Raw genomic sequence first — 72,089 nt, forward strand, 5'->3', positions numbered from 1 at the left:
CCGACTCAGCTACTGAGGCATGACTTACAACCTGTTCTCATAGCTTTACTTCCACCAGTACCTCATCTCCTACCTTCCAAACTTCACAAAAGCTCTCCTTCGGACCTTGCAAAACTAGCTCTCCTGGAAGAAAGGATATTGCAGAGACATTGCTTAGCCAAAGCCTAGGACTCTGTAGAGGACTGTGTTACTGATATGAAACTTTCTGGCAGATGAAAACGGTGTGCCAGACCTACACTTGACATGGGACCTTTGCCTTTTGTGAACAACTGATCTACTGACTGAGCTAACCAAGCATGACTCACGACCCATCGTCACAGCTTCACTTCTGTCAGTACCTTGTCTCCCACCTTCCAAACTTCACAGAAGCTCTCCTGCAAATCTTGGAAGACTAGTACTCTTGGAAGAAAGGATATTGTGGAGATTTGGCTTATCTATAGCCTGTGAGAAACAGGCACAGCCTTGCGACTGACCACCATGTGCAAACAGGCCACAGTGCTGTGGACAGAGTCAACAAGTCTCAACACATGTTTCTACTGTGAAATCATGTCCCCACTGCTTTTTCACCAATTTAAAAAAAAAAAAAAAAAAGCTTCCCTTTGCAAAATATGACTTACTTTGCTTGTGGTTTTTCAAAACCGGTTATGGCACTAGTGCTGACCAAATTCAGGATGTATCTTCACCCTGCCCAAGTGCTGTGCGAGGACAGTCAAGCAAACTGTGATACTGTGTGTGACTTCAGTATTAGACACTGGAACTTCTGTTACCTTGCTTAATTGTACCACTTATGAGCAGTTGGACTGACCAAGTTGACAAAATCTTGCACACAACTTATTGCGTGTAACAGTTAGGACATTCCAACGCTTGGTACTTACAGTTTGCCTGCCATATTCCAGTCTCACACCAGAACAGTGATATTTACAATTTTGTGTTCATGACACTGAAAATATGTTTAGGTTAGATTCATTCGATTTGTTTGATCTTTGTATTCAGGACGATGAACTTTCTGTTTTTGCTTTCATCCCAAAAGATGGTGTTACTCAATTGATTGCACTTTCCTGATTTATATTCTGAAGGACTTGGCATAGCAAATAATTTTGTGATGCACATTGCAATGAAGGACAATATGCACCCTAAGTTTTTTCAGGTGTGTCTCATCCCTCGTGCACAAAGTTGCAAGGGAACTTGAAGAATGGCAAGACATTAGTGTTATTGCTCCTGGCCAGGGTAGTGAATGGGCTTCTCCCTTAGTAATCTTACCTAAGCCTTCTGGAAGACATCGCCATTGTGTTGGCTTTAAACCCACTGTGAATCCACAAACAATAATGTATACTCATCTATTGCCTCATACTGAAGACTTAATGGATAGGCTTGGTGCAGCCTGCTATTTTTCAAAAATGGGCTTACATAATACATATTTGCAAATTCTGCTAGATGATGAGTCTCAGAAAGTGTATGTGGTCAACACACATTCAGGGTTGCTCAAAGTTTTGCACTTCAACCATTTCTGCACCTACCACATTCCAGTGCTACTTAGAACAACTATCTGCAAAAGTTCCACTCTGTCAAATTTACTTGGATGATATTATGGTGCCAGGATGCACACCAGAGGAACACATCAGTAATCTTATATGCTTCTTCAAGTACTTTCAGCTGCAGGTTTGAAGTGTCACCTAGACAAATGTGCCTTTTTCAGACTAAAAGTCAGTACTTGTTCTTAATAGCCCCTTCACCCACATTTTCTGGCCCTCATGGCCTCCCTGCTTCACAGAACATAATGGAATTGCAGTCACTTCTTGGGAAGATGACATATTGTATCCAGTTTATATGCAGTTCAGCACAAATTTGTTGCAGTATTTTCACCAGAAGAATGTCCCTTTTATTTGGATCAAAGAGTGTCAGGATGCAATCCAGAAACTTAAAAACACCTTGTTGAGTGACTGCCTTGTCCATTTCGATCTTGTGAAGCCTACAATTTTAGCAGTGGCTGCTTCTCCGTATGGGGCTGGAGATGTGTTCTCACACAGATTTGGTTCACAGGACAGGCTGAATGATTTTGCTTCCAAGTTATTGAGCAAGACTCAGTGAAACTATTCTGAACTCGAGAAGAAAGCTCTCACTATTATCTATAATGTGACAAAGTTTCACCATTACCTGTTAAGTCGGAAGTTTTACCTAGTGTCAGATCGTAAGCCACTTCAGTGTTTCTTTCATCTGTCCAAACTTATTACACCATGCACAGCACAGAAGCTGCAACAATGGGCTTTGTTACTGTTACAGTATCAGCAGGAAAAATATTGTATCAGCCCATGTTGAAGCATGCAAATGTTGACACCCTCTCTTGCCTTCCTGTTGGTCCTGATTCTGAATTCAAGGCTACTGCCGCATCTTGTTGTCAGGTCAATGCACAGTATACTAAATGTATACAGACTTTTCCACTGCACTACAGGAAAATTGCTCAGGCCAGAGAAGCAGACCCAGACTTGAACATTTTGTTGCACTACATCCATACTGTTTGGCATTGTTCATCAAGTAAAACTGAAGTGATATCAAGTGTTCCCCAGGGAAGCGTCCTGGGACCTTTGCTGTTCCTGATCTATATAAATGACCTGGGTGACAATCTGAGCAGTTCTCTTAGATTGTTCGCAGATGATGCTGTAATTTACCATCTAGTAAGGTCATCCGAAGACCAGTATCAGTTGCAAAGCGATTTAGAAAAGATTGCTGTATGGTGTGTCAGGTAGCAGTTGACGTTAAATAACGAAAAGTGTGAGATGATCCACATGAGTTCCAAAAGAAATCTGTTGGAATTCGATTACTCGATAAATAGTACAATTCTCAAGGCTGTCAATTCAACTAAGTATCTGGGTGTTAAAATTACGAACAACTTCAGTTGGAAGGACCACATAGATAATAATGTCGGGAAGGCGAGCCAAAGGTTGCGTTTCATTGGCAGGACACTTAGAAGATGCAACAAGTCCACTAAAGAGACAGCTTACACTACACTCGTTCATACTCTGTTAGAATATTGCTGCTCGGTGTGGGATCCTTACCAGGTGGGATTGACGGAGGACATCGAAAGGGTGCAAAAAAGGGCAGCTCGTTTTGTATTATCACATTATAGGGGAGAGAGTGTGGCTGATATGATACACGAGTTGGGATGGAAGTCATTACAGCATAGACGTTTTTCGTCGCGGCGAGACCTTTTTACGAAATTTCAGTCACCAACTTTCTCTTCCGAATGCGAAAATATTTTGTTGAGCCCAACCTACATAGGTAGGAATGATCATCAAAATAAAATAAGAGAAATCAGAGCTCGAACAGAAAGGTTTAGGTGTTCGTTTTTCCCGCTCGCTGTTCGGGAGTGGAATAGTAGAGAGATAGTATGATTGTGGTTCGATGAACCCTCTGCCAAGCACTTAAATGTGAATTGCAGAGTAGTCATGTAGATGTAGTGAAAAACTTTCAGAATTCTTTTGTAGGCTGAGATTTTGCTAGTTGGCATAGCCTCTCCATCCAGCATGGTGTTATTTTACTGCAAAATGACTCTGCACAATCACATGTGCTTATTGCTAGAGTGTTGTAAAAAGAAGTGCTGCAACTATTCTATCAAGGACATTGGGGAATTTTATGCACAAAACGCATGGACACCCACATCGAACAGATGATATCACAATGATCTGCCTTGCTGCAAAGGTTTTCAGCTTGACTAAATCTCAATTGCCATGACAACGAGCACATATTGAGTTTTCTGATCCTTTTTGGAACATTCGTTGGCTTATTGTTATGGACTCTTTCAGAAATATCCAATTGCTGTGATCATGAACTCAGTTACATCACATAATACCACTCAGACTTTGTCATTTGTTTTTTATGTGGAAGATTTGCCTAAAGTGTTGGTTACAAATAATGGACCCCAGTTTACAACTCAGAACTTTGAACAGTTTTTGTACAGCCAGTGGTATCATTCAGTTTACCAGCACTCCATTACATGCTCAAGTGAATGGAGAAGCTGAATGATTTGTGCATATGTTCAAGCCACAAATCAACAAACTATGTGCCTCTCACTTATGGGAGAAAGCTCTGTTTCTCTTGTCTGCAATGTACCACTTCCAGCCCTGCGACAGTCCATTGTCGGTAGAGCTTCCACATGGCCAGTGTCACCACACACTGCTCCAGTTGCTGCACCTATCGCAATGCATTGTGCCTCCCACACTCGGCAAGTATCACTTTCTACCTAATGATTCTATTCTTTTCACAGTGTTTGGTCACACCAAGCACTGGGAGAGAGGAATAATTCTTTGAAATTTGGGTACTTATAAGTATCTAATTCAAGTTCCTGCTGGGCTGCTGCACTACTACCAGAACCAGATCCATGCATATGTATTTCAAGATTCTTCCACAGATTTTCTGTCCCCATCCTACTGTGATCCTGGAGCTGATGGGACTGCAGCCAAGTGAATGTTGAGCATCACCTGTGGAACTGATGGAGCTGGACCCATTGCCTGTGACACCACAGAAGGTCAACTTCCTGACCCTCACAGCAACGCCTGCTGTGGTCCTGATGCCATTATCCATCATCGTCTCCACTGCTGCTGTCATCATCATTGCCATCCTCTCTGTTTTTCATCAGAGAGGCTCAGGATGAGGACAGGTGCTCTTTTAGGGGTTATCCAACCGTCATTCTCCCCCAGAGTACAGGACAGATTTTGGGGCATGCCCGGGGCATCAGCGTCAGTCCCAGCTGTGGCTCCTGGCTTCTCACACCACCCAGCTTCCTGTCTGTCCCCCCCTCCCCCCCTCCTTGTCATAAGATGGCAGATGGCTCCTTATATCACAACAGTGTGGCATTTTGGAGGAGCAGGGGGATGGAGGGGAGGGGGGGGGGGAGGGAGGAAAGTGCAGTCCTAAAGTGTTGACTGCACACTGACCAGTGCACTGGCATGAAACGGCATTGAGAAGGCACTGACCTGTGCACCAGTGGAGTGGCCAGTGCCACTCCTCCAGGAAGAAAGAGATTTAACCAGGCAGCCATAGCAGACATCAAGAGCATCAGCACTGAATAATGCTACTTAGCCTGCTTTCTGCGAGTAGTAATAGTGTATAACAGTAGTCGCATGTAGAAGGCACAGGAAGCCACTTCATAACAATAAGTTATGTTCCTTGCCTTTTTAGAAATAAAGAATTCTATTAATTTGAAAGTGTTATATACAGATCATATTGGATTCCTGCCACCAGCCATCACAACTTCTCACCTTCCCTGTTTGTGGGAGTGCTGTCTCCCATAGTAGCTGATGCAACACTTGATAGCATGAAATTTTTGTAATTGCTCATTAAGGTTTTCAGGTCTTGTGCGTGCAGGTACAATTATTTTATTAATAGTTCATGTGTCTAACCTGAGATGAATACTTCCATTAGGTTTGGTCACTGCTAACAATGGACTACAGTGTGGGGATACAGATTGTTCTATTATATTCCACTCTAGCATTTGCTTGATCTCATTCCTCAATACTTCTCCCTTTGACTAGAAAATCGTTATGTGTTGCAGCAAAATACATCATGAGGCGAAATTCTTTACTTTAAATATAGATTTTAATAACACCTGGTTTTCTTGTAAATACCTAATTCTTAATTTCCTTGTAGTTCCTTTGTAGTTGATGTAAATTTATCACCTATGAGTTTCCTTAAGACTGATATCTCATCTTTTGCTATGGTGTGGCTAAGATTATGGCTGTCATTGTTGCTTAAGATTTGTATATGATAGCTCAGGCAGTAATTGCCATGATTTAACTTTCATCTGTCCAGAATTATTTCAGTTTTTTCACCATTGTGCTTCAAGAAACATTTTCTTACGGAGAAATCGATTATTACATCTATCTCTCCAAAAGATCTATGCCTACCAGACAATCAGTAACTAAATAATCAGTTACTAATAACAGGAACTCCATCACTCCTTTTCTCTGCTTACTTGTCACAAAAATCTGCATTCTAACTCAACTTTACAGAGCACCAACTGCACTCACACTCTGGCATTTCTGGAAAGGAAAATCGCAAATGTTTCATGGTAACTCTAACATTTTTTTACACTGAGTTTTCTTGCACAAGAGAGCCTAGAAAACTGAAAACAAAAAATGAATTAGGTTTTATGACAACTGGAGTGTGTTGACATAAGTTAACTTTAACTGCTACATAGTGAATTTGTTTACCTGTCATGGAGTTTGAACATATAGTGTGTAGTCAGAAATAGACTGATAAATTTGAGTGTTGCAGAGCAGGTTGTGCTGAGAAACAATTGTTCAGAAAAAAATTCATTAGTTTGTGCTGTTTCTCAGAAATTTGGCATGATCAGTCATGACATTGGAAATTCAACCAACCTGCCAGAGGCAGAGGCAGAGGCAGTGTTGCCAAATGTGTTCTTTGTTTACTTTCCTTGAACTGAATAAATGTAGAAGCTCTACCCACGTGTTACTTTCTTTGGCATTGAACATGAAGTATGCAAAAGAGCTTGATGTGTCACAAATAAAAAGATAGTTTGCTATGTGCTTAAACAGATCAAGATACTACAACAGCGAGTGTGGTGATTATGCATTGCATTGAGCATTTAGGTCACAGAACAATCAGTACCAAGGATCTGCTTGTAGATTAAGTTGTGATATTAAAATTATTTGTACGCCAGTTCCTTGCAAAAGCTCTCTCTGTTTACAGCCAGTGAAGTAAGATGCCTTTCCTTTAGCACTGCCTTGGGTTTTCCTATGTTGGGAAACTCTTTTGATAAATATTTCTACCATAAAACTGACTTGGCAACATGTAGCATTACAAACTTAGCAAAAATATCATATAAGGCAATAACATATTTGATACCTCCATGGGCAGTCTGGTGTATACCGTTATTATCAATAGCTATTATTTCAAGTTAGGCAAAATAGAGTACAGCTCAGTCTTACTGGTTTTATTGGTGGTTTTTGCTGTCTGACAGATGACACAAGTCCCTAGTAATTGTTGACTTTTCATCACATACTGGGAAAGTAGTAAAATAGGTTATGTTTCTTTACACACTTTGTGGTACTGTGTCTGCAGGCATGATGTATATAAGAAAAAAGTTTATCTATTCCTTCAGACGGTATGCATACACACCAAGACTTTATGTTTAGATGCCTTGTGCAAAACAATATGTTATTGTGTAGGGTGTAATATTGTCCCAAACAGCTTGCTTTATCCTGTTTCAGCTGTGTTCTCACTTTGTTACCGTATGGATCTTCTTCTCGTAGCTCTTTTATGTTTCTGTACTTATTAATATAGTATTGACAGTAGTGCTTCCCTTTCATCAGTAAGATGCGACAGTCTGTTATTTGTTCTAGTGTTTCTGCATTTTCAGTCCGACCTTGTGGCTGTCTAGCCAGTATGCAAGCTACAATGTTTTGCTTTTCTGTTACACAGGTTATTTCAAATGAATTGTCTTATGAGTACAATGCCCAATGTGCTAGGCATGGGTGTCATAATCTGCATCACATCAAAAACCTCAAAGCTTGGTGACCAGTATATACCTTTATGTTTCTACCATAAATGTAGTAACTGAATTTTTTGACTGTGCATACAATTGATAATGTTTCTAATTCTATTACTGAATAAGGACTACGGCATTCAGTGAGTGCTCTACTTGCAGAGTTAGTCATTTTTTACTTCGTACTTACCTTGTTCTTCATCAGTTTTAAACAGATATGACCCCTAACCTGTGTACAAGACATCTGTAGCAAAAGAAGAATCTTTGCTCATATCTGGATGATACTAAATACTGGAATTAACTAAAGCTTCTGTGATTGCATCAAAATCATTGATACCTATCTGTGTCCAAAGCCATAAAGTGCTTCTTAAGTAATGCTAGTAGTGCTGTGCTATTTTGGAATTCATCTGGAATGAGTGAAAGAAAGAACAGAGACCAAAAAATGCTTTCAACTGCTTCTTATCCAGATATGGGGAATTCTTTAGCGTCAATTTTATCATAACTAACTAAACAATGGAAAATGCAGGATGGAGTGTAACAATATTGTGAAAAGAAAGCTGCTACTCATCATATAAATGAGATCATGAGTCGCATATAGGCACAACAAAAGACTATCAAAAATATAGCTTTCGGCCATTAAGCCCTTGGTCAAAATTGGTCAACAAACATGCATATACACACCATGAAAATACAATTCACACACACTCTGGTGGTTTCTGATGATTAAGGGGGTGAGTGTGGTACTGGTGTGCAACTGTCCCTTAATCGCCAGAAACCGCCAGAATGTGGTGAACAAAGTGAGCAGCACACAAAAAGGAGGAATTTTTTTGGAATAAGATTGAGATAAGAAAAAGTTGAGAGTTGCCATAGCAACACATAATAACGAGATGAACAAACTGGTCTGCAAGATCCGATCAAGAAGATATGGTTGTGGGGTGCATTAACCAGCTGATGCCGACGCAGTCGCAGTAACACACCATTGTTGCTGACTGCTGTTTGAGTTGCTAACTTCGTGCCCGCCAACGCCACAACCAACGTGTGACACTGCCGGCATGCGTACAGTTCACTGGTGCCATTTCTACACCTCACCGACACAGCCAGCAATCCTATGTCAGGTGAGCTCAAGATAATAACCATTTGAATGTAAACTTGGGTAGTCATTATTTGCAGAGGTGATTTTATTTTAATGATCACGAGATTGCGAAAGGTTAGGACTATGGAGAAGGAACAACAACCTACAGAAACTACAAGACTAGCCATGGCCATGACGGTGAACAAAGACATGCCAGATTTGTCTGATGTAATAAACTTAATCAAAGCTCTGAGTATTCAATTGAATGGTGGAACTGCTCAGAATGCTTTGTTAAATGAAAAACTCGAAGCACAGGGTGAAGCTTTAAATTCTAAATTTGAGGTGTTAAATGATAAAGTGGAAAATTTACGAGTAGCTTTAATGAACAAATTAAATAATTCTTTAACAGTACAAATGAATCAAATGTTTACAAACTTTAACCAAAGACAGGAGGAACAATTACAGAATTTGACAAAGAAACTAGAATTTGACATTGAAACAAGGGTAGTAGTCTAGAGTTGGAGTTTAATCAAAAATTAGGATCACTTCAAAATGTGTGTAACAATACATTAGATGCAGTGAAACAAAGGCTACATACTTTAAATGATTCCATTGAAAGACAGGACAAACTGATCCCTATTGTCCAATAGCAAATTGCAGGGGTCAACACTCATCTAGATGCGGTAGAGAGAAATTTTAAGGAAAAGCTAGCAACTTCAGACATCATAAATATAAGCAGTCTGGGGGAACAAGTAGGAGAATTAATCGACTGAAAAGTGGCTGAGAGGGTAAACACAGATAACATTCCATCACGCTTAGCATCGGAACTTGACGATACTAAGAAAGGCATAGACATTTTGGAAGGAATTTTAACTTATCCAGAATAAAGCAGAGAAAGGGTAGCTCCACAGAATGTAGTGTTGGCTAGTGAGGTAGTAACAGATTTACAATGGGGAGCAAATTATAGACTCACCAGACAATTACCCAAATTTAAATCAGATGGAGGTGTGCACCCAACCCATTTCTTAATGCGATTTAACCAGGCCTTACCAAAAAATTGGGAAGATGCAAAAAAAGATAGAGTTTGCTGTAGGTTATCTTTTAGGGAAGCTTCCGGATGGGACACCTTGAATATAGAAGATTTCTCGGTTTGTGCTGAGTTTCAGAGAAATTTTAAGGAGAAATATTGATCTAGTGCCCATGAGAAATTTATATTGGATTTATGGGGCCCAAAGTATTACAATAGTATATGGGTTATAATGAGAAAACATTTCAACTGGCATTTAACAATAGCTAAATATTTTGATTAACCAGTGGCAGAAGAGGGATGCTACGAATTTTGGTAAGGTGATTACCCACTTACGTTAGAAAAAGCATATTATGTATATTATATATGGAAGACAGTAGAAGAGCTATTATCCTTTGTAGATGCACTTGATGTGATAAATAAAGACTGTAATGAAAATGTGCATCAGAATGAGACTCAAAATTACACGAGGAGTAATAATAATAACTCTAGTAATTTCAAAAGACATGAGACAAATTTGGCTAGAGTACATCGATATAAGCAGAATAGGGGTAATGGAAATTACCAAAGAGGGCATCCACCTTCTAATATAGGCCCAGTAACTACACAAGAATTTGTACCTAGCAGTAATAGGGCTAAAACTGGAAACATCATATCAAGGTTTGGTAACCAGCCGCTAATTACAAATAGTGAGGAAAACATAGGGCCACCTGGACCCAGGTCGTAGAAATACATTAACAGGCCTACCTCATAATGAGTATGTTTCATTTACACATAAAGTACCAACAAAAGAATGGTTGCTACTAGAAGAACCTAGCGTAGCTACAATTAATCCACAACCTATTATAGGGGTCGACCGAAGTGTCAGATCCCACCCGTCGGCTTTGACCCGTGACGTAAGGCTGTTGTGTTGTGTGACGTCACGACAGCACAGAATTTAGTTTGTGAGAGTGGCGTGTTTGTAGGTGTCATTTTGATGTGATTGGTGGTGGTCTCTGGTGATGTGTTAGGTGATGTTTTTGGTTTAGTTGGCGAGTGTGGCATCGTGTGTAAATTTTGGTAAATTGCTTTTTTTATGTCTTTGGTAGGTATGGATATGACTTACAGGGTCAACAGTTTTCAGTTGTCGACTATGATGGGGGACAGTACGTTGTCTCTAATAAAATTTCTTCAACTTTGGATTTTTGGATGAAGTCGTGAAGTGTTCAGTATGTCGTGAAGAAATGAGGCTTACTTAAAGTTCTGGCGTCTCGGACCAGGGATGGCTCTATGTGGAGATGTAGTAAGGATAACAAGTCAAGGGAAGTGTTTGATCCCAATTTGTGGCAGTGGATGTTGGTATTGGTATCAGGAGATGTTTTGAGCTATATAGGTCAAGGGAAGTGTTAGATCCTAATTTATGGGACCGGGAGCTGCTATTGAGCTATATATGTGAAGAATGTGGTGGAATCTATTTCTGCTAGTAAGATAATTAAATTAGGGTCCATCTTCATGTTGTTGATGGCTGCTGTTCCTGGTGTTAAAGGTTTATTTTCCAAGAAAATTACCTGGAGAAGGTTGGTGAAAGCATACTGGAGGTAAGGATTTCATGGAAGGTAACCAGTGGATGGTTAGGTGCATTCCCACTGTAGGGATTGCAAGAAGGAGAGTAGGTCAAAAAGTACAGCATGACTGAACTTGGCTGTGTATCTGAAGGTGAGGCTGTTAGATAGGACTGGAATTTCCGATTGAGGGGTTTGGTTGATAGATTGAAACCAGTGTTTCTGTAGTATCAGCTTAGTGAAGGAATCTCAAAATTTAAAGTTTGTGATGAAAACAGGGGTGAGGTCCAGTAACAAAAATTTTTATAATCAAGTGATTGAGAGGGAATCAGGAACTGGGGGAAGGGGGGGAGGAGAGCGGGGGGGGGGGGGGGGGGGCGTGGTTTCCTAGAATTAGGCAACATTTCATGACCAGAATGTAGGACTAGATATTAGCTAGGCATAGAGATGCTTGTCTGAATTGACTTAGATAGATGGAACAGGGGACCATTTGGGATAGAATATTGGTAGGGAGGCAAAAGGGATGTAAATGGTGTCAGTGAGTGATGGGTAAACACTAGAGGAACATTGGAGGTAAAACTGGGTGGTATTTGATGGGGAAAGAACATAAAGACCGAAATAAAAATTTTAATAAACACAGGAAATGGTCAAATCAGAGTGTTACATGATTGTAAAGGGAATTATAGATAACAATCTGAAGGTTTCATAAAAAAAATAATGCAGGAGGAAACTATACTGCAAGCTGTACGATGGTTCAGTGATGTGGAGAGATTCTTCATGAGTTTGTGATTGTCACATATAGGAAAATAAGTAACTGATATAAAATGATGAAGAGAGCAATATGCAGAGGAAGGATGGATCTGTATGGAGTTAAATGTAACAATTTACTACTTGGATATTGTTTAAGTGTCATATGGTTATCAGGACCTGTATAGGTTTCCCACCTGTGTTCGGTGTGTCTGTGGCGATGAAAATTCTCTTGCACAGGCAGATCTCACTAAGGCTATCACAGACAGATGCTATACCCCAAACTTAATCCACAGACAGATTTCCAGTGCCATATACTAACACATCCCATACCTGGCACATTGAGCCATGGCGCATACCTTGTCTATTAAGCACAATCCATTGACTACACAGAACACGTGTAAAATACCCAGAACCAAGTCCAGCTGTAGTTGAGCTATGAGTTGCAGTTGAGAATCCTGCCTGCACAATAAACCTTGCAAAGTGCAACTCCATTGCTGTGGTAGTCATGTGTACAACAGCTGGATCTAAGGTCTCAGCATACAGGTGAGAACAATGTGCAAGCAGTCCTCCACTAAACATTTTGGCACCTTTATTATGAGTTGGAAGAAGTTGATTTGTCTCATGATCCTACATGGTCCTGGGAAGCATTTTTATTGTTCCTAGTGCCGCTCAAGGCGTAAACACATTTATTTTTGTGTGACCGTTGGTGGTACCATGCAAACATTAACGCATGCATCAATTTTGAATTGCAGGACAGAGCACCTACAATCCCCAGGAACCAGCTGCAAAGAAGCACACACACACACACACACAATAACTTGTTACCTCCTCAACTCCCACTCACCCCCATCCCCTTTCCACATGGTTCATATTAATGTGGGGGACCCAGATGCAAGAACTGTTTGCTACACTGGTGCACACATCATACTCCACCTCCTCAACAGGTTTATCCTATCCCGTCAGAGGCAGGAATACCTGTGAATGCAGTCATGTCATATGTTGGCTCTGTCACAATTTCTGCACAATATTTTATGTGAGCATGGCCACTAATCCACTGTCCACCTGAATGAATGGCCACTGCCAAACTTCGACCACCCACAGTGCCAGAAAAAAAAAAAAAAGAAAAAGAAAAAAAAAAAAAATATGCTGAGTGTAACATGCTCGATTTCAGTAGCTACTTCACAGTGTGTGCCATATTGATCCTTCCCCACCTGCCTACCCCCTCCTCCACCTTCCCCCTCCCAACATCAGCTTCTCTGAGTTACTTAGATGTTTCCGTAATTCTCCTGGCCTCAATCTCTTCTAGCTTCCTGCTGCCCCCCCCCCCCCCCCCCCCCCCTCACCCATCTCCACACTATCCTGGGACCATAACTTCACTCACCCTGTACCCACACCATCTTCCTCACAGTCTCCCTTTCCTTTGTCACTCCTTCCCAAGCCTTTCTTCCATGTTACTGCATATGATCATTGTGCACCCCACAAATTCATTGATGCCAGCACCCCTGTCACATTACTTTCCTGTGCACTCACTACCTCTCTCTCCAACATTGCTATGCCATAACTGTGCTGCTTCTCTTCTTCAGTGCTTAGAGAAGACCCTGAATAACCTATATCCTGATGTCTACCTCTTATCCATAAATCCCCCATCACCCTCTCCCCTTTCCTGCTAAAAATGTTGTTCTAACTATACATTCACTTCTCTCTAGCTTTCTTATATTTTGTTTCCTGGCCTTGTTGTTCTCCACTACTTTCTTATTATTTTTTCTGTGATGTTGCCAATTTTTGTTGCAGCTATGTTACCTCCTGCAATCATTCCATGGCTTATCGCCAATGTATTGATTTCATTGCTAACTTTCCTTTCACACTGACTTGCTATGTCTCCTTTGATGTGACCTTCTGAATGATTTGCTAATAAAATTCCAGATTAGTCCAGTCCCCCCCCCCCCCCCTGCCCTCTCTGATCAGATGAATGTACTTCTGATTGCAAAACAAGTCTTCACCTGCCTTTATGCTTGTGCCTGAGTCTGCTTCCACTCAGTATGCTGAACTTTTTATGTACTGTATGGCAAAGAAAATATTTGGTACAAGTAATTAATAGCTAAAATTTATACATTCCTTTCACCAAGAAGTGATTGGCATGACTGAATCAGAATGAGGAAAATGACTGGTATCTGTAGAAAAAAGCACAGATGTATTCTCATTTATGTAATGAAGAATCCTCAAATTAGTTCCTTCAATTGTTTTTGACATTTCCATCACTACTATCTTGTAATCCTGCTGCTTCCTTCTTTGAGTGATTAGAGAAGACCATCAATAACCTTTATCCAGATAGCCAGACAGGGATTTCAGCCTTGCTGTATCCTGATGTCAGACAAGTGTCTTAACACCTTGTCACTTATGTTCACAAGGAGGCTAAGACCAGTTTATAATGTTTGCAAAGTGCTTTAAGAGAAATTTCACACTGAATGATTCTGACATTGCACAATGTACTCTTATTTCCAAGAGCTCTCAAATTTCTTTTAAAAGGTATCTTCTCTATCAATAATTATGGCTGCATCTGTAGAAAAAAGGTCAAGTATTAATTGTATGCCAAAAAACTCACTTCTTTGGGAACTATCACTTACCAAACCCATATTTCAATGTGTTGAACTATTTATGAAATAATGGAGTTGCTTAAAATTGTGCAGGAAATATTATCATATTAAGAAATGCTACTAATCATTGTGATTGAAACAGAAACAAAAAAGTTAGGAGCCACTGAAAAAATGTTTTACCAATCTTTATTTCCAGGTTACTTTATTAACACTTTTATATTATCATTTATGAAAACATAATGTTGCACAAACTGGCTCAAAATAAGACATATTGATTAAGTGCATGTAGGACTTTGATAAAAACATGATGTCACTGATTACAAAAAAATTATATGCACTGGTAAGAACATTAGTCACAATGATTACATATCCTTCTGTTTCTGATACAAGAAATGAATTGAATTGTAAATGTCTGAGGTCACTTTTTTTATTTAGAAACAGTTGGTTTGGGTGTGAATTATGAATAACGTTGTAGCCTAAGTATTTAATTTTGTCGTCAGTCTCTAATGGAAGGCCATTTCAAAAGTTCTACTACAATATTCACCGTGGATTAACAGCATTCAGAACCACACAAAATGTGCTTCAGTCTGCATGAAAATAAAATAGGTATAATGATATGTCACACCACCTGCAACAGTGTCAAAGCTGTTTCTTACTTTTCTTTCCTTTTGGTGATGAATGATTGCTTAGTTTGTAAAGAGAAGGCAGAACATGTCTCTCATGAAAAATATATAAAAAGCATCTCCTTGTGTCTCCTTGCTATAATATCTATTTTTGATTGAGAAGTGTTATGAGAAACTGGGTTTTCTTGGCAACATGATTCATTATTGATGATTCATTTAATATTTTCCCACGGTATTGGTTACAGATGGGTTTACATTACTGGAAGTCAGGATCTTAAGCAGTCTACAGTCTACAGCAATCCCTTTCTTTCAAACACAGGTAACATTTCTCTAATACATCTCAAGAATGAATTATTAGCATAAGCCTCACTGTTTACTGCAGTATCACATCCATTAATTGCTGCCTCGATGTCAAAGCCCTTTCTTTCATCAGAGCGCACAAGAGGCTGTATTGCAATAGCTCCATACAAAGAGAACCACGAATGATCTTCGTAGTCTTGCCGAAAATCATCGTAGGATAGATGATTTTCTTGTGTGACACCAATATCATCCAAGGTTTCAATCAAGTGGAAGTAGTATTCCTCCAAGAGATCCTCTACATGGGAAACATAGACTTCTTCCTTGAGACTAGTATGTAGGAAATATTGTAGATCTAGTGACGGTGATGAGAAATGTGCCATCTGGAAATCAATAAGAATAACATCGTTAACAGAGCCACCCGAGTATTTGAACATCATATTGTTAGTCCAACAGTCTGCATGAATTAATGCTTGGAACCTTCTTTTTTTCCACTTTGTGAGCTCGGAAATATTTGCAAATGCTGTTTCGGAAATAGCTCGAAGTTTGGAAGCATATTTGGAGTAGTGGCCACCTGCTCTCTCGAGCTCCCTAGCTAACAAGAGACACCCATTTTTAAAGAAATTTTTCATCTGTGGTGCTGCATCACCATTGAATATAGCAAAAGTCTTGTAATTATCCATACATGTGTGATCCTTCATGAAGAGACCTATGGATGCTGCATGGAGCTCGGCTAATTTTCTGACAACGGCTCTAGAGTGTGCCAAGTCTAGCCCCTGGCTTCTTTTAGCCATGACATACCCACTATCTCTCAAGTCTTCCAGCATCAAATAGTCTACTGGCTCACTACCAGCACGAAAACATACTGCTGCTAGCTGAGAATATTTCTTAGGGTCAGCACTTTGCAATAACTGGGTCATCACTGGAAGTGTCTTGGTGAAAACTGAAATTTCTCTTTCGAAAGCACCCATGTTCTGAGCAACTTCACGGACTGTTTTTCCATCTGGAAGACATTTAATGAAGAACGATAGAGTCATTGTGTAACACTGAATTCGGTGTTTAAGTGTCACGGTCATTCGGAAAGTATCGCTCAAGTAATTCTCCTTTCCAACTGTGGCACCCTTGACACTCGCTGAGACAATAGAGCAGTCTTCAAAGTTGCTGACATTCTTCAGTGACTGCTTGATGAAGTCATCATTCAGCCATACAGGAACTGTGGCAGCAGCATGTGCAGACATGACCTGATAAGAACGAAAACAAAAGACATCTTTTTACAATCGGTTCTGCTTTCAATGGTGAAGAACTACGGTGTAAATGTGATACCATATTTACATTGTCTTTGGAGCAGGGAATCTCCAGTCTCTATAAATTTTACTACAAAAGTTATAAGTCAATGATCACAGAAATTTTATTTATTGGGTTAGACAGATTCGACACTTTACTCACTTTCAATAGGCCATAATGCTACTTTTGCAAATGGATATGTCAGAACATAGTATGTGTGAGCATCTCTTCAAAGCTCCTACTACACAAACAAATCAAATTGTTCGATAATGTTTGAGACTCACACCTCTCCAGGTTCCACAGGTTCCATCAGATAAATAAATCACACCGTATTAGCTTATTGAGACACACGTAACTACACTGTGTATAAAGTCTTGTGCTGGCTAGACCCACTCAGTCCTCTAGTTGGACCCTTGAATAGATGTCCTCTCTTACAACGTTCCAAAACAACCATCAGCTAAGAGGCATTATGGGCAATTAAAAGCAACCAAAGTGACGAAACCACTTCAGCCCGTAAACAAACTTCCTGTGAGCACTGACTGAGATAAACTTTATAGGCATAAATACATGGTTATTCAGAAGTACCTTCAGGATTTCAGAAGATGACTTTGTGAAAACTGCAATACTTTCAGAAAAAATGACTTATACACTATATGATTGAAAGTATCAACATAACTATTAGTGGACATTAGTATGAGGAAGAGCTGGCCTTCGTTCTTCCCTTTATGAAGTCTTGAACTCCACTGGGGACACTCAGTAAGGGCTTTTATTTATTTATTTATTTATTTATTTATTTATTTATTATCATCCCAATGATCACATTTGTGATATAGGATTTCAACAACTATATAATATCTTTACAAAAAAAATTTCTATGCTGAATTCATATGAATCTATCTTATGTTTAATACAATATACAACTAATAAGTGTTTTTATAACATAATTTCTTATGTGCTTGACAGACCTATTCCTTCATGTTGTGATTTCATTCGTCACATTTATGATATCATATATTCTTATACAGTTGATTAGAACTATTCAATTATACTGTAGTGACATTTGTTAAGCATGTGGTTCTTAATCTTCTTATGTGCTTGACAGACATATTGATTGATGCAATTTCATTTGTCACATTAATTTAAACATATATTCTTATGCCGTTGTGCAGAGATATTCACTTATGCTGTAATAACATTTGTCAAGCATGTGATTCTTTATAACAGTTTTTAATTTGTCCTCATTTTCCAGCTCTTTGATGTATTTTTTGCCTTCATTATGTACATGTTTCTGACTTCGGGTCCTTGCTACAGCTTATAAATGGAGGTCTTGACATTGCTGTGTATTATAATTTTGGTAATCTGTATTGGTTTTCATTTTGTCCTGATTTCTTTTGATCACCAACAGACATTTCAGAATGTATAATGATGGAATTGTTAAAATTTCAATGATTTAAAAAGGGCCCTACAATGTGTTTGAGGTGGGCTCTGGGTCATTCTCTGAATAGCACGTTTTTTTTAATTTCAAAATCTCATTTAGGTGACAATTTGTTTTTCTCCAGAATACTATCCCATAGGATGCAATGGACTGAAAATATCGAAAATATACTAATCTGGTACAGTGATGACTACAAACTCTTGAAATTCTTCTAAGTACAAAACATGCTGAATTTAGTTTTAATGCTAAGCTCACCACATGGTCCTTCCAATTTATCTTCTCATCAATGTGCATACCCAGGAATATTGCCCACTATACTCTTTTGCCCTCCATGGTGGAATTTAAGTCATCATGTTCATTTATTTATCCATATTGCACAAAATTAGGGTCTTTTTTTTTCATATGACTAACTATTAAACTAGTATCATTGGAAAATAACATGATTCTAGCTTTTCTCTCTGACACCTAGATATCATTAATGTAAATGAGGAGCAGCAAGGGGTCTAATACACTTCCTTGGGGTACTCCCTCGAATCTGATCTTAGTTTAATTTTTTGGTTAGTATCTGGTGCTGTAATTTCAACCACCCTGTGTCGTCTATATGGCTGTATGTAGCACCATTAGTCATCGGGGGGGGGGGGGGGGGGGGGGCGTAGCTCAGGTGGTAGAGCGCTCGCTTAGTATGCGAGAGGTATGACTCAAACCACTTTTTTACCGGTCCTCTGATACCTATAGCTTCAAGCTTTTCCAAAAGTATGCTGTGGTCAACAGTGTCAAAGGCGTTGACAGATCTAGATTTATCCCAACTACACTTTTTCCCTCTTCCAATTTACTGATTATTTCTTTATTTCTCTGAATGTCTAGAGGGATGGCATCCCATACTTCCTCAAGAACCAAAACTAGGGAGGCACTGATGGAGGCTGCGATCTGCAATGGAGTCAAAATTCTTTCTCCTCGCAAAGGTGTTTCATTAGGTTCAGGAAGGGGATCCTGGCAGGCCCGTCCACTTCAGGGAGGTTGTTGTCCACAAAGATGCTGCTTTATGAAAGAGTGCATTGTCAGGCTCATACAAATAACCATCGCCTCCAAACTGTTCCTGTACTGTACGTAGTAAACAGTACTGTAAAATATGTTTATTTCCTTCCACACTTAGCGTTCTCTGAAGCACAATAAGGCGACCATGCCCTAACCCACAAAAACTACCTCTATACATCTACATCTACATGGATACTTTGCAAATAACATTTAAGTGCCCGGCAGAGGGTTCATCGAAACTCCTTCACAATTCTCTGTTATTCCAAATTCGTACAGAGCGCGCAGAGAACGAACACATATATCTGTCCGTGCGAGCTCTGATTTCCCTTAATTTATCATGTTGATCATTTCTCCCTACATAGGTCGCCGTCTACAAAATATTTTCGCATTTGCAGGAGGAAGTTAGTGATTGAAATTTCGTGAGGTTTCTCTGCAGCGAATGAAAGCAGTTTATGGTGATGGTATTGATGTGAGTACTGTGCATCGTTGGGTGAGTAAGTTTAAAGATGTTGAGGTGGGACCATCTGACCTGCGTGACAAACAAAGAATTGTACGTCCTATGACAGCAACCACCGAGTTTCACAAGGAAAATGTTGACACATTGATTCAGGACAATCATCGTATCACTCAGAGAAATTGCAAGCACAACCGGCATTTCACAAGAACGCGTGGATCACATTATTACTTTACTTGTATATTGGAAGATCTGTGCACACTTCACGTGCCACCACAGCAGAACTTCAGAGACTGAATCTCACCACCATACAACATGCTCCATACAGTCCATATTTCCATCTGTTCTCGATAATGAAAGACAATATGCGCGGACATCATTCATATTGAGAGAACTGTGAGACTGTGGTTGTGGAAATGGAGTGTCGACTTCTTCCGTGATGGCTTCAGAAAACTTGTTCATCGTTGGCAGAAATGTATCCAACTGGTTGGTGATTATGTGGAAAACTGAATATTGCTAATTAAAGATCACATTCTAAGGGTTATTTCTGCGTTTGATTTATTAAAATATTCCCATCCAAACGCAATTAATGAATGTGGAGGCATTTCTTTTCATTCAATCCTCATAGTTGTGCAACCTCAGTCTCACTATTTAGCACTGGCTATTTGTAACACCAAAGTGGTCCTATGATACTCGATTACAACCATTTTTAAGCAGAGTTTCAAAATGTTGGGATCAATAACAGAACACGGGTACTCATAACATTGTGTGGTATTCTTCTGTACTTCGTTAGGTCAGCAGCGGATACAGGAAAGCCTCAAGGAGGGAGCGCTAAAGATATCTTGAGCTACCTTTCTTTACTTTTACTGCAATAAAAAATAATCAAGTCACATGCAAAGTTTCGGAAAATTTTGTTTAACCTGATTATGCACACATACAAGACAGTGCCATTTTATGATATAATAAAGTTACTCTTCCTCAAATGCTGAATTCTATGAGCCTATTCGAGATCACTAGAACGGCCGCAACTTTTCTCGTAGGTATGTGTTAGCTATCTATGTGCCAGACAGAAGCGTATAAAATATGATGACGTGGATGTGTGTGCTACATAAGAAAGTACAACTAATCGATAACTCGATTCAGTCCAGTCGACTGACGAAGGAAACGAACGAATAGTGTGCGGACTGACTGGTGGTAGCGGAGTGGGTGGCAATGCGGGTTGCCCAGTAAGGGGCCCAATATGTATCCGCCACTGCGTTAGGCTACTTTCTGAGAAAAGCAGCGAATGGTAGACAGACTAAGTTTTCTTTTATTTACCTACTTTACTTGATATTTTGATTCTAAATACCTTGCAACGTACAATACAAAAATCTGAGGGAGTCTTAGACATTCAATTAAGACTGAAAAATTCTACGTTTATTACGTGAAATACCAACAACAAAAAAACGAAAAGCGCATATTTCAGATACCTGTCATGTTAGCAGATTTAATAGTTTAGTTAAACTGGAGGTGAAAAAAAGGGTATAACTGAAAACCGGTTGCTTCAGCGATAACCGCCATCATTACTTCACAGTCCCATCATCAAAAGTGGATCTGGATGGCTTTGGAGGGGCTGGAATGTTCCTGATGGATCTGTTACTCAAGTTACATGCTGAAGGCAGGGAGCTCTCCTGACTGACCTATTCTGTTGTTATAGGTTCTCTTCTTCTTCTTCTTCTTCTTCTTCTTAGCGCATATTCTGACAGAGATTGGCGGTCATCGTGGTCAGCTCTGGACCTGACATTGCAGCATGGAAGATATCTTCTGACCTATAATTATACCGTCTCCAAATGTCCTTCAGCCACGAGTTCCTTTTCCTGCCAACAGACCTTTCCCCTTGTATTTTCCCTTCAGTTATGGGTTGTAAGAACTGGCGTCTTTTGTCTCTTACGATGCACCCTAGATATTGGCGTTTTCATTTGTTTTACAGTGAGCAGTAGTTCTCTTTGCCTTTTCATCCGATGGAGGACTTCTTCATTTGAATTTTTCAGCACCCAAGGTATGCATAAGAGACAGAAATACAGATACACTGATGGGAAAAAACTGAAACACCAAGAAGGGGTTGTGTGACATAAGCATTGCCACTATGAGGGTGCAAGTCAGGTTTGATTTAAATACTCACTGTAACTGCTGTGGGCGTTAGTCGCCTTTGAGATTGAACTTGGCGAGTTGAAATAAATCAAGAATGTCTTTACGGTGATGAAGACACCATTTTCATCATCTCACTGAGTTTGAATGAGGTCGTGTAAAAGGGCTACGGGAAGCTGGTTATTCCTTCACGATATTGCAGAAATACTTTTGCAGGAATGTAGCCACTGTAGATGATTGCTGGCAGTCTTGCTCACGAAGATGTACGGTCGAAAGAAGACCGGACTCCAGATGGCCCCGTGGCACTACCCAGAAGGAAGACCATCATGTTCGGCGTATGGCACTGGCGCATCGCACTGTATCTGTAATAGCAATTCGAGCAGCAGTTGGCAAAACAGTGACACAACGAACTGTTCCAAGTCGGTTACTTCAAGGACAGCTCCGGGACAGATGGCCTGTAGGATGCAGTCCATTGACCCCCGACACCGCCTTCTGCGACTTCAGTGGCGTCAAGGGGCAGCTCATTGGAGGGCAGGGTGGAGATCTGTTGCATTTTCTGATGAAAGCTGATTGTGTTTAGGTGCTAGTGGCTGCTGTGTGTTGGATAGAAGGTGGCCAATTGAGGGCCTGCAACCAACCTGTCTGCATGCTAGACATACAGGATCTTCACTCGGAATTATAATCTGGAGTGCGATTTCCTATGACAGCAAGAGCACTCTCGTGATTATCCCTTGCACCCTGACTGTAAATGTGTACGTCAGTCTGGTAATTCGAACTGTTGTGCTGCCATTCATAATTAGCATTCCAAATGGCTCTGAGGCTCTGAGCACTATGGGACTCAACTGCTGTGGTCATTAGTCCCCTAGAACTTAGAACTACTTAAACCTAACTAACCTAAGGACATCACACACATCCATGTTTCATGGTTCCAGACTGCGCGCCTAGAACCGCGAGACCACCGCAGCCGGCAGTATTCCAAGGGGTGTTTTCCAACGGGATAATGCTCGGCCACATACCGCTGTTGTAACCCAACATGCTCTACAGAGTGTCCACACGTTGCCTTGCCCTGCTGGGTCACCAGATCTGTCTCCAATCGAGTACCTATAGAACATTATCGGACAAGAGCTCCAACGTCACCCAGAAACAGCATTAACGGTCGCTGTACTGACCGATCAAGTGCAACAAGAAAGGAACTCCATTCCACAAACTGACATCCGGTACCTACACAACACAATGCATGAACGTTTGCATGCTTGCATTCAGCCTCCTGGGGGATGCACCGGTTGTTAATGTACTATAGTTCAGGTTAGGTTAGGTTAGTGTTGTTTAACGTCCCGTCGACAACGAGGTCATTAGAGACGGAGCGCAAGCGCGGGTTAGGGAAGGATGGGGAAGGAAATCGGCCGTGCCCTTTCAAAGGAACCATCCCGGCATTTGCCTGAAACGATTTAGGGAAATCATGGAAAACCTAAATCAGGATGGCTGGAGACGGGATTGAACCGTCGTCCTCCCGAATGCGATTATAGTTCAATTCTTTTATCTTGGCGGTTCGCACATGCCCGCCCAGACGCGGGAGGTTAGTGCATTGCCAGGTGCATGCGCCAAGCAATCTTAGTTTAGGGGGGAGCGCGCAGTTTATGAAGTAAAGCCACCACGGCCGCATTAACCCTTTCGCTGCTACAGAGACGTGCTCCCCGCATTCCGCGCTGTGCGCGATTTTGCCATCACTCCACTGCTCGCCTGTGCAGACACATAGTGTTCCGACTGCTTTGACACACTTATCAATCGATTTCACAAAAACTATTTGGCCCAAAAATTTGATTTTTACCCATCTTCTTGACATACCTTCCCCCCATAAATGACTTAATTTTGCTTCGATGTTCAACGCAGTTATTGTGCAGCATTAAATGTAGTAAACCACTGCACGGAATTTTGAAGAGTTTACAGAGGTAAAAGTCCATAGCGTATACTTTCCGTATGGTTGATTTCAGTTCTCACTAGAAATTTCAAAAAATTGCATTCAAACGAATAAAATTCATGAAGTAAGACACTTCGATATTGTTTTTAAATAAAGAAAATATTAAGCAGCGAAACACTTTAACCATTACGCTAACGCTATGAAATACTCGCGTTTCGTCGAAGTACAATAGGAAACAAACAATTACCGCTGTTCTTTATTGTGAAAAAGCGGTTAGTGAGAATGATACAAACACCTTTCCTTGCTATCACCTGAATTAGGAGGTTTATTGCTTGTTTGCTTTAATTAATTAATAGAATATGAAGCAATTGGTATAAAGAATGCTTTTTTCCAAACTTTCTATAAAAGAAATTCTACTATCAAGACATTGCTTTCGTTAAGTTACTTTATTTATGACTGAACGATTCTAAAACTGAAGACACTCGTCCGTGCTGTCTACTGCAGTCGAGCTCTGGTAACGTCGTTCTCTGTTCATTGGCTGACTGTGTTTTGTGACGTCAGATGCGCAAAACGAACCTTAACTCGGCCGCCGTCATAAATGACGCGCACTTTAGCATTTCACATTTGCTAATGGCTTATCTCACACTTACATTAACTTGTGATCTTGGAATGTTGATCACTTAAATATTCCCGAAATGTCATTACTGTACATTAATTATTTATTGGTGTTGCGATTTTTACCATTGGTGTACATTTCAAAAGCATCAAGTCTTTTCTCTAGATATTCGTCAAGGGTTCAGCTTTTGCATCCACAGACAATTTAGTCCAGCACAGTGAAGAATTTGGCCTATTTGTCAACACTTCCAACACCAAAGATGTAGTCGTCTCTAAGAGAGGAATCTAGACAGTATTGTCAATAAAAGCAAATAAGACTGAACAAATATCCTCGTTGAAGTACTTGGGTACTGTGATGGACGAGCGATGTGACTGGAAGTTCACGTCTGCATATAGGCAATCCAATGTACAGATGTCCGCAGCAGGCTACATCACCCCTTCCGGTAGCAGCGACTTCAGAGGACTGCACGTACGTATTGGTGTCTGTTGCGTCACAAACGGCGCCCATTTTGAGCACCTGTAATGTGAGTTACGAAGTTCGAGGGAGACACTCACAGACGTGTTTTTGTTTTCCGTTTGTGTTGTAGTTCCTGCGCAATCATCTTCTGAAACCTTGGAAGGTAGTAGTAAATAGGCCTGTACAACTATATTATTGATAACAAATTACTGGAAACAGTAACCTCCGTAAAACGTCTAGGAGTACCTATGTGGAGCGACCATAACTTAAATTACCACGTAAAGCAAATAGTAGGAAAAACAGGCGCTATACTCTGTTCATCATAAGAATAAACCTGATGCAGACAAACAAAAAACGCGATGATTTGTCAGAAGCTGTAGCACACCTACATTGGTGTTGTTACGCTGTTGGAAGTAGGTTCTACTTATGATTAGACATATTATTACTAAGTTACGTTAAATGAAACTTTAAGCTATTCAAATGTTTTAACAGCCCTCAACATTTTTCTTAATCACGCTTTAGCTACGTAGTTTTTATTTCAAAAATTGTGTACAGTCACTGCCTCTGCACTGTTGTGCTGTGATTGTTGCGCTGTTATATGGCAGTATGAAAATGCTAAGGCTTCATAATGCTTCGTAGTGCAACACGCGTGTGGAACGCGGTTAAAAAGTGCCGAGAAATAGGTTGTTTCTTAATGTCTGTCATAAATTTAGAGAGGTAATCGGTTTTGAAGTTTTCCGCCCATGTATTAGATTTAATTACGTATGTCTGACATTTGAGTTGCGAAGCCGCTGGCGTAACCATTACATAACGCCGGCACGGTCGGCCGCACAGTCCATGACAGCAGCGCCTTAGACCGCTCGGCTAATCCTGAGGTCAGTGGAGGGATCAACCACCGAACTTGAACAGGATGTCTTGTGACTTCCGCACCGACCGAACACTAACTCACCAAGTTTTATGGTTCACTGGTTCAAACCTCGGCTGTGGCCAATTTTTTTGTTTTTAATTACATACTGCACGTGAAATTTCTGTTTTCATTTCAAATAGAAACTCTCAGTGCCGACCGGAGTGGCCGTGCGGTTCTGAAGTGCCGGCCGGAGTGGCCTTGCGGTTCCGAGCGCTGGAGTCTGGAACCGAGCGACCACAAAGGTCGCAGGTTCGAATCCTGCTTCGGGCATGGATGTGTGTGATGTCCTTAGATTAGTTAGGTTTAATTAGTTCTAAGTCATAGGCGACTGATGACCTCAGAAGTTAAGTCGCATAGTGCTCAGAGCCATTTGAACCATTTGAAACTCTATATTATCGAAAAAAAAATGGTTCAAATGAGTCTGAGCACTATGAGACTTAACAGATGGGGTCATCAGTCCCCTAGAACTTAGAACTACTTAAACCTAACTAACCTAAGGACATCTGGGTACGCCAGAGCCTGAATGCAGTCCCCAAAGCGCTCCTCCAGGACATTAAACACTCTCCTGCTTCGATCTACATCGGCATCTGCATCTACATAGACACTCCGCAAGCCACAGTTAGGTGCGTGGCGGAGGTAACCCTGTACCACCAGTTGTCATTTCTCTTCCAGTTCCACTCTCAAATAGAGCTAGGGAAAACCCACTGTATGTACGCCTCCCAATGAGACCTACACTACTGGCCATTAAAATTGCTACACCAAGAAGAAATACAGATGATAAACAGGTATTCATTGGACAAATATATTATATTAGAACTGACATGTGAATACATTTTCACGCAATTTGGGTGCATAGATCCTGACGAATCAGACCCAGAACAACCACCTCTGGCCGTAATAACGGCCTTGATACTCCTGGGAATTGAGTCAAACAGAGCTTGGATGGCGTGTACAGGTACAGCTGCCCATGCAGCTTCAATACGGTACCACTCTTCATCAAGAGTAGTGACTGGCGTATTGTGACGAGCCAGTTGCTCGGCCACCATTGACCAGACGGTTTCAATCGGTGAGGGATCTGGGGAATGTGCTGGCCAGGGCATCAGTCGAACATTTTCTGTATCCAGAAAGGGCCTTACATGACCTGCAACATGCGGTCGTGCATTATCCTGCTGAAATGTACGGTTTCGCAGGGATCGAATGATGGGTGGAGCCACGGGTCGTAACACATCTGAAATGTAACGTGCACTGTTCAAAGTGCCGTCAATACAAACAAGAGGTGACCGAGACGTGTAACCAATGGCATCCCACACTACACGGGTGATACGCCAGTATGGTGAAGACGAATACACGCTTCCAATGTGCGTTCACCGTGATGTCGCCAAACACGGATGCGAGCATCATGATGCTGTAAACAGAACCTGGATTCACCCGAAAAAATTACGTTTTGCCATTCGTGTAGCTAGGATCGTCGTTGAGTACACCATCGCAGGCGCACCTGTCTGTAATGCAGCGTCAAGGGTAACCGCAGCCATGGTCTCCGAGCTGATAGTCCATGCTGCTGCAAACGTCGTCGAACTGTTCGTGCAGATTGTTGTTGTGTTGCAAACTCCCCAACTTATGGCTCAGAGATCGAGACGTGGCTGCACGATCCGTTACAGCCATGCGGATAAGATGCCTGTCATCTCGATTGCTAGCCTTTGGGATCCAGCACGGCGTTCCGTATTACACTCCTGAACGCACTGATTCCATATTCTGCTAACAGTCATTGGATCTCGACCAACGCGAGCAGGAATGTCGTGATACGATAAACCGCAATCGCGATATGCTACAATTCGACCTTTATCAAAGTCGGAAACGTGATGGTACGCCTTTCTCCCCCTTACACGAGGCATCACAACAATGTTTCACCAGGCAACGCCGGTCAACTGCTGTTTGTTTGAGAAATCGGTTGGAAACTTTTCTCATGTCGGCACGTTATAGTGTCGCCGCCGGCGTCAACCTTGTGTGAATGCTCTGAAAAGCTAATCATTTGCATATCACAGCATCTTCTTCCTGTCGATTAAATTTCGCGTCTGTAGCATGTCATCTTCGTGGTGCAGCAATTTTAATGGCCAGTAGTGTAATTTTTCGTATTTTATGTTCGTGGTCCTCAAGCGCGATGTATGGTGGCGCCAGCAGATTTATTCGGTAGTCAGCTTCAAATGCCGTTTCTCTAAATTTTCACAATAGTGTTTCCCGAAAAGAACGCCGTCTTCGGTCCCGGGATTCTTGTCTGAGTTTTCGAAGCATCTCCATAATACGTAATACGTTTTCTTTGAACCTCCAATTAACAAATCTAGCAGCCCTCCTCTGAATTGCTTCTTTCAGTCCGATCTGGTACGGATCGCAAACACTCGAATAATACTCAAGAACAGGTCGCACCAGGGTCTCCTTTACAGGCGAACGACTCTTTCCCAAAATTCTCCTAATAAATCGAAGTCGACCATTTGCCTTCCCTACCTCGGTTCTCACATGTTTGTTCCACCTCATGTCATCCTGCGACGTTACACCCAGATATTTAAAGGACTTGACTGTGTCAAATTGGGCACTGGTAATATTGCATCCGAACATTACAGGTTTGTTCTTCCTACTCATCCTCATTAACTTACATTTTTTCACATTTAGGGCTAGCTGCCATTCATCACACCAACTGGAAATTTTGTCGAAGTCGTCTTGTGTCTTCCTACAGTCGACACCTTACTATCCACCACGGCATCATCAGCAAACAACTGAAGACTGCTGCCCCCCTGTCCGCCAAGTCATTCATGTATATAAAGAGCAGCAGCTGTCCTATCAAACTCCCTTGAGCCACTCCTGACGATATCCATGTCGCTGATGGGGTCAAGCTCCGTCTTGCATGAACCACATATTGTCGAAATCAGGCTCACTTTGGATAATGGGAATGAAATCATCTTTCAAAACCTTCACGTACCGTTCGGTAGTCACCGTGCCATCAAGGAAAATCGCCGCACCGATTATTCCGTGACTGGACATTGCACACCACACAGTCATCCGTTCAGCGCGAAGAGACTTCTCGATGGCGAAATGCGGATTCTCAGCCCCCCAAATGTGCCAGTTTTGCTTATTGACGCACTCATCGACATACTAGGTGAGAAACTTAGGATATGGTTCAGAATGTAGCACAGCAACCATCAGACAGAGCGCAAAGAAATGATAACATATAGAATATAAAAATATCTTTTATTCTATATACCTGGAAACGAAGCTCGTACATCATAATCTCGGTTACTTTCGTAACGTTAGTACGAGGTAGTAGTTATTATTGGTATTATTATCGTACGTATTTTCGAGCCTTTATTTTACTCAAATTCACTACAACTACATCAAATCTGTTTCATTAGGAACTTTTCTTTCGATTCATAAAATAGACAGACTGGTTAGCCGGCCGAGGTGGCCGAGCGATTCTAGGCTCTACAGTCTAGAACCGCGCGACCGATACGGTCGCAGGTTCGAATCCTGCCTCGGGCATGGACGTGTGTGACGTCCTTAAGTTAGTTAGGTTTCAGTAGTTCTAAGTACTAGGGGACTGATGACCTCAGATGTTAAGTCCCATAGTACTCAGAACCATTTTGAACAGACTGATTAGTTGTTCTTGATTCATTGTAGAACGAAGATCATTTTTCATTAGTTTCAGTTCAGAAAAACTCTCGAATGATGGAAATGAGACACAAATGATAAAGAAGTATTGCAATTTAAGTGGTGTACACGACAACGTAATGATTCATTGAGGTCAAATTTAATTATCAATTAAAGAACTTCTTGTGCTTTCAACGTCTAGTCTCGTAACGGCTACACGTACATGCCTATGATACCTTTTTATTTCTTGCAGTATCTGCTCCTTACCAAACTCATCGCAAATTTCTACCAAATTCTCCAGTGCTACAGCCAGAAGGTCACATGTAGAATAATTTCGTGTGGCATACAACTGCTTATCATTTTACCATTTTTAAGTTACTCGGCCGGCCGGTGTGGCCGAGCAGTTCTAGGCGCTTCAGTCTGGAACCGCTCGACCGCTATGGTCGCAGGTTCGAATCCTGCCTTGGGCATGGATGTGTGTGACGTCCTTAGGTTAGTTTGGTTTATGTAGTTCTAGGGGACTGATGACCTCAGATGTTAAGTCCCATAGTGCTCAGAGCCATTTGAACCATTTAAGTTACTCGCAACATTTTACAAAAATTCTTATGATTATGTAACGCAGCCATTGGCAATTGGCAAGGTCTGATAATAGTTAAGTAGGTACCCATATTCGTATTTTGCATACCTACAGGATCTCTGAGTACAAACTGTACCTCATTTACTGAACTTATTTTGACCTTGATTTTGAGTTGAATGAACATGATCTAGTCTGGAGGAGCGGGCTCCAGAGGTCGCGGTCCTGGAAATATGGATGTCCAGCAGCACCAGACACTCAGGGCTGCAACCGAGCGAGCAGGCGGAGGACGAGGGTTCAAATCCACGCCCAGCCAACCAGAGTTAGTTTTTCTATGATTTCCTTAAATCACTCCACTTAAATGCCGCGATGGTTGCCTTGAAAAGGGCACGGCCAATTTGCTTCCCCATCGTTACATCCCTCATGACCTAGCTGTCGACGGACGTTAAACTCTAATCTCCTCCTCCCAGAGTTGGCTGCCCCCTCCCCCTCCCCTCCTGCTCTAACAAGGGACCGCTTCAGTGTGAGGTTGCAAGTTCAGTCTTTGCTAAGGGTCATTTGAAAGTGTTATGTTAACAGTTACGGTAGGAAAAATATTAGCTGCTAATGACTCATCACGTGCATAAGGAAGACGACAGAAAATGAGTGTCCGGGAGATGCACAGATAACTTTCCATCATGTGTATGTATTAACATCACAAATTGTACATCGTTGACGCTCAAGAAATCTTCATAACAAACCATTAATTTGCACTATGAACACCGAATGAAAAACGGCGAGCCGCAATGATCACGAAGGTTCGCACCATCAAGATCGAAGGCGGAATCTGTGGGAGTTGCAAACTTTGCAGGACGTTCAGCTATGTATCCACTCGTAAAGAATGCATATAGAATCATATTGGTGTAACAGGATAACGAGAACTGAAGGAATGTGGTGGCATGCAACCAAATGTGAAACAGTCTATCATGGAGTTTATCGTGAAACTGACTGTCCTTCAAGGCATAGCTGTAGATAGCACGATAGTACACCATGTGATCAAAAGTATCCGAACACCCCCCAAAACATAGTTTTTCATATTAGGTGCATTGTGCTGCCACCTACTGCCAGGTACTCTATATCAGGGACCTCTGTAGTCATTAGTCATCGTGAGAGAACAGAATGGGGAACTCACAGATTAGACCGTGGTCACATGATTGGGTGTCACTTGTGTCATACGTCTGTACTCGAGATTTCCACACTCCTAAACATCCCTAGGTCCACTGTTTCCGATTTGATAATGAAGTGGAAACCTGAAGGGACATGTACACCACAAAAGTGTACAGGCCGTCCTCATCTATTGACTGACAGAGATTGCCGACAGTTGAAGAGCGTCGTAATGTGTAAGAGGCAGACATCTATCCAGACCGTCACACGGGAATTCCAAACTGCATCAGGATCCACTGCAAGTACTATGACAGTTACGTGGGAGGTGAGAAAACTTGGATTTCATGGTCGAGTGGCTCCTAATAAGTCACACATCACGCCGGCAAATGCCAAACGACGCCTCGCTTTGTGCAAGCAGCTTAAACGTTGGACGACTGAACAGCGGGAAAAACGTTATGTGGAGTGACGAATCACGGTACACAATATGGCGATCCGATCGCAGGGTGTGGGTGTGGCGAATGTCCGGAGAACGTCCTCTGCCACCGTGTGTAGTGCCAACAGTAAAGTGCGGAGGCGGTAGTGTTATGGTGTGGTCGTGTTTTTCATGGAGGAGGCTTGCACCCCTTGTTGTTTTGCGTGTCACTATCACAGCACAAGCCTACATTGATGTTTTAAGCACCTTCTTGCTTCCCACTGTTGAAGAGCAATTCGGGGATGGCGAATGCATCCTTCAACACGATCGAGCACCGGTTCGTAATGTACGGCCTGTGGCGGAATGGTTACACTACAATAACATCCCTGTAATGGACTGACCCGCACAGAGTCTTGACCTGAATCCTACAGAACATCTTTGGGATGTTTGGGAACGCAGGCTTCGTGCCAGGCCTCACCGACAGACGCCGATACCTCTCTTCAGTGCAGCACTCCGTGAAGAATGGGCTGCCATTCCCCAAGAAACCTTTCAGCACCTGATTGAATGTATGCCTGCGAGAGTGGAAGCTGTCACCAAGGCTAAGGGTGGGCCACCACCGCACTGAATACCAGCATTACGATGGAGGGTGCCATGAACTTGTAAGTAATTTTCAGCCAGGTATCCGGATACTTTTGATCACACAGTGTATGTTTTATATGCAAGGAAAAAAAAAAACATCCACTGGCTACATTTTTCCAGTGGTCCCAGGTAATATGAATGCAATGTCACATACTTTCCAGAAGGGAAAGTTTTGTCTAATGGAATTATGATTTTTATACGCATACCATGTCTCAAACAAAATCAACTTATTTTGACCAGCTATTGCTCAAAAGCAGTGATCATACCATAGTTGTAGTTCTCTTACGCGAGTTTTCCCACGCCTTCTTGCTAGGACATAAGTATTCCCTATTGCGTAGGGAATCGGAGGTGGCAGAGTATCTCCAGCTTCTCGCAGCACAATAAATATCTTTCCAGGCAATTTACCACCCAGAGTAATAATCGGTATAATTGTATGCGAATGCATTGCGGCACTGGTGTTAGTTGATCTTGATATTACTCTCCTGTACGTCTAATTTCTAGAGTTCCTTTCATATGCATTTCCTCTTCAACTCCCTATTGGTCGAAGTTGAAAACAAATTCCTTACTGAACAATGAGATGAGTGTTTATTTCGTCTAAAAATTTTCGGGCCGATCCCGCAGTTTGCTGTCCATCGTCAAGTTGACGGTTTGTTTGAAATTTCGTTTTCTTACGACTTCCAATTCTGTAGTACTGTTTGAAGTTACGCAGCCGTCCACTCCATTGATGTGCATAAAGTAGTAGGTCACTATCATGCACACCCTGAAAATTACATCGAGCCTCCTTGAAACGCGCAAACACCAGTTGTAAGAAGTGTGCCTTGTCCTCTCTTGAATATCCGTAGTTTTTCTTACGCACTACACAGTCATATTGCTGCGGACTTATTCGAAATTGCTTTTTTTTCTGTGCTGCGGATGATTTTCCATGTAAGTAATTATGTTTAGTACCTGCTCCTGTTTCACTGGTGACGGAATTTTTGACTTCCTATCCGCCTTGGCTCGACACCAATTTTAGCATCACTTTCACTCGTTAAGCACGTATCGTCATCATTTTACTCATCATGTATATTGTCCGCACAGTCGAACCTCGTATATGATACCACACTTTCCACTGACTGACCTTACAGAAACTCTAATGTTTCATCTGTTATTTTTATAGTGTTAAAATTTACAATAGTTTGATTTAAAATATACATACACACGTCGAATTTTGCATTTAGTGAGTGCAAGGACAAGGGATTTACAATGGTAATAAAGGACGCTCTCGACCAAAATATCGCAGTACCCCACAGATGGAGGATTTGTGGGCGCTGTCACCATTGGGAACAGGCAGTCACCGTTCAAAAAGAGCTACAGAGTTGGAGCTTGAAAGTGGCTACCTAGAGATGGAGATGGAAGTGTGGCAGTACAACAAGGCAGCAAGGTGGATGAACAGCCGGGTCTGGATAGTTGGGAGTGACGAAGTGCTTGCTCAGGAGTGTTTCCTGGTACGACGTTTAGAACATGATGAATAGCTTAGATGGATTTTGTATGCCCACGCGAGGCCGCTCCCCGGCTTGATAGACGGCAATTGTCGCGTATCAAGCTGTTCGTCAAGACCTCACCCAATGTACGGTGGCAAGTTGTAAACAGTTATCGTTTACACCCTGAGTAAAAGAAGATTTTGCCAGGGTTTCTCAATCGGAAGTCGCATTTCAGTGTCGGTTGTCCCTCGTGTGAGACGGAGAACCACCTACAGGCACGTGTCCGAATTTGGCAGTACCCCACAGATGGAGGATTTGTGGGCGCTGTCACCATTGGGAACAGGCAGTCACCGTTCAAAAAGAGCTACAGAGTTGGAGCTTGAAAGTGGCTACCTAGAGATGGAGATGGAAGTGTGGCAGTACAACAAGGCAGCAAGGTGGATGAACAGCCGGGTCTGGATAGTTGGGAGTGACGAAGTGCTTGCTCAGGAGTGTTTCCTGGTACGACGTTTAGAACATGATGAATAGCTTAGATGGATTTTGTATGCCCACGCGAGGCCGCTCCCCGGCTTGATAGACGGCAATTGTCGCGTATCAAGCTGTTCGTCAAGACCTCACCCAATGTACGGTGGCAAGTTGTAAACAGTTATCGTTTACACCCTGAGTAAAAGAAGATTTTGCCAGGGTTTCTCAATCGGAAGTCGCATTTCAGTGTCGGTTGTCCCTCGTGTGAGACGGAGAACCACCTACAGGCACGTGTCCGAATTTGGCCTCCTGGAGAGTGGGCTATCCCAAGTGCGGTTTATCGTTCCGCCATACAGGTGCCTGCATTGGTTGGGTCCGGCGAATGACCTGTCGTCTCAAGCTCCACTCGCGTGCACTCGTTAAGACCCTGCATTGCGTTGGCAGTGGACTGCTAAACCTGACGATTGCATATCTGCGTGAGCGGACAACGCGACCAGCACATCATGGAATGTGAAACAGCACTTTTCGACAGCCCACGACCCTGCCGCTGTAGAATTCGGACACGTGACACCGTCTCGTCATAAACAAGCAATATTCAAATGACATTTCTGAAAGAGAAACTCACTGCATAATCCCTCCTTATGTATATCATCATTTGGTGTTTCTTCTGTTGTTCTGTACCCTACGGATTATATGCGCTCGAAGTTGCTTAATTAGTGTCGTCACAAATCGAAAGAGGCCTCACAACGTGTGTAGTAATTCCGCTGAAATTGTACCTTGTAATTTGTGACGCTTCACGTGGCAACACTGCACTCTGCAACATCGTTTGGTGCCACAGTGTGTTTCCGCGCATCACTGTGGCTGGAGGTCTGTGTTCAGTGTTAAGTGACGATGTATCGCTATTCTCTCGAAGAGCAAGTGTTTCTTGAGAAACATTATTGGATTACCGATTCCATTAAGACACGTCAGCGAATGTTTGTTGATCTGTTTGTTGACCAGCACATGCCTTCTACACTGTCGAGCCAAAGAAACTGGTACACCTGCCTAATATCTTGTACGGCCCCCGCGAGCACGCAGAAGTGCAGCAACACAACGTGGCATGAACTCGACTAATGTCTCAAGTAATGCGGGAGGGACCTGACACAATGAATCCTGCAGGGCTGTTCATAAATCTGTAAGACTACGAGGAGTGGGGATCTCTTTTGAACAGCACGTTACAAGGCATTCCAGATATGCTCAGTAATGTTCATGTCTGGGGAGTTTGGTGGCCAGCGGAACTGTTTAAACTCAAAAGAGAGTTCCTGGAGCCACTCTGTGGCAATTCTGGACGTGTGGGGTGTCGCATTGCCCTGCTTGAATTGGCCAAGTCCGTCGGATGCACAATGGACATGAGTGGATGCAGGTGAGCAGACAAGATGCTTACGTACGTGTCACCTACCAGAGTCGTATCTAGACGTATCAGGGGCCCTATATCACTCCAAGTGCACACGCCCCACACCATTAGAGAGTCTCAACCAGCTTGAAAAGTCCCCTGCTGACGTGCAGGGTGCATGGATTCATGAGGTTGTCTCCATACCCGTACACGTCCATCCTCTGGATGGAGATTCATGCGACCAGGCAACATGTTTCCAATCATCAACAGTCCAATGTCGTTGCTGACGGGTCCAGGTGAGGTGTAAAGCTTTGTGTCACGCAGTCTTCAAGGGTACACGAATGCTCCTTCGAATCCGAAACCCCATATCGATGATGTTTCGTTGAATGGTTCGCGCCTTGACACTTGTAAATGGCCCAGTATCGAAATCTGCAGCAATTTGCGAAACGGTTTCACTTCTGTCACGTTGAACGATTCTCTTCAGTCGTCATTGGTCCCGTTCTTGCAGAATCTTTTGCCGGCCGCAGCGATATCGAAGATTTGATGCTTTACCGGATTTCTGATATTCACAGAACACTGGTGAAAAGGTCGTACGGGAAAATCCCCACTTCATCGCAACCTCGCAGATGCTGTGTCCCATCGCTCGTGCGCCGACTATAACACCACGTTCAAACTCACTTAAATCTTGATACCCTGCCATTGAAGCAGCAGTAACCGATCTAACAACTACCGCAGACATTTGTTGTCTTATTTACGCGTTGCCGACTGCAGTGTCGTATTCTGCCTGTTTACATATCTCTGTATTATAATATGCATGCCTATTCCTGTTTCTTTAGCGCTTCAGTGTAAATGCTGCATGTAATGATGGAGAGCACTGGAACAGTATTGGATCTCCACGGCGGGGGACGGCCGTCATTATTGGAAGAAAAAATGAGTGACATGAAACAACGATTTTTGGCCCCTCCTGCAAAGGCTGTTCGACGTTTATCTCACGACTGTGGAATGTCACGGAGCACATTCACAGAGCTGCGAAGAAATCCGTACAGGTTTACAGTTGTTTAGGAACTGAATGTCAATGACAAAGACAAATGCATTACATTTTGCCGTCGGTTTCAGCAATTTATTGCTGAGAGGCCAGGAATATTGCAGTACACGTCGTTGAGTGCACTGGCCGGGCAACTCCTCCATTCACAAAAGATTGGCACTTTCAGTGCAATATCAGAGCGTCACATCTTCGGACGAATTGTTTTCGAGTGTACTGTGACAAGCGCAGTTTACATCGAAATGTATCGCAAACTTGTGAACCAGTTGGACGATGAAGAACTTACCCTCGGCTGGTACCAACAGGAAGGCGCCATAAGCACCACGTCTCGAGTGATGCTGCCTGAGGAAGAATAATTTTTCCCTGGTAGAGTGATTTCGAAAGGACCGTGGCTCCGGAGATTACCCGATTTAACGCCACTTTTCGTTTTCCTCTCGGGTGTCCTAGAAGTCAAGATCTTCAGGAACAAGCCACACAACTTGGAAGATTTACGAGAGAAAATTATCCGTGAAATCCAGTCAGTGATACCAGAGGTTCCGGGAGCAACAGTCGAGAATCTACAGCGTCGTGTTCGATTGTGTTTACAAGTCGAGGGCAATCACTTCCAGCATCTTTTGTGGTTCACCTTTATTTCCCCAGGAACAACGTATGACATGCTCATTCCATTCCATTCCGTGATTTTTATGCAAAGGCTTTAAGTATAATTTAAGCAAATGTTCATTTGTGGGGCCTCTTTCGAGTGGGACGCCCTGTAGAACGTAGATGGTGTTACACTACTGGCCATTAAAATTGCTGCACCTAGAAGAAATGCAGATGATAAACGGGTATTCATTGGACAAACATATTATACTAGAACTGACATGTGATTACATTTTCACACATTTTGGGTGCATAGATCCTGAGAAATCAGTACCCAGAACAACCACCTCTGGCCGTAATAACGGCCTTGATACACCTGGGGATTGGCTCAAACAGAGCTTAGATGGCGTGTACAGGTACAGCTGCCCATGCAGCTTCAACACGATACCACAGTTCGTCAGGAGTAGTGACTAGCGTATTGTGACGAGCAAGTTGCTCGGCCACCATTGACCAGATGGTTTCCATTGGTGAGAGATCTGCAGAATGTGCTGTTCAAAGTTGCCGTCAATGTGAACAAGAGGTGACCGAGACGTGTAACCAATGGCACCCCATACCATCACGTCGGGGGTTACGCCAGTATGGCGATGACCAGTACACGCTTCCAGTGTGCGTTCAAGGCGATGTCGCCAAACACGGTTGCGACCATCATGATGCTGTAAACAGAACCCGGATTCACCCGAAAAAATGACGTTTTGCCATTCGTGCACCCAGGTTCGTCGTTGAGTGCACCATCGCAGGCGCTCCTGTCTGTGATGCAGCGTCACGGGTAACCGTAGCCATGGTCTCCGAGCTGATAGTCCATGCTGCTGCAAACGTCGTCGAACTGTTCGTGCAGATGGTTGTTGTCTTGCAAACGTCCCCATCTGTTGACTCAGGGATCGAGAGGTGCCTGCAAGATCCGTTACAGCCATGCGGATAAGATGCCTCTCATCTCGACTGGTAGTGATACGAGGCCGTCGGCATCCAGCACGGTGTTCCGTAATTACCCTCCTAAACCCACCGATTCCATATTCTGCTAACAGTCATTGGATCTCGACCAAAGCGAGCAGCAATGTCGCGATACGATAAACCGCAATCGCGATAGGCTGCAATCCGACCTTTATCATAGTCGGAAACGTGATGGTAGGCATTTCTCCTATTTACACGAGGCAACGCGCGTCAACTGCTGTTTCTGTATGAGAAAAGGGTTGGCAACTTCCAGCACGTTGTAGGTGTCGCTACAGGCGCCAACCTTGCGAGAATGCTCTAAAAAACTAATCATTTGTATATCACTGCATCTTCTTCATTTCGGCGAAATTTCGTGTCTGTACCACGTCATCTTTGTGGTGTAGCAATTTTAATGGCCAGTAGTGTAGTTGTATCTACTCTGTATGGTGGTGCTGAAATTTGGCTATCCATGCATCTAGTTCACTGTTCAACATTATGAGGTATGTCAAATACCGCCTTTACGGTATTTTAATGGTCAACATTATAGTAAGATGATAAAATATTTCCGTGTGTAATTTGGCTACTTAGAGGCTTCAGAGAGCAGATTACACACGTCATTCATGGTTTCCTGCAGATAGTTCTGCTGCCGTATAGACAACAGGTGCAGTACGGTGAGCGACTGAAATGGAGTGGCAACCGGAAACGTACTCGAAACTATCGTGGACAGTGTTGTGGCCAGAGCGTCTAAAACGCGCACAGATTCAGCATCAAATTCTAACGGTACACGGACCGAATGCAGTGTCGCGTCGAACCGTAGTGAACTGGTACCAACAATTTGACTAAGGTCGCACAGCCGTGTTTGACGCTGATCGGGAAGGAAAACTATCGATGTCTCAACCAAAGACGATAATGTCGACGCGATCGAGGAACTGATTCACAGCAGTCGACGATTTTCCGGCAATGAGGAAGTTCACACAGCGCTCCTCGAACGGTTTCTATTGTCGAGGTACTAAGCGAATGGTAGATTGCTCCCGCTGTCGTTTACAGCGACTTGATGACTATGTTGAAACATAGTGACATCTGTCTGTCACTTTGAAATGTAGTACACCAGTTAACAAAAAAGTTGGTTGGCCTTGCTGTTACTAAAGGTAAGCGCGACGAAACGCGCTGCAAAATAACACCAAAAAAGTATAGGAATATTACTGGACGAGAGGGATGCTTACGGTTGCTCTGGCGCCGGGCTGTTCGGGACCTCAAGAGTTGCTCCAACGGAGGCAGCGGACGAGTTCTCCGCCAGACGACGGACAACACACTGCCGGCAGTTTTTGCGCCCACGTGTGTTCTCCGCCAGCAATTATCTAACAGGTTGCCGTTCGCGTGCGTTTCGCCATCTTACTTTTCCTGTCCGCAAATAAGACACACTCTGCGACCTCCAGTAGGAACGCTCTCGCTGACGGAATTGCTGTTGCCCTTGCAAGTACTGCCTTGTTTCCAATCCCGAACAAATAGAGACATTTCGAAATTGCTCGCGGTCTTTTCGACGCTCTTTAAAGGTGCTCCTGAGGTCCTCGGAACAATAGAAAAACGCTGTTCCCGTCACGCGAGCGTTACAGTCGTTGGAGACCAAAGCGGAAACGGCAACGATCGCCTCTGCTCACATCGAAACAATGGCAGCCATGTTTATCATGTACAGGGCGATTCACGGAGATATTCAAATATTTTAATATGTTATAAAACTAAAGAAAAAAGTTCATATGAACGTAGGTCCGCAAATGTTTAGTTACGGAGTTACGGCTAATAAAAGATTTTGCCTGGAATTTAGCAACTTCGTTGATATGAAGCCATCGCAAAACTGTATGAGGTTAAGGTAAAGCACGATTTCCATTCATTTTGTTGTTATTGATCTGGTGGATCTAATAAAACATGTCCCTGACCTGTATCTGCAGTAGTTTTCCAGAACATCCAGAGAAGCAAAGACGTAATCCCATAAAAATTTTAATTTATTCACTACTTGGCCCAATCCGATTTTAGATTGCAGGCGATTGCAAGAAGTTGTACAGAATTTAATTCTGGAAAAATGATATTAACAACGTTAAGTGAAACTATATGAATGTTTCAGATAATCTGCTTTTATTAATACCATAGCACACGTGAATTTTCGTTAAACCGGAAAAAACGAAGCTCAGTGTCAAGGAATACAGTACGTTCACAATAAATGTTCAAAAATGTCTCCGCCGAGTTAAATGCATTCAGGTACACGTCTATGAGCAGATTTTGTTCCTCTTTTCAGTTTCACAGGATTGCTCTTAATTTCGTCTATTGTATTCATAATGCGAGCAAGTAATGCCTCACGTGTATTGACTTTGCCCTCATAAACTATGTCTTTCATCCATCCTCAAACACGAAAATCCGTTGATGTTAAATCGGACGATCTGGGTGGCCACAGACGTGTAGCACTATGACCAATCCCATTCTGGGGAAAATGTTCATTTAAATGTGTATTAACGGCGTTGGTGAAACGTGGAGGCGCGCCGTCATGTTGAAAATACTCATGCAGCCGCGTACCTATTGGAACATCTTCGAGCAAGCGGGGCATTTATTCTTGAAGGAGTTGTAAGTACGTCTCGCCAATTAGATGTTCTGCGAAAACGAATGGTCCAATTAAGTGTGTTTTGATTATATCACACCACACATTTATGCTAAATCGCCCTTGGAAACTGCGTTGCACTGATGATGTGGGTTGTACGTTAAACAGCATCCATAATGAGACTTTCACTTTGCAGCGGAGTGTACGCTCATATGAAACTCCCTGGCTGATTAAAACTGTGTGCTGGACCGAGACTCGAACTTGGAACCTTTGCCTTCCGCGGGAAAGTGCTCTACCAACTGAGCTACACAAGCACGACTCACGCCCCCTCATCACAGCTTTACTTCTGCCAGTACCCGTCTCCTACCTTTCAAACTTTACAGAAGCCCTGCTGCGAACATTGCAGAACCAGCACTACTGAATGAAAGGATATTGGAGAGACATTGCTTAGCCACAATATCAATAATTCAACAACAGTCTTAATCGCATTTATTATTGTTATAATACCGCCAACCAGTTTCAACCCGACGTAGGGGTCATCTTCTGGGCGTTTACACCATTGGTCGACTGCTGGTGGTGTCACTCCTGTCTACATAACGGCAGGAAACTATCTCCTATGTAGACAGGAGTGACACCAACAGCAGTCGACCAATGGTGTAAACGCCCAGAAGATGACCCCTACGTCGGGTTGAAACCGGTTGGCGGCATTATAACATTAATAAATGCGATTAAGACTATTCTTGAATTATTGATTAATCATACTAATCGCTGCTTCTCTCCACAACCATGTTCTCCAAACATATATATATATATATATATATATATATATATATATATATATATATATAGCTTAGCCACAGCCTGGGGGAGGTTTCCAGAATGAGACTTCCACACTGCAACGGAGTGTGCGCTGATATGAAACTTCCTGGCAGACTAAAACTGTGTGCCGTACCGAGACTCCAACTTGGGACCTTTGCCTAGGTACTGGCAGAAGTAAAGCTGTGAGGACGGGGCGCGAGTCGTGCTTCGGTAGCTCAGTTGGTAGAACACTTGCCCGCGAATGCAAAGGTCCCAAGTTCGAGTCTCGGTTCGGCATACAGTTTCAATCTGCCAGGAAGTTTCAGCATCCATAATATCTTCGTCTTCACGTATCGAGCGCTCGTAATGATTATGAACGCTAGGTAGGGAACCTGTCTCCCGTAACATTCTAAGTACTCCGCTAACGGTTCAGTGTATTCGAAATCCTCCTAGTTGGATAAGGTACGCGATATTCGTTAACTGCAACCGCAGCATTACCATCACATTGGCCATAAATAAACAGCACATCGGCTTGTTCCTGTGTCGTAAATTTGAAAGGCATCCCTATTTCATAAATAATCTACAACAGTTACTATGTGGCTTCACTTAAATACGCTGCTGTTATTATGTTCTTTCACTGAACAAACAATCGCTCTGAGCACTATGGGACTTAACATATGAGGTCATCAGTCCCCTAGAACTTAGAACTACTTGAACCTAACTAACATAAGGACATCACACACATCCATGCCCGAGGCAGGATTCGAACCTGCGACCGTAGCAGTCGCGCGTTTCCGGACTGAAGCGCCTAGAACCCCTCGACACAACTGAACAATATAGAAAACTAATTAGTTTCAATGTTAAGAAACGACTGAAACAAATAATTGATGGTTCCCAAAAATGACGTAAGCGTTTCTACATTCTTAACGGAAAGTACTCAAATTTACTAGTTGAGCCGTGGTAAAAACTGCTATTTTGAAGAGCTCACCGCAGCGCGTTATCTGAAACAGTCTCCCACCGTTTCTGGCGGTGGCGCCGCTGTGGCAGTCGCAGCTTTGGTGTCTCCCTCTGGTGGGAAAGGGGAAAGGTTGCCTGGTCACGTGCATTTAAGGGACGCTATGAGCTCGCTAGACGCATTCTCCAGCGGTACTTCGCTTGAATACGCCCTTCGATTGTGCTGTTGCGGTACCAATCGAAGTGATAGGTGTTGCAGGTGTCAGCCAGCCAGCCAGCCAGCCCGTCGACGTGCAGCGCTCCCCACGAGCAGCGAGCAGCCAGCAGCCAGTAGCCAGCAGCGGTTTCCTGGAAGCAGCGGTCCCCGCCAGCGCCGGTTCCCGCCAGCGCCGGTTCCCGCCAGCAGCGGTCTCGCCAGTAGCCCGCCAGCGCCGGTTCCCGCCAGCGCCGGTTCCCGCCAGCTCTGGTCGCAGCCAGCAGCCAGCGGTGGTCCTAGCTGCCTCCAGCAGCAGCAGCGGAGGCGTCACCACCGGTCAGCCAGCCGGGTCGCCCCCCCCCCCCCCCCGCCAGCGACAGCAGAGTGGGGCCTCGGCCCCAGTCTCCTTCGTCCTTCGTCGTTCTCCGTCACCTTCTACTCTGTGTCTCTCGTCGCCCCGCCCGTCTCTCGTTTGTTTCCTTGTCTTGTCCTGTGTTTTTCCTCTCATTATAATGTCAAACCCCACCAGTTCCTCCTCAGCCACCACCACTGCCATCGTCTACACCTCTCCCTCAACCGCTGCCACCACAATCACATGGTGTGCCGCACCACTCCCCCCCTCCGTCCATCCCCCCACTCCTCACTCTCCCATCTCCCTCCCTATTTGTCATCCCATCCCCGACTCCTCCCTCCTGTGCCTCCTCTGATCCCTTCCCTCCCCTCCCTCCCCATGCTCCTTCCGTTTCTGCGGTCCCCGCTAGGGTGGTTGCCCGGAGAGCTACAGCTCACGCTCGACTCTCCCCTTCGCCCTCGTCATCATCTTCACCGTCACCTTCGCCGTTACCCTCACCGTCTCCGGCGCCGACTCCAGCACCGGGACCTGTCACTCCCCGCCACATTCCAGTCGTTCCCGTCCCCCACACCTCCTCTGCCGCCGTCAAGCGCCTCAGTGGCGCCCCTGCATCCTCTACTCCCAAAAAGGCTCTGCCTTGTTCCCCTTCCCCAACTCATGATGCCATGGATGTCTCCCCACCTGCCCCCCTCCTCCTCCTCCTCCACCCCCTCCTACCGCTACCTCCTCTCACGTCCTGATCCCTCCTTTCTTGAAGCCCGGAGCCTCACCCTCTTCCTTTGCCAGAATTTTCCTGGTGCCCCCATCTCCCTCCTTACTCCTCGCCGTGATTCAGTGCTCATCTCCTCTCCCAGCCCTACCCACCACACGGACCTCCTTTTCCGCATCCATGTCACCCGCTTTGGGCCTAATGCCTCCCTCACCCCTGCACCCCTGCTCCTTCCCCGTCTCCCTCCCGCCAACCCCAACCAGCACGTTGCCCGCCGACCCCGACCGCTCGGCTTAGTCTGGCGATCACAGAGGAGGAGGTGTTGGTGGAGCTCAAGGCGCATCCCCATCTGGAGGTGCGTGCGGTTCGCTGCATTCATAACTCCGCCCTCCCCACCCACCTTATGCGGGTCTTTTCCGAGCACACCCCCTCCATCGACTGTCTCCTGAAGAAGGGTGCCCTTCTCTTTCACCGCTGCTACCCAGTTGACCCGTCCCGTTCCCCTCCTCAATCCCTCCACTGCCAGAGGTGCTTGCGGTATAATAAGCACCCTACATCTGAGTGCCGCGAGGCCCCCACCTGCCTGCACTGTAGGCAAGCCCACTTTTTCAGGCAGTGCCCCAATCTCCAGTCCCCCGCCTCCTGTAATACCTGTAACCTCCCTCACCCCACTTACTCCCAGAAATGTAAAGCCCAACCCCCTCCTACCACTCCTGAGCTCACTGTTCCTGTCCGCCCTCTGGACGCCCCCACCCCTCCCGGAAATTCCCTTCGTCCACCCCCTACCGCTGAGGACATCATCAGATTCCTCACCATCGTCCTTCAGAATGCTCATCCTTTTCAGCGCCCCCACACCCTCCAACAGGTATCCCTCGCCGCCCGTTCCGTTTTCCACCTGAAAATGTACGCCACCTACTCCAACAACCAGGCCCATTTCACCTTCTCCCGCCTTGACACCCTTGTCTAAATCTCTGTTATGGCGTGACAGTACCGTATCCTTTTCAACAACATCCGCTCCCTTCCCTCCAACAAGAACCTCTTCCTGCACACCCTTGCCACCCACCGCGTGGATGCCTTCCTCCTCAATGAAATCTTCATCCAACCCCACCACATCATCCACACTTCGCCATACCTCCTTCACCGTTCTGATAATCCCCTCCCGATTGTGCGTGGTGGAGTTGCCATTGGTCACCACCGCCAGATCCCTGTTAGGCCCCAACCTCTCCTTCCTGACCCCACTGAACACCTGATCCTTGGTGTCTTCTTCCCTGGCCTTACCATTACCTGTGCCACCATCTATGTCCGCCCTAACGCCCCTATTCCCTTCGACTTCCCCTCCCACATTGACCGTACCTTCTCCTCCTACGTGATCGCCGCCGAACTCAACATACACGGTCGTTCCGCTGCCCAGTTACGGCGGTGGCATCGGTTCCTCTCCTCCCTTCAAGGCGACCTCATCCCCATCCCCCAGCACACCTGTCCCGAATCCAACTCCACTCCTGATGTTGTCCTTTCCTCTGCCAACCTCCTTGGCCGCATAACGGTGGATGTCTTGGAACCTATTGGTAGCGACCATCTCCCTGTTCTCCGCACCGTTTCAGACGGTCGTCGCCACCGCCCCGATCCTCGTCATGACCCTCCCCCTAAGTATGTCCATGACTATTCCCGTGCCAACTGGAATGCCTACCAGGATACCCTCTCCACCCAGGTCGATAGCCACCCCTTCACCTACCGTCATCCTGACCATGAACCCATGCCGCCACCTTCCTCCAGCAGACCTTGTCTGAGGCCGTGGAGGCCCACATCCCTACTGTCGCTATCCACCCCCACCGTCCTACCTTACCCCCACTGGCCGTCCTCCTCCTCGGCAAATCCCGCCGTCTCTACCGTGCCTTCCTCCACAAGCGTGACCCGGACACACTACGACGCCACCGGCAACTCCAACGACACATTCGTAATTTGCCTGCAGCCAAGAAATGCCGGGACTGGCGACAGACATGCACCCGTTTAAATGCTACCCTCCCTATCAACTCATCCAAGTTCTGATCTGCCTTCCGTCGCCTTACCGGAACTAAACCCTCCCCCTACTATCCTCGTCTCCATGATGATCACCCCTTCCCTGACACCCTTAGTAAGGCCAATCACTTTGCCTCCTACCTGTCTGATGTCTTTTCCATCCCCGATGATCCCCAGTTCGATTACTCACTCCTCCCGGATGTCCGCGATCGAACTGCCACCTCTATCCCTCCCCTCGCACCTGGTTTCCAGTACTTGGACAATATTACACACACGGAACTCAATGCCCCAATCACTACACAGGATCTCATTGCTACACCCCGCACAAGACGCATCACCGCTCCTGGTCACGATCGTGTCACCTGTCGTCACCTTTGTGAAGCTCCAGCCTCTTTCCTCTCCACCTTGGCGAGGCTCTACAATGTAGTCCTGTCCACCGGTTACTACCCCAACCTGTGGAAAACCTCCCGTATCCTGATGTTCCTTAAACCTGGCAAACCGCCGTCCGCCGTCTCTTCCTACCGTCCCACCAGCCTTACCTAGGTCTTCAGCAAGGTCCTGGAATCTATCCTCTCCCGCCACATCCACCAGCATCTCCGCCAGCACCGCCTCCTTCCAGTTTCCCAGTGTGGCTTTTGGCCGTCCTTCTCTTCCGACGACCTTCCCCTTCACCTCACTCATCTCCTTTCCGACCAGCTTAATTCCCGTCGCTCCACTATCTTCCTCTCCCTCGACCTTGAACGGGCTTATGACCGTGTATGGCATTCCTCTTCAAGCTCAAAACCTTCGCCCTTCCCATTAACTACGTCCGTCTGATCGGCTCCTTTCTCTCCCACCGTCCTTCCTATGTCACCATCCATCACACGGATTCCTACACCTTTTTTCCCTCCGCCAGTGTGCCCCAAGGCTCCATTCTCTCCCCCCTTCTGTAGCTTTTGTATACGGCGGACATGCCGCCGCCGTCACACCCCGTCCACCTTCTCCAGTTTGCCGATGACACCGGCTTCCTTGCCCTTGCCCCCACCCTGCAGCACTCCCAACACCTTCTCTAAGCCCATCTTGACCGGTTCACCACTTGGTGCTACCAGTGGTTGCTCAAGGTCAATCCCTCAAAAACCCAGGCGCTCATTGTAGGCAAAACCACCCATTCCTTCGGCCTCCTTGATTTCTATCTCACTGCCTATGGCCGTCCTATCGCCCTCACTCCCACCCTCAAGTACCTTGGCGTCACCGTCGACCGTCTCCTCTCCTGGACCCCCCATCTCCGGACAATCCAAGCCAAGGCACACTCCTAACTCCGTCTCCTCAAGCTCCTTTCGGGCCATACGTGGGGTCTGGACCCCTCCACCATCCTCCACACCTATAAATCCTTCATCCGCCCAATCCTCTGCTACGCCCATCTGGCCTGTATCTCCGCCCCCCCTACCTTTTATAAATCCCTTCAAATCCTTGAACGCCATGCTCTCCGCCTCGCGTATCGTATCCGTCTCTCCTCCGCCACGTGGATCCTGTACGATCTCATACCTTTCCCCCACCTCCTCCCTTTCCTTGAAAGGATACGGATCCTGTACACCACCCACAAACTCGACCCTCCTCACCCGCTTGTCTCGCCCATCCTCTCCCACCCCCACCCACTGCCGCGCCTGTATTCCCACGTCCCACCCGGTCTCCATCTCTCCACCCTCCTTACCCTCTCCCAAGGTGGCTTCCGGCAGCTCCCCCTCCCTGACGATGTCCTCCTCCCCTCCATCTACCTCTCCTATCAACTTTGATCCTCCCTCTTGGCACCCTCCCTCCCTTCTCTTTCCTTTTCCCCCGTCCCCTTCCTCCACCCCTCTTCCCCCTGACTCGTACACGGTTAGTGAACTTTCCCGACGCCTCGTGTTTCTGTGTGTGCCGTCGCTTGTGCTTAAGTGGTTCAGTGTTATTCGTTTTGTGCACCTACGTTCACGTGTGACAACTTTCGTCTATGTATGTGTCCCGGTGCCTGAACAACTTTTATCTTGGACTCTACGCCCGTGAACGGCTCCATGTATTTTAAAAAGCGTTTGTCTCCGTTTATGTGTCCGTCATATATTCATCTCACATTGTCATCATTTCTGTCTTGTGTGTTTCTCTGCGGTCGAAGAGCGGTGTAGTATGCTGCTGCAGGCCTGCCTGTAAACAGGTTTAAAAATAACAATAAAGGGAAAAAAAAGAAAACTCGATAAATGGGGGGCGAGTGGGTCAGTTGGTCAGCCGAGTCAGTGTGGGGCAGTCAGTGTCTGTCTGTCGTCCGGAGTGCTAGTATGTGTTAGGCCGCCAGTCTGCTCGAGTTTGCTCAGGCAATGGTCTTTGGCGGTTGGATCGATCGGTTGGTCGGTCGTGCATTGGGACACAAGATGACTTGTCCGTCTTGAGCGTCGGCGCATGTGAGGTCGACACGTCAGTCCAGGGGGCCGCGCCGTATAGCGAGGGGTAGTGGCTTCGCGGCCGACAGGAGAGCAACAGGGAGTTAACCCACGTCATCGGGCTGGCCGGTGCGAGCTGCGACGCCGTGAGACTGGAGATCGGTGCGCCTTCCTGCGTCCGTTGAAGCGGCTGGCAGCGCTTTGGGGGTGCTGCGCCAGGTCTTCGCCAGACATCGCAGTTTATTAGAAGTTAAGTGATTCGTGATACTGCCTCTGTCATGTTTGTCGGATTCGGTGTTAACGAATTCATTGCTTCAAGTATAACGGCCGAATTCCTGAAATATGTTTTTATCTTGCCTATCATCTTGAGAGGCGGTATATATGTAGAGCATGTTTGTATATTATATGTAAGACTGCAGTTCATGTTTTTTTTATTTAAATCGTCATTTTGGTATATAAAGTTTTTTTTCTTTTCTTTTTAAGTTGCACCTTCGATGACAAGTTAATTTTTGTAATGTTAGTGTTTTGTACCATTTCCATCCCTTCTACGGGGTGCATACTTTATGTGCTTGTGTGAGTTGTTAAAAATTTTAGTTTAAAGCAATCTGGTGTGTTGCAGATTTGCACCAGTGTAGTCTTTCAGAGGTTGTTCAAAATGGTTCAAATGGCTCTGAGCACCACTGCTGTGGTCATCAGTCCCCTAGAACGTAGAAATACTTAAAGCTAACTAACCTAAGGACATCACACACATCCATGCACGAGGCAGGATTCGAGCCTGCGACCGTAGCGGTCGTGTTGTTCCAGATTGTGGCGCCTAGAACGCTGGGACACCACGACCGGCTCAGAGGTTGTTGTGAGAGGTCGTGACTACGGCCTTGTCGAAAGGCAGCGGCAAGGTTCTCAGCCCGAAAGCCCATACTGTCAGTATTTGTTCTTTCTGCCTCTGAATAAAATTTTAACTTGATATTTTTAGGGAGCTTTCTGATTATAATTTTAAATCTGTTTAAAAAATGGGTTTTTAGGAATAAAATTTCCATTTATTGAAAGAAATTTAATTTGTTTTCATCAGTTACCCACTGGCACCTACTTCCACGCTCGCATAGTGTGGTTAAATGTGTTAATGTCCTTGATGAATTGCTAGTAAATAAACTAAATTCTTAAAAGATTTCGAAAGTAAATTCAAGGTTCACTTGTATAATAATATTCGCTTCTCTGGATGTACACGTCTGCGACATTATTAGATTAACAAAAAAATAGTGCAAATCGTGCTTAACTTCAACCTCGTACAGTTTTGCGGTGGCTTCATATTAACGAAGTTGCTAAATTTCAGGTAAAATCTTATATTAGCCTTAACTACGTAACTATAAATTTGCGGACCTATGTATATATGAACTTTTTCTTTAGTTTCACTTGGGGAATAACATATTAAAATATTTGCATCACCCTGTAGAGGAGAAAAATGCCGTCTTTTACATCTCAATGTTTTATTTGTTTGTAACCAAACAGGCTTCGTCTGTTCATACTCCGCATTATCAGTGGTCAGTAACTAAAGTCTTCAAACTTTTTTTGCTCAAGAGCCAATACTGACATTGTGGGGCGACACCTTGAGCCTTATATATAGCGATCATATTGTTAACTACCCAATTGCCCAATTACGTAATTTAGTTCCGTTAGTCCACCTCGGCCGGCCGCTGTGCCTGAGCGGTTCTAGGCGCTTCAGACCGGAACCGCGCGGCTGCTACGAACGCAGGTTCGAATCCTGCCTTGGGCGTGGATGTGTGTGATGTCCTTAGGTTAGGTAGGTTTAAGTAGTTCTAAGTCTAGCGGACTGGTGACCTCAGATGTTAAGTACCATAGTTCTCAGAGCCATTTGAACCATTTTTTAGTGCATCTCCTCCTCCCCCCTTCCCCTCTCTCTCTTCTCATCTTCTCGTTCCCTTATATCTCCTGAAATGTGTGTCGTAAAATGATATAATTTCGTACGTACATTCTTTTGTAACCAGTTTCGTAAAGGACTCGTCGCTACTCCTGCGGATGCCGTGTTGTCACTGTTGTCACGGTAGGCCTGTTTGTGAGTTCGTGAAATGCCTTCTGGTGCAGTACACCACTAAGACAATTTCTCCCGGCCACTATTACACAACTATGCCCCTGGGTCCGTGACCCGATAGTAGAACGAAGCTTCTACAACACTCCAACAAATTAATAACAAAGTCACGCAAATGAGGTAAAACGTTTACTTATATACTTGTTTTGCAAATCAAACTGCCTTTTCCTGGTGCTATTTCTTTTATTTAATCCATACACGTTTCGCCTTCTACTGTTTTAAGGCATCACCAGTGGGATCTACGCTCCTGGAAATGGAAAAAGGAACACATTGACACCGGTGTGTCAGACCCACCATACTTGCTCCGGACACTGCGAGAGGGCTGTACAAGCAATGATCACACGCACGGCACAGCGGACACACCAGGAACAGCGGTGTTGGCCGTCGAATGGCGCTAGCTGCGCAGCATTTGTGCACCGCCGCCGTCAGTGTCAGCCAGTTTGCCGTGGCATACGGAGCTCCATCGCAGTCTTTAACACTGGTAGCATGCCGCGACAGCGTGGACGTGAACCTTATGTGCAGTTGACGGACTTTGAGCGAGGGCGTATAGTGGGCATACGGGAGGCCGGGTGGACGTACCGCCGTATTGCTCAACACGTGGGGCGTGAGGTCTCCACAGTACATCGATGCTGTCGCCAGTGGTCGGCGGAAGGTTCACGTGCCCGTCGACCTGGGACCGGACCGCAGCGACGCACGGATGCTCGCCAAGACCGTAGGATCCTACGCAGTGCCGTAGGGGACCGCACCGCCACTTCCCAGCAAATTAGGGACACTGTTGCTCCTGGAGTATCAGCGAGGACCATTCGCAACCGTCTCCATGAAGCTGGGCTACGGTCCCGCACACCGTTAGGCCGTCTTCCGCTCACGCCCCAACATCGTGCAGCCCGCCTCCAGTGGTGTCGCGACAGGCGTGAATGGAGGGACGAATGGAGACGTGTCGTCTTCAGCGATGAGAGTCGCTTCTGCCTTGGTGCCAATGATGGTCGTATGCGTGTTTGACGCCGTGCAGGTGAGCGCCACAATCAGGACTGCATACGACCGAGGCACACAGGGCCAACACCCGGCATCATGGTGTGGGGAGCGATCTCCTACACTGACCGTACACCTCTGGTGATCGTCGAGGGGACACTGAATAGTGCACGGTACATCCAAACCGTCATCGAACCCATTATTCTACCATTCCTAGACCGGCAAGGGAACTTGCTGTTCCAACAGGACAATGCACGTCCGCATGTATCCCGTGCCGCCCAACGTGCTCTAGAAGGTGTATGTCAACTACCCTGGCCAGCAACATCTCCGGATCTGTCCCCCATTGAGCATGTTTGGGACTGGATGAAGCGTCGTCTCACGCGGTCTGCACGTCCAGCATGAACGCTGGTCCAACTGAGGCGCCAGGTGGAAATGGCATGGCAAGCCTTTCCACAGGACTACATCCAGCATCTGTACGATCGTCTCCATGGGAGAGTAGCAGCCTGCATTGCTGCGAAAGGTGGATATACACTGTACTAGTGCCGACATTGTGCATGCTCTGTTGCCTGTGTCTATGTGCCTGTGGTTCTGTCAGTGTGATCATGTGATGTATCTGACTCAGGAATGTGTCAATAAAGTTTCCCCTTCCTGGGACAATGAATTCACGGTGTTCTTATTTCAATTTCCAGGAGTGTATAATGATACAGTTTTGTTAGTTATAGATTATTAAACAGTTCAATTCGCGATTTTTTGTAAAAAATGTAATTAATTACGATTTGCTGATTTGCGTTTTCTCACATCTGGTCTGGTTTACTTTTTTTTTTTTTTTACAAAAGATCGCGAAGTGAACTGTTTAATAATCTATAACTAACAAAACTGTATCATTATAGATCCCACTGATGATGCCTTAAAACAGTAGAAGGCGAAACGTGCATGGATTAAATAAAATAAATAGCAGCAGGAAAAGGCAGTTTGATTTGCAAAACAAGTATATATATGCTTGCTGCGGAAGATTGTCACACAAACAAACGTGTTACGTTTACTTATCTTTGTAACTAGTTGGATATTGAAGTCTGCAACACTGCTTGTAATATAATACAAAAAAGGTCCTCCATGGCTACGTGCAAATAATCGTAGGTAAACATAGCAAATGCAATTTACAACAACTGTCTGTTCTCTTCTAAGAGTCCACTAAATATTGTTCCCCGTCTAAGTCAGCCCTGGACGACGGTCTGTAACCAAATGGCAGAGAGCTGCTCTTCCGTCTTCCGAGTAGGCTTCTGTCCTATGTCGCCCGGTCATTGGCGGACTGTAGTCGGCCATCAACTGGCCGAGGCGAAGTCGATATCTTCATCCTCAGCGCCGCCTGTGGCGCTGGTAGAAGTCGCGTAAGTGGTGAGTCTGTGGCACTAGCAACCTCTCGCATCTCTGTGCCTGTGGTGCTTTTGCCCTGGCTGTTTTGGTTTTAGTTTGTTTGTTGTTTTATGGCGCAAAAACAGCTGGGGTCATACGCGACCAAGTGAAAACTTTAGAACACGAAGACAGAGACGAGGGCTATACGTCAATCCCAATTGGCATAAGAGAAGACAGCTAAAAACAAGGAAGTGGAGAAAGTGCTACAAAAGACACCACACCGAAACGGAGGTCCAGAACTAAAAATGAAATGGCCTTCGCCATATTGCTATGACGGATAAAAAATGAAACGCGATCGACACCCCACGCGACGTTTCCGAAAACGGCCGATAACTCAGAAGCAAATCCAAGCGGGAACGTAAACGGTTAAAAAATGGTCATTTCGTCAGGGAGAGTCGACAGTTAAAACTTGGGTGCAATGTGGTGGGGGAGCTCCACTTAACAAATAACGATGGCTAAAAAGTGTAGGCGCTCCAGTGGTCCTGGTCGCCTATGGTGGACTGGAAGCCGAGCGGTGACCTCTCCAGTTGACAGGATGCTAGGAAATGACTGTGGACGCGTCACAAACGCCAAAGAAACATTATTAATTCATGACACCTCTATTCCTGCCGAATACAATGTGGCCCGCGTAACACAGGCTGGCTGAGCTTGGTGATATCAACGACCTTCCCCCATCCCCGCTGACTCGGAGCGATGACAACAGCTCCGGGCCGCACCAGTCTTGCTAGCGCAGCGCCTCGTGCTGTGACGTAGCGTGGAATGTCCTTACTTTGGCCGCACGTGGTTGGTGGCGTCCGGCTCGGCGGCGGACAGCAGGCCGCTGCGTGTAGGAGGCTCCGGGTAGGAGTCCCGGCGCTGTCGGCACGAGAGGCGTTCTCCTACTGTGGAGTGTACTCTATCCCACCCCGTCTTCTTGCCTGCTCCTCCTGGTGGCTCGTCCGTGGTGGACGGGCGGAACGGGCTGGGGGAGGCGAGGGTGTTGGAATCCGTGTTGGAGAGGCGACCGTTGTTGTAGCCGATACAGAGTCGCCGCTCGCGTCCCGACATCCGTCAGGAGACTGCGAGGAAACACCGACCGAAAAACGACGCCGAAGGTGCGTCCCAGAAGCCATAAATAACTAAATCGCCAGGTCCTGATGGGATTCCAGTTCTGTTTTACAGAGAGTACTCTACTGCATTGGCTCCTTACTCAGCTTGAATTTATCGCGAATCTCTTGCCAAACGTAAAGTCCCGAGCGACTGGAAAAAAACGCAGGTGACGTTTGTATATAAGAAGAGTAGAAGGACGGATCCTCAAAATTACAGACCAATATACTTAACATCGGTTTGTTGCAGGATTCTCGAACATATTCTCAGTTCTAATATAATGAATCTCCTTGACAAGTTGCTGTCCATGTATCAGCACGGCTTTAGAAAGCATCGCTCCTGCGAAACCCAACCCGCCCTTTTTTCACATGATATCTTGCGAACCATGGATGAAGGGTATCAGACGGATGCCATATTCCTTGACTTCCGGAAAGTGTTTGACTCGGTGCCCTACTGCAGACTCCTAACTAAGGTACGAGTATATGGGATTGGTACGAAGATTTCTTAAGTAATAGAACCCAGTACGTTGTCCTCGACAGTGAGTGTTCATCGGAGGTGAGGGTATCCTCTTGAGTGTCCCAGGGGAAGTGTCGTAGGTCGACTGTTGTTTTCTATCTCCATAAATGATCTTTTGGATAGGGTGGATAGCAACGTGCGGCTGTTTGTTGATGATGCTGTGGTGTACGGGAAGGTGTCGTCGTTGAGTGATTGTAGGAGGATACAAGATGTCGTGGACAGGATTTGTGATTGGTGTAAAGAATGGCAGCTAACTCTAAATATAGATAAATGTAAATTAATGCAGGTGAATAGGAAAAAGAATCCTGTAATGTTTGAATACTCCATTAGTAGTGTAGCGCTTGACACCGTCACGTCGATTAAATATTTGGGCGTAACATTGCAGAGCGATATGAAGTGACACAAGCATGTAATGGCAGTTGTGGGGAAGGCGGATAGTCGTCTTCGGTTTATTGGTAGAATTTTGGGAAGATGTGGTTCATCTGTAAAGGAGAGCGCTTATAAAACACTAATACGACCTATTCTTGAGTACTGCTCGAGCGTTTGGGATCCCTATCAGGTCGGATTGAGGGAGGACATAGAAGCAATTCAGAGGCGGACTGCTAGCTTTGTTACTGGTAGGTTTGATCATCACGCGAGTGTTACGGAAAAGCTTCAGGAACTCGGATGGGAGTCTCTAGAGGAAAGGAGGCGTTCTTTTCGTGAATCGCTGCTGAGGAAATTTAGAGAACCAGCATTTGAGGCTGGCTGCAGTACAATTTTACTGCCGCCAACTTACGTTTCGCGGAAAGACCACAAGATAAGAGAGATTAGGACTCGTGCAGAGGCATATAGGCAGTCATTTTTCCCTCGTTCTGTTTGGGAGTGGAACAGGGAGAGAAGATGGTAGTTGTGGTACGAGGCACCCTCCGCGACGCACCGTATGGGGGATTGCGGAGTCTGTATGTAGATGTAGATCTTCTTGATGGCCGGAATCAGCAACGGGATCTTCCTGACTGGAGGCCCTTCGGCAGGCTCCGGCGCGGGATTGACCCAGCGGTGGTGGCATGGTAGGCGCCACCGGAGGTCCGCTAGTGGACGGATAAGGCGTCGGATCGATGTCCATCGGTTAGAGGTCTGGCAACAGCGTCGCGTGACCCCACTCTTGATGAACGGCTCTCGAGTTGCGTCGCCCGGGAAGGACAGGAATCTGTGAACCTACAGGCGATGGGCAAAATAATGTGAACAGTGGAAGTAATGGAATTGTTGTGTTTGACGATCAACAGCACAGGTAAGGCACGTGTCGTGCTGGACTGTGCGTGTTCAGTACGGACTAGGCATCAGTGCAGGTTGTTTACGAGTAGTGCACACTTCGTATTTGCATTCAGCGGCCGAGGTCGACGTGCAATGAAAGATCTAAGAGAGCTCCAAAGAGGGCAGGTTGTGGCGGCTCGATTAGCTGGAGCATCAGTAAGCAAGACGGCCAATCTATTGAACGTTTCATGAGCAACCGTTACAACAGTCACGACAGACTACGCGAAACATGGAAAGACATCATCGTGTAAACGTAATAGTGGGCGCAAATCAAAACTAAATGACATAGATCGCCGTACGCTAACACGAATTTTGTCAAAACAACACAAAACTACGGCGGCTAAAGTGACTGCAAAGCTCAACAGCCATCTTCGAGATCCCATATCTATCGACTGTGTCCGCCGAGAAGCCCATACAGCGAATATTCACGGACGAGATGCTACACCGAAACCATTAGTGACAACCATCGCAAAGAAGCGTAAAACATCGTGTCAGGAGCATAAATCCTGGACGGCTGATCAGTGGAAACACGTCATATTGTCGGACGAGTCAACGTTTTCGTTATTTCCAACATCGGCCCTAGCTTACTTCTTGAGAACTCCAAAAGAAGCCTAAAATTCTGACTGCTTGACTCCAACAGTTAAGCATGGAGGTGGAAGTGTGATGGTGTGGGTAGCCATATCACGGTATTGTGCTGGTCCCATCATTACTCTCAAAGGCCTTGTTGCAGCCAATGCTGATCGAACATTTTAGGTGATCAGGTGCATCACTTGATTCAAATGATTCCATATTTCAGGACGACAATGCACCCATTCACACAGCCAGGACAGTACAATCGTGGTATGAGGAGCATGCAACTGAACTGCAGCGTCTTCCCGGCCCAGCACAGTCCCTGGATTTCAGCGCTGTCGAACTCTTGTGAGCGGTATTGGAGCGCAGACTCCAGAGGAGATTTCCGCCTCCCTCGTCACTACAGGAGTTAGAAGTGGTTCTGATCGAAGAGTGGCATAACATTCCACTGGAGACTATGCAATCATTATATGCCGGTATTCCAAGAAGAATCGCAGGGGTATTACTGGAAAATGGGGGTCCGATCCCTTATGAATCAAACCATTCCAAAGTAAGTTCAGGTGTTCACATTATTTTGCCTATATCTGTACGAGAATCGGCAGAACTTTGCAAGTGACAAGAGCATATTCGATTTATGTGCCGCTTCTGCAATCCATCAGGACCTCGATTCTAAAACACACGCGAACCAACTGAATTAGTAATGACTTCGCGCTCCCATGCCTTCTTTCTGCCACAGATCCTGTAACACACAGGTTGGCTAATCTGATATGTTGGCTGAATGGAATCTGTAGGCGCCGACCGCAGCGGGGGATTGAACAAATGCAAAAGCGTGCGATGGCGTCACCCATGTGGCAATTCTAGAGGGTGAAGGCCGTTGCGGGATTGGCAGCGATAAGTGGACAAGATGCGAAACAAAGCTCGTACGCGTGGATCATGTCAGCGAAGTTTGTCCATTTGCTGTTTGAACGTGAGAACAAAACGTTCAGCCTCACCATTTGATTGTGGGTGGAATGGTGCTGTGTTGAGATGGCATATGTCGTTCGCTGCACAGAAATCTTCAAATTATGCAGAGACAAATTGAGGTCCGTTGTCCGTGGCGAGCAATTCCGGCAGACCTTCGATGCAGAATATGAACTGAAGTAATTGCAATGTGGGACGAGATGTTGTCGATGTCATGGGAATAACAAAGGGGAATGTACACTACTGGCCATTAAAATTGCTACACAACGAAGATGACGTGCTACAGACGCGAAATTTAACCGACAGGAAGAAGACGCTGTGATATGAAAATGATAAGCTTTTCAGAGCATTCACACAAGGTTGGCGCCGGTGGCGACACCTACAACGTGCTGACATGAGGAAAGCTTCCAACCGATTTCTCAGACACAAACAGCAGTTGACTGGCGTTGCCTGGTGAAACGTTGTTGTGATGCCTCGTGTAAGGAGGAGAAATGCGTACCATCACGTTTCCGACTTTGATAAAGGTTGGATTGTAGCCTTTCGCGATTGCGGTTTATCGTATCGCGATATTGCTGATCGCGTTGGTCGAGATCCAATGACTGTTAGCAGAATATGAAATCGATGGGTTCAGGAGGGTAATACGGAACGCCGTGCTGGATCCCAATGGCCTCGTGCCACTAGCAGTCGAGATGACAGGCATCTTATCCGTATGGCTGTAACGGATCGTGCAGCCATGTCTCGATCCCTGAGTCAACAGATGAGGACGTTTGCAAGACAACAACAATCATCTGCACCAACAGTTCGACGACGTTTGCAGCAGCATGGACTATCAGCTCGGAGACCATGGCTGCGGTTACCCTTGACGCTGCATCACCGACAGAAGCGCCTGCGATGGTGTACTCAACCACGAACTTCGGTGGACGAATGGCAAAACGTCATTATTCGGATGAATCCAGCTTCTGTTTACAGCTTCATGATGGTCACAACCGTGTTTGGCGATATCGTGGTGAACGCACATTGGAAGCGTGTATTCGTCATCCCCATACTTGTGTATCACCCGGCGTGATGGTATGGTGTGCCATTGGTTACACGTCTCGGTCACCTCTTGTTTGCATTGACGGTACTTTGAACAGTGGACGTTACATTTCAGATGTGTTACGACCCGTGGCTCTACCCTCCATTCGATCCCTGTGAAACCCTACGTTTCCGCAGGATAATGCATGACCGCATGTTGCAGGTCCTGTACGGGCCTTTCTGGATGCAGAAAATGTTCGACTCTTGCCCTGGCCAGCACATTCTCTAGATCTCTCACCAACTGAAAATGTCTGGTCAATGGTGGCCGAGCAACTGGCTCGTCACAATACGCCAGTCACTACTCTTGATGAACTGTGGTATCGTGTTGAAGCTGCATGGGCAGCTGTATCTGTACACGCCATGCAAGCTCTGTTTGAGTCAATGCCCAGGCGTATCAAGGCCGTTATTACGACCAGAGGTGGTTGTTCTGGGTACTGATTTCTCAGGATATATGCACCCAAATTGCGTGAAAATGTAATCACATGTCAGTTCTAGTATAATATATTTGTCCAGTCAATACCCTATTATCATCCTCATTTCATCTTGGTGTAGCAGTTTTAATGGCCAGTAGTGTACTATACGCGGCGACAACTACTAACCAGCCTGTGTTCTAGTAACGGTCAGCAAAGTGAAGGGGCGCCTTCTGTTCCGCATACGCTGGACATCGTGCAGACATCCTTTCTATTTGCGCGTCCACGTCAAACCATGTGCAATGTTTGCGAGCTAATTGTTTTCTGCGGACAATACCCAAACGACCCTGCTGCAATAAGCTGAGTAACAAGTCTTTGAAGCACTTCCGGTATCACCACACGTGAATGTTCTGACTGTAAAGCAAAATGACACCATGAACAACGGAAAGATCATATAGACGCGCAAAACGTCGACGAACAATGGGGCTAACAATGTGCCTGACAGATGGTCAACAGGTACGAATGTATCTGAGCAAAATTTGCAAATCGGGATCGGGAGAAGTGGCTTGTACTACTTTGCAATAATCCAGGGGAAAACTGCTCGACAATGTCAGTTTCTTGCGCATCAATTTGGAAACATGCTGCTTCGGAAGAGTCGAAATCAGCATCAGGTCCCATAGGTAGACGTGAGAGAGCGTCTGCGTTTGCTTGCTTAGAAGTCGGCCGATGAATGATATCGTACGGCTAGTGAGGGAGATCAGTCCCTAAGCTAACACACTACTTAACCTAAATTATCCTAAGGACAAACACACACACCCATGCCCGAGGGAGGACTCGATCCTCCGCCGGGACCAGCCGCACAGTCCATGACTGCAGCGCCTAAGACCGAGCGAGGTGGCGCAGTGGTTAGCACACTGGACTCACGTTCGGGAGGATGACGGTTCAATCCCATCTCCAGCCATCCTGATTTAGGTTTTCCGTGATTTCCGTAAATCGTTTCAGGCCAATGCCGGGATGGTTCCTTCGAAAGGGTACGGCCGATTTCCTTCCCCATCGTTCCCTAACCCGAGCTTGCGCTCCGTCTCTAATGACCTCGTTGTCGACGGGACGTTAAAAAACACTAACCTAACCTAACGTGCAGCGCCTACGACCGCTCGGCTAATCCCACGCGGCTGTGGTTGTTACCAAATAGAATTTTCTACCGTATAAATGCTGGAGAAATTTAGTCACACCGAAAGCGATGGCGAGAGCTTCCTTTTCCCTTTGGGAATAGTTCTGCTGAGCTTTGTTCAGGAGCAAAGGCAATAGGTCTGCCTGACAAACCAATCCGTTGTGACAAAGCTGTAGTAATTCCACAGGGCGAAGCGTCCATGGCCAGCATGACAGGTTTGTTTGGATCGAAATGAACCAAGCATCGATCACTGAGCAATGACGCTTTCAGTTTCTGAAAGGCTATGTCACAATCTTGGGACCAAACAAAACTAACATTTTTCAAATAGGTTCAAATGGTTCCGAGCACTATGGGACTTAACTTCTGAGGTCACCAGCCCCCTAGAACTTAGAACTACTTAAACCTAACTAACCTAAGGACATCACACACATCCATGCCCGAGGCAGGATTCGAACCTGCGGCCGTAGTGGTCGCGCGGTTCCAGACTGTAGCGCGTAGAACCGCTCGGCCACCCCGGCCGGCAGTTACATTTTTGCGGCGAAGGCGATGCAAGGGAGCCGCTATATGAGCTGCGTTGGGGATGAAGAGAATGTAACCGCCTTCGATTCTTGTATGGTTGATAGGCGCCATAGTACGCTGGATATAAATGTATGTAAATTCTGTAAACCTATTCAGAATATAAATAATATTTCCATGTAATAACATTTACTTTTGTACAGCTCGCACCTCTAATATTAGTGAATCAATATTTTGTGTAAATCTGTTGTTTTAGAGTGTGCTCCGGAGGGGACTACCATTTCTCTTGCAGCATAGGTCGGCCATTACGCCGGCAAAACAATTATTCTTATTAAATCATTTATTAAATGTAAATGTAAATGCAGGAGAGTTCTGTATTTTTCTCATTCAATATTCTAAAACCAGTAAAATTAAATTAAAGCTTCAATCATTAATATTTTCGTTGCAATGAGTTCTGTAAATTTTCGATTGTCCGCTTAACGGCAGATGACGAAAATATTCTTAGCTCCGCCTTGCTAATGGAAAAATAATCAAAGCAATTTATTACTTTTCATGAAAACAGAAATATCTTGTGTACTAATTGTCGCTTTAAAATTGGTACATAATTAAACCAGTTGTCATCAGGCCCCATGAGAACTAATTTTTATTGCAACATTCTGCGTAATATACACAGATTGTTATTTATAACAGCAGCCACTCCCGCAAACTTAGCCTTAGAAGGCGGTGAGTCGCGCGCTGGGTTGCAAAAATTGTTACGTACGCACCGCGGAAAATCTAAGATCTAGGATGATGCTTGTAGCGTTATTGAATTTTCTTAACAGTCTCATGCTATCCAAAATCAGAACCCAATGCTAATGATGACCATTTCTCTTTAAATCAAGTAATACAACAGAAATAGGAAATTACAATTTTGTGTAATATATCACCCACCAAATAAAAATGCCACTACGCCTAAGCGATCCAGCCGGCCGCAGTGGTCTCGCGGTTCTAGGCGCGCAGTCCGGAACCGTGCGACTGCTACGATCGCAGGTTCGAATCCTGCCTCGGGCATGGATGTGTGTGATGTCCTTAGGTTAGTTAGGTTTAAGTAGTTCTAAGTTCTAGGGGACTGATGACCACAGCAGTTGAGTCCCATAGTACTCAGAGCCATTTGAACCATTTGAACCTAAGCGATCCATGAGGTCGTCAGGGCGAGGCAATGGATAAGTATCCACAACTGTCTGTGGATTGACAGTGGCTTTTCAAAGCTGGGGAAGACCACTGACTTGCAGAGATTGGTGCGATTATGCTATTTGCTTGCCAGTGAGCCAGTTCTTTTGCAACCTGTTCACGGAGTGCAATAGGCACTGCGCATGCTTTGAAAAAGCGCAGCTGCGTGTTGTCTTTAAGCACAACGTGCGCTACAAAGTTTTTGTGTTTACCAACGCCAGGAACAAACAATTGTTGAAATTCGTCACAGAGCTTGGCATCACTGTCACTTGAATTAAATTGTGACACAGCTAGCACACTTGCCGCAATGTTTAGTCCAAACAAGTCGAACAAGTCAAGACCAAAAGTATTAACGGAGTATCTACTTCCTAGCACATGAAAGGAAAGTGTCTTCTGCAGATTCTGATACGTGGCCGCAATGTTAAGTGTTCCTGTCATTGGAATGTCCCGGCCATTGTACGCTGTAAGTGTATTTGTAGATTGACAGGTTTGGTTTGTCAAACAATTCATAAGTTTCACAGTTTAACAAGGACACTGATACACCTGAATCTAAGTGAAGTTTTACTGTATGGCCTGCAATCACTGAAGGCATATACAATTTATTAGAGAGACGTTGCACAGAGAAACTAGGTTTCTGATTAACTACACACGACTGTTCTGAGGGAGCAACCTCTTCTGAATTTACAACATTCACTTGCATAACAGTGCGCAATTGTTTCACACTGTGACCTGGAGACTTTTGTCTTTTTAAGCAATCACTTTGTACGTGTCCAGTTCGGTGGCTGGAGTATAAAGTGGCTGAGCGTGACGCGCAATGTTCACGTTTATGTGCTGTATAGAGGAACTAGGGGCGGAACGGGATACTTAATGTTTAACAATTTACATAAAATAAGGGATCACAGGCAAAAAGGAATACAGACGTCTCAAAAATGAGATCGACAGGAAGCGCAAAATGGCTAAGCAGGGTTGGCTAGAGGCCAAATGTAAGGATGCAGAGGCTTATCTCACTAGGGGTAATGTAGATACTGCCTACAGGAAAATTAAAGAGACCTTTGGAGATAAGAGAACCACTTGTATGAACATCAAGACCTCAGATGGAAACTCAGTTCTAAGCAAAGAAGGGAAAGCAGAAAGGTGGAAAGAGTAAATAGAGATTCTATACAAGGGCGATGTACTTGAGGACAATATTATGGAAATGGAAGAGGATGTAGATGAAGATGAAATGGGAGATAAGATACTGCGTGAAGAGTTTGACAGAGCACTGAAAGACCTGAGTCGAAACAAGGCCCCCGGAGTAGACAACATTCCATTGGAACTACTGACGGCCTTGGGAGAGCCAGTCCTGACAAAACTCTACCATCTGGTGAGCAAAAAGTATGAGACAGGCGAAATACCCTCAGACTTCAAGAAGAATATAATAATTCCAATCCCAAAGAGAGCAAGTGTTGATAGATGTGAAAATTACCGAACTATCAGTTTAATAAGTCACAGCTGCAAAATACTAACGCGAATTCTTTACAGACGAAAGGAAAAACTAGTAGAAGCGGACCTCGGGGAAGATTAGTTTGGATTCCGTAGAAATGTTGTAACCCGTGAGGCAATACTGACCCTACGACTTATCTTAGAAGCTAGATTAAGGAAGGGCAATCCTACGTTTCTAGCATTTGTAGACTTAGAGAAAGCTTTTGACAATGTTGACTGGAATACTCTTTCAAATTCTGAAGGTAGCAGGGGTAAAATACAGGGAGCTAAAGGCTATTTACAGTTTGTACAGAAACCAGATGGCAGTTATAAGAGTCGAGGGGCACGAAAGGGAAGCAGTGGTTGGGAAGGGAGTGAGACAGATTTGTAGCCTCTCCCCGAAGTTATTCAATCGGTATACTGAGCAAGCAGTGAAGGAAACAAAAGAAAAATTCGGAGTAGGTATTAAAATCCATGGAGAAGAAATAAAAACGTTGAGGTTCGCCGATGACATCTTAATTCTGTCGGAGAGAGCAAGGGACTTGGAAGAGCAGTTGAACGGAAGGGATAGTGTCTTGAAAGGAGGATATAAGATGAACATCAACAAAAGCAAAACGAGGATAATGGAATGTAATCGAATTAAGTCGCGTGATGCTGAGGGAATTAGATTAGGAAATGAGACACTTAAAGTAGTAAAGGAGTTTTGCTATTTGGGGAACAAAATAACTGATGATGGTCGAAGTAGAGACGATATAAAATGTAGACTGGCAGTGGCAAGGAAGGCTTTTGTGAAGAAGAGAAATTTATTAACATCGAGTATAGATTTAAGTGTCAGGAAGTCATTTCTGAAGGTATTTGTATGGAGTGTAGCCATGTATGTAAGTGAAACATGGACGATAAATAGTTTGGACAAGAAGAGAATAGAAGCTTTCGAAATGTGATGCTACAGAAGAATGCTGAAGATTAGATTTATAGATCACATAACTAATGAGGAAGTATTGAATAGGATTGGGGAGAAGAGAAGTTTGTGGCACAACTTGACCAGAAGAAGGGATCGGTTGGTAGGGCATGTTCTGAGGCATCAAGGGATCACCAATTTAGTATTGGAGTGCAGCGTGGAGGGTAAAAATCGTAGAGGGAGACCAAGAGATGACTACACTAAGCAGATTCAGAAGGATGAAGGTTGCAGGAGGTACTGGGAGATGAAGATGATGGCACAAGGTAGAGTAGCATGGAGAGCTGCATCAAACCAGTTTCAGGACTGAAGACCACAACAACAACAACAAGGGATTACAAGAAAACACTTCTTAAAGTGATAAAAAACACCTTGTAGTGTAACCTAATGTACCTTATTATAAAGTCACTTAAAACAATACATTTTGCATTTTTTACAATTTTTCAAAGAAAGTCTTGCATTTTCTCGTTCCGCCCCACCCACGGGGTAGAATGGGATAAGGGTATTTTTTGTTAAATTATTGCATAAACGTTGAATTTGAATTATGAATATCGTATTAAACTATGACAAAATGTTGTATAACGGGCAATTCAGACTAAGGAATGTGTAATTTAAACAATTAAACAGTCATTCTTCAAAATAAGAAAATATTTTAATGTTAATCTTAAAAAAGTTCAATGCTTAATAACGACCAAACCACTAACTACTAGCCCTTTCGACAACAGTCACAAATCAGTATTTCCTCTTCAACTTCACTGTCTATGGCAGCACATGAATTGTGTGCCCACTCTGGCATGCGACCCAGCCCTCATTAGAAACGGAGTAGAAGTCCCCACAGTAGAGACACTCAGCATCCTCTCTCTCTGATTCTTATTTCTCCATCATTTCCTTCCTTTTATTTTTCTTAAGGTCTTTGATGTCCTGTGCTTTCTTTTTTTTTGGGTGTACAGTTTGATATTTTTGCCTTACGTTGTATTGCACCTGACGTCTCTGTTCTCGCATTGTTTATATTTGTGCACCCTCCTCCTTTCTGTAGGCCTACTTTACGTGCGACAGCATTCTGCAGTTCCTTCTTACAAGGAGAATCTGTTAATGCGACGGTTTTTCCTTTTCGTCTTGTAGTCCGCCGAGTATTTAGACAGATTGGTGGGATTGGAATGACAGCCTCGGGCAAAATCTGGAAGGCTGAGTTGTTCGGCGAACATAACTGGTTAAGAGAGTCTGGCATCCATGAACATCCAGGCTGGGTTTGCTTTCTACTTGCATCAAAATATGACGGGGCAGAACGGGACAATATCCGATTCTGCCCCATCCCGTTCCGCCCCAAGGAGCACTTTTGAGGTTAACAACTTTTATGGAGTGTAATAACTGACGTATTTAAACGCATTAAGTAACTAAAGTATGCACTTTTAGGGAATGTGTCATTTTAGGCTATACAATTAACAGCTTACCTGGCGTTGAAATTCACCAACCGTTAGAACAACGCAAGCGGTAACGTGACGGACAACAATTCACTTAGATATCAAACTTCAAACTAAATCACAATGGCTGCCCTCACTTCCGTACCATTCAGAGAAATAGTTACATGCCCGTACAACAGGTTGCAACACTGTGCAGTCTAGAAAAGAGCAATTTCCCATTGTGCTCCGCTATCCCGTCCTACCCAGAGTTCCCCTAGCATCGGAGGCAAGATTTCGTACCACGCTGTTGGTGAGCGAAGCCCGCCTCGCGCTTACGCTGTTGACGTGATACGGCGTTCTGTTGACTTGCTGTTTGGGTGCCGTTAAGTGCAGCTGTTTACGGGACCGCGTAGCGCTAGAGCTATTTCCGCCTTTCCGTTCTACAGCACAAATGTTACCAGAATGCTGAAAACTGTCAACAGCAAAATGACAAAAGTCTTGGTTATCAATGATCTTCAATACCTGCTCAAGAGTAGGATCGGAATATTTCACAATCTATTCTCTGATCCTGTCGTCTGACGCCTGTGCGATCGCGTCCCTGATCATAGAGTCACTGTAATATTGTCCACATTCACAACGGAACTCGCATTTCCGCGTTAAGCCTTGTACAAGGGTCATTCAATAATTAAAGAGACAAACTGGACTGGGGAAAAAACTGTTAGTAGGGCAAGTTTGGTACTTTTATGGCTTTAAGTTGTGTTCAAATGTGTGTGAAATCTTATGGGATTTAACTGCTAAGGTCATCAGTCCCTAAGCTTACACACTACTTAACCTAAATTATCCTAAGGAAGAACATACACACCCATGCCAGGGGGAGGACTCGAACCTCCGCCGGGACCAGCCACACAGTCCATGACTGCAGCGCCTGAGACCGCTCGGCTAATCCGGCGCGGCGCTTTAAGTTGGCATCACTGGGATGATCAGCTGATGTATCAACATTGTTTTGTTTATAACCTCAAAAATACATTTCAAGATGGCGAGTCTGCTTGAAACGTCCACATTAATTGAACAACGCTCTGTATTAGTTTTTTGCTTGCTGATGGCGGGAAACTGAATATGTACTGCAGAAGGTCTAAAGTCTGTGGTGAAGGTTGTATGAATCGCGCAAATTTTTACAAGTGGGTAGAGCAGTTCGAAAATGGTCGCGTCTCAGTGACTGACAAACACCGTTCTGGCCAACTAGTTACGATTTTAACTCCTTCTCTTGAAAGTCGAATTGATGACGTTATTCGTGCTGACCGCCGTGTGACAGTGAAAATGATAGTTGATAACGTTGAAGTTAGTACTGGCACCGTTCATAACATTATCTGTAACAAGCTGAAGTACCGCAAAACATGTGCAAGATGGGTCCCAAAGGAGCTGACGCGGCTACAGAAGGAAACAAGGTCAGAGTGTGAACAGTGCTAAAGAAACGCTATTAAAGACAAGGCGAGCACTTCCTCAACAACGTTTTAATTTGTGATGAAACTTGGATTCACTATTATGAACCAGAATCAGAAAGACAAAGTATGTAGCGGAAGGCACACAATCTCACCTGTCAAGAAAAAATTCAAAACCCAAGCATCAGTAGTAAAAGTCATATTGACGGTGTTTTGAGATGCTGAAGATCCAGTTTTTTCTGATTATCTCGAAGAGCAGCGTACAATGAACAGGCAATACTACTTGGATTTGCTTTTAAAAAAGGTGAAGCCAGCCATGAGAGAGACGTCGTCGATCTCATAGGAAAGGTGTGATTCTCCAGCAAGACAACGCACGTTTTCATATTGCTCAAATATCCCCTGAAACTATCGATAGAATAGGCTGGGAAGTACTGCTTCATCCCCCTTACAGTTCTGATTTAGCACCTAATAATTTCCATTTGTTTAGTGCACTGAAGGAGGAATTACATGGAAAGAGGTTCCAGGACAACGAGGGCATGAAAAAGTTTGTGGGAAGTTCGTTCAAACATCAAGATAAAGAATTTTTTGCACCCAGAATTATCGCGAAATAGGGGAGATAGTGTCACAGACATTATACGAGAATTGGAGTGGCAATCATTAAAATAAAGGCGTTTTTCGTTGCGACGGGATTTTCTCATGAAATTTCAATCACAAGTTTTCTCCTCCGATTGCGAAAACATTCTTTTGGCACCCACCTATATAGGGAGAAATGATCATCACGATAAAATAAGAGAAATCAGGGCTCGCACAGAAAAATTTAAGTGTTCGTTTTTCCCGCGTGCCGTTCGGGAGTGGAACGGTAGAGAGACAGCAAGAAGGTGGTTCATTGAACCCTCTGCCAGGCACTTTATTGTGAATAGCAGACTAATCACGTAGATGTAGAATAAAAAAAGCTTGTAGCCAGTTGGAGCAAGTGCATAAATGTTCAAGGGCATTGTGTTCAAAAGTAGAAAAAGTATTGCTTTGTAAAAATAAACGCTTTTTTCTCCAGACCAATTTGTCTCTTTAATTATTGCATGACCCTCGTAATTTAGTCACCCACTGACGGTATGTTTGTTCTGGCTGATTCTTTATACGAAAGAACTTCAACCTGGGAGCGGCAATATTGCTACAGTCTTCATAGTATTTGTTTACTGCACTGACTAAGGGCGAATACAGACTACCCTGACGTGACGTGGAAACACGTGGGCTCAAGTCATAACGCGCGTGATGTAAAAATCCAACACAGGGTTTTCTGCGCTTATGTTTATATTGAGCTGACGTGACGTGGGAATGCGTTGGATGATGCAATTTGACGCTACACGCCTTATGACGCGTGGGAAGAATATCTAAAGTTCTAGATTTACGCCAGTCGTGGAAAGGCGTCAGAAGTGTGAAGTGGTTTCTCCTCTACCGTTTACAGTCATTATTTGAAGATGTAAGAGATGTTGATTGAATACGTTCGGTCAAATCCGGCGCTGTATGACCCTACAAACCGGGAATATCGCAACCAGCATTCGAGGAAAGAGGCTTGGGACGAAATAGGAGAAAAACTCTGCATTACGGGTTAGTGAAAACAGTTACTTTTTCCATATTTTTTCAGTTTTTCTTTTTTACAATTTATAATAGTTCAATAGGCGTTATATTTTATATTGATAGGAAAAAAGTATCAATCCATAACAAGTAAAACCAGATATGAATATAACAGATATCTATTATATAAACTGGATTATATGAATTGTAATTAAAAATAACACCCAATTGAATTCGCGTATTAAGTATATAATACTGGACGTGTCATGGAGCAACTCAACCCTTTCGAATGGAGTGCCTTTGCCAAGGACAACTTGCTGAACCATAATCAGAAACGAAGTACTTTTTTTAACTTAAAGTTGGTGATGGCCGCTTCTCTCACGAAATTTCTACGAATGAGTTCGAGGTTGGCTACACCATGAATGTGTTCACTTTCCATTCTGATTTGTTCCTCGAAAGGGGAAATATTTGTTGATGTGTTCCGAAGCATGATGTGTAGACAGGTGTAACCTCAAACTATTAGATCGGCAGTTTCTGGTTTAGTTTAAATAGGCTTTAGAAATATTCTCCAGCGCCCGGCTAGAATTCCGAACGCATTTTCCACAATCCGTCGAGCTCTTGAATGACGGTAGCTGTATACCTTCTCTTCGTCACTTGTAATGGCTGCTTTGCTGTATGGATGCATCAAATAGGTTTTAAGAGGGAAGGCTTCATCTGCAATAATTGCATAAGGAATATACATTGCAGGTAGTAGCTCTTTGTCTTTTGGAACTGCGTATTTGTTGCTTTCATATCTTTTCCCCATCTCAGATACCTCAAAAGTTCCTCCATCGCTACTTTTGCCGTAAGCTCCAACGTCAACAAGCGTTAATTTGTATTTTGCATCTATCAAAGCCAAAAAACAATGGAATATATTCCTTTAAAGTTATAGTACAATGAACCAGCACCAGCTGGACATCGGATTTGAAGGTGTTGCCGTGCAAAGCTCCTATGCAGTGTGGATAATTCCACTTCTCATCATAAGCCTTGGCTATCTGTTCCCATTCATCTTCGTTTGGTTCTGGCATGAAAGTCGGTCGTAGAGTTTTCCAAATTACCTCACAACACGCCTTAACTATTTATCCAGTAGTTAAAAATCCAATTCGAAAGGAAAAACCCTATGTTCTGTAAGAATTGCCAGCTGCCAAGTAACTGTGAACAGTGAGAAAAAGCCCACTTATTGAATTATTAATCTTCACGTTGTCCTTTGTCAACTGAGCGACCTTTGTCTTTCAGCGCCAAAGGAGAATAAATGAATAACTAATAGATAACTATGGTGCGTTTAAAAATACTTGCGGCTTTTGACAGATCGGTACGGAGCGAGTGGAGGGGAGTGTTGTTGCCAACTCGTGCCAGCAGACACGCCTAAAAGGAGCCGGCCGCCAGCTAAACATTCTTTATCGGTAGAGAAACGACAATAATGAACAGAGAACGTTCCTTGGCGGCAAAGAAACAATTGTGGTAGTGTTTACCTACGGCCTGGCGACAGGAATGCCTTACAGGCCGACACCGGTGGCGGCTCGGGGGAAAGCCTGGCTCGCCATTGGTGATGCCTGGGTAACGGAGTCACGTCACCTCCGGCAAGCCAAACGTCAAAATTCGCAACTAATTTTAAACGCGCTATAAAGACTAGCCTAGAATTCTAAACTAATTTCTCTGTTATAGGTAATGAATGTAAAGACAACTGGAATAAACTGCGGAATGCGTACGTACAGGCTAAACACCGTAGAGCCACAAAATCAGGTCAGGCAGCAAAGAGTTTGAGCAGATGGAAATTTTAAGATGAAATGGCTTTTTTGAATCCAACTCGTAACAAGGAAAACTCGAGGAAGTGCGGAAGACAGCCCCAATAATGAAGATTATGAAGGAACACGAGAAGAAACTGGCTTATGTCCGATTGATGAAACAGACTCACAAGTGGCCTCGTCAGAAAGTTCCCAGTCCAATCCACCAACCAACGATCTACTGAAAAGTGCAGTCCCTACCATGGCGGAGGCCATCGACAATCCCACTGCTAATGTATCAGATTCTCCAACAACTTTTACTAAACCTTCAGCGAAGCCCGTAAGGTCTTATGTTGAAAAAAAAGAAATGGTTAAAATAATGAAAGACAACCAACGCTTGCGCTCCCAAGTACTTCTTCAAAGTGCACACGCTACATCAAGTGACAACGTGGACGATCAATGCAAACTTTTTTTCCTCTGCATGGCGAAAAATGTGAAATATATTGCGCCCTGATGAGCAAATTAGAGTGAAGATGGAAGTGGCAGCGTTGCAAGCAGCACGTGGGAGCTCACTTCAGGTGAACCCTGGTTACCACAATACTCTTAATACAAGTCCATCATCATTCTATCAATCCTCCTCAACATCAACCATCTCCTCAACGATCTGAACACAGCTTGGACTGCTCAACGGACTCAACGGTGTCCTACACTTGGAAAGAGAAACAGCAAGAAAACTTTTCTAATTTGTAATTAGCTTTCTGGTGTATAATAAAACGCACTTTGCGAAAAGAAAATTAATAAAAATTCCAAAAAGGCTCTGTGATCATTTTTTCCCTCCCACATATATAATACAATAAATTATTACCACTTACCTAAAGCAAACTGCAAGTCTGATCTCCGCCGGAATGCTTTCCCTGAGTTGAGTGGAGCGTTTTCTATTATCGGACCAACCAAGCTCAGGAGATGGTGGAATTCAGTTTTTGTCATTCTGTAATACCACTTAAACCGCTCTTCATCTTCTATTAGTTGAGGCATTAAATTTTGGAACTCCACGAATTCGTCTCGCTCCATATTGATAGGATGCACCCACTTTCTAGACGAGCAAATGGATGCAATACACAGAGCAGCCATTTCTTCTTCTTCTTCTTCTTCTTCTTCTTCTTCTTCCAGCATGTCAAAAACACGCAGTACATTCATGGTTGCAGGTTCAAAACAAACTGTCGGAAAATACAAGGCAGACGAAGTAGTTGTTTCATGCTGCTATACGTCAGGCCAATGTGTGCACAGCTTCACATCTGACGTGGTCCCACGCTGTGGGAACACGTCACGTCAGAGTAGTCTGTGTTCACCGTAATGTCTCAAAGGGGACGTCTTCAGGCCGTGACGTAAGGAAGAGTTCTGAAAGAGTGCTGTGCACTGATACAACAACGAAGGAAAGGAAGTAAGCCTGCATCATCCTACCTGATACTTGGTGGGCCGCTAGATGGGCCTTGAAGAGTGCAATATTCTCCATTCAGTTTTCTGGGTTATCGTCGAAGGTGCGATGCGGCGGCAAGAACTGTGGCACGGAAGCTGCATGCATGGTTGACGACGCGCTGCCTACTGTTTGAGCTGCCGCTTGATGTGTGACGAATTGTGTCACGATTTCGGTCAGCTTCTCAACCGGGTAGTGGGTGGGTTGACATCGTAACGAGTTGGACAGTAACAATGACACAAGAGCAAAATGCGTGACCCACATGACGTGCTCCCACAGCTAGAACAATGTCACAAACGTGCAGTGTTGGATTAGGAGATACAGGGCATATAAGAACACTTTAGTGCGAAGCAAAAGTCACGCCAGTCGTTGTCTCCACTGCTTCTCGCTTGGGAAGCTGACACCTCGTTGGCAGTTTTGTAAACCCTCGTCGCCAGTTTTTTTGTTAAGGCCTCGTCGCTACTGCCTGTGGAGTCCGAGTTCGTGAGTTCGTGAAACGGCTTCTGGCTCAGTACACCGCTAAGACAATTTCTCCCTGCCACTACTACACAGCTATGCGCTAAGGTCAGTATCAGGATAGGAGAACGAAGGTTCTACAACCCTCCCGCCGGAGGTTCGAGTCCTCCCTCGGGCATGGATGTATATGTTGTTCTTAGCATAAGTTGGTGTAAGTAGTGTGTAAGTCCAGGGCCCGATGACCTGCGCAGTTTGGTCCCTTAGGAATTCTCACACTTTTGAACATTTGAACAAGATTGTACAACACTCCAACAAGTTAGGAACAAACTC

General features: G+C 44.6%; 1 protein-coding gene across 2 annotated transcripts; it reads right to left on the reverse strand.

Annotated features, from left to right (window-relative positions):
- Window positions 1–14,638: 14,638 nt before the first annotated feature.
- Window positions 14,639–39,468, reverse strand: LOC126278398 (uncharacterized). 2 transcript variants are annotated; one of them, XM_049978500.1, is made up of 3 exons: window positions 39,170–39,260; window positions 15,886–16,646; window positions 14,642–15,788 (listed from the first exon to the last, which is right to left on the reverse strand). In XM_049978500.1, exons 2-3 carry the CDS (start codon window positions 16,641–16,643, stop codon window positions 15,761–15,763), a joined length of 786 nt encoding a protein of 261 aa, XP_049834457.1. In that variant the 5' UTR covers window positions 16,644–16,646; window positions 39,170–39,260; the 3' UTR covers window positions 14,642–15,760. The 2 variants fall into 2 exon arrangements, with proteins under 2 accessions (XP_049834456.1, XP_049834457.1); XM_049978499.1 differs by having other exon boundaries at window positions 14,639–16,646; window positions 39,170–39,468.
- Between the last annotated feature and the right edge of the window lie 32,621 nt (window positions 39,469–72,089).

This window comes from Schistocerca gregaria, chromosome 6 (assembly GCF_023897955.1).
Source record: "Schistocerca gregaria isolate iqSchGreg1 chromosome 6, iqSchGreg1.2, whole genome shotgun sequence".
In the NCBI taxonomy this organism is placed as follows: Eukaryota; Metazoa; Arthropoda; class Insecta; order Orthoptera; family Acrididae; genus Schistocerca; species Schistocerca gregaria.

Bases quoted from the DNA above. Each gene is read 5' to 3' on its own strand.
- LOC126278398 (XM_049978499.1), bottom strand. From the start codon at position 16,643: ATGTCTGCACATGCTGCTGCCACAGTTCCTGTATGGCTGAATGATGAC.